The sequence below is a fragment of the Nuphar pumila genome, chromosome 13, assembly GCF_984573655.1.
Source record: "Nuphar pumila chromosome 13, dmNupPumi1.hap1.1, whole genome shotgun sequence".
Taxonomy (NCBI): domain Eukaryota; kingdom Viridiplantae; phylum Streptophyta; class Magnoliopsida; order Nymphaeales; family Nymphaeaceae; genus Nuphar; species Nuphar pumila.
In genome coordinates this window covers 96972218-97044306 of record NC_143261.1, presented here as the reverse complement: position 1 = coordinate 97044306, position 72089 = coordinate 96972218, and the positions used below count along the sequence as shown (strand labels likewise).

The 72089-nt window shown below is 38.5% G+C and overlaps 3 protein-coding genes across 3 annotated transcripts; 2 read left to right on the top strand and 1 right to left on the bottom strand.

Moving 5' to 3' along the window:
* Nucleotides 1-35154: 35154 nt before the first annotated feature.
* Nucleotides 35155-38580, bottom strand: LOC149819338 (uncharacterized). Its single transcript, XM_089986384.1, has 10 exons — nucleotides 38422-38580; nucleotides 38272-38309; nucleotides 38019-38205; nucleotides 37904-37927; nucleotides 36308-36313; nucleotides 36150-36218; nucleotides 36011-36064; nucleotides 35814-35903; nucleotides 35617-35720; nucleotides 35155-35569 (listed from the first exon to the last, which is right to left on the bottom strand). Exons 1-10 carry the CDS (start codon nucleotides 38578-38580, stop codon nucleotides 35155-35157), a joined length of 1146 nt encoding a protein of 381 aa, XP_089842510.1.
* Nucleotides 38581-41410: 2830 nt separating this feature from the next.
* On the top strand, nucleotides 41411-51363 carry LOC149819337 (autophagy-related protein 8C-like). Its single transcript, XM_089984345.1, has 6 exons — nucleotides 41411-41476; nucleotides 41586-41653; nucleotides 44550-44605; nucleotides 44704-44756; nucleotides 50691-50809; nucleotides 50960-51363. The coding sequence occupies exons 2-6, from the start codon at nucleotides 41617-41619 to the stop codon at nucleotides 51052-51054; spliced, it is 360 nt and encodes a 119-aa protein (XP_089840471.1). The 5' UTR covers nucleotides 41411-41476; nucleotides 41586-41616; the 3' UTR covers nucleotides 51055-51363.
* Nucleotides 51364-56621: 5258 nt separating this feature from the next.
* LOC149819336 (putative pectate lyase 18) lies at nucleotides 56622-59872 on the top strand. Its single transcript, XM_089986383.1, has 4 exons — nucleotides 56622-56764; nucleotides 56874-57765; nucleotides 58955-59163; nucleotides 59689-59872. The coding sequence occupies exons 1-4, from the start codon at nucleotides 56622-56624 to the stop codon at nucleotides 59870-59872; spliced, it is 1428 nt and encodes a 475-aa protein (XP_089842509.1).
* Nucleotides 59873-72089: the final 12217 nt, after the last annotated feature.

Below are 72089 nucleotides of genomic sequence, written 5' to 3'. Positions count from 1 at the left end.
AGAAGTTATCAGGAGGAGACATTCAAGGACTCAAGAAGTGCAACTGTAAGTACGACACTGTAAATACCACAAATTTTTCTCATCCATTCTCAAATACCCCCAGTGTAAGTACGACACTTTCACTTTTGCACCAACCAGTGTTGTCAGTATTTGTGAGAATCAACTGAAATCCACAGATTTATATCGTTGGCCAGAAATCAATACAAGATTAGATTGGTGATTGTGATATTTTCGTTATTTTGTGAAAGTGCAAGGGCAGTTATGCTCCTAAATGGTTCACGTGGTTTTGGATAAGGGAGGATGAGATGGACTTGTGGTAACTGGAGAAGTTATCAGAAGGAGACGTTCAAGGACTCAAGAAGTGCAACTGTAAGTCCGACACTGTAAATACCTCAAATTTTTCTCATCCATTCTCAAATACCCCCCTTGTACAGATGCTAACCCTAGTAGATTAGTACAGTAGTCCAACCTCGAGTTTATCTTAGAAAATTATTATTTTACCTACTTTAATTATAAAAAATACCATTTTACCCCTAGGTCATACTAGACCCATGTCAGTTAGAGTCGACCAAGCTCATTCTCAAGCTCAGAACAGTTAGAATGTCAGTCATTTCTAGCTCACCTGATCTCACAGTGAACAGGTCATTTTCATTTCTAGCCATTCCTGCCAAAATGGGTTCATTTCCTCATAAATGAGCTCATTTTTAGTTCAAATTCAAGTCAGTTGTCTCCGAGTAAGTCATTCTCAGTCAATCTTATTCCTCTGAGTCTAGCTTGAGCTCACCAGAAGTTCAAGTGCTCCAGTTTCAGTTCAAATCTATTTTTCACAGTCTAGGAGCCCATTTCAGCTCATTTTAGTTGGAATTGAGCTAAATTCAGTCAGTTGAGCTAGTATTTGAGCTTCAATTTTAGTGCATCTCAGTATTACTGACCTTTATTTTAGCTCAAACTCAGTTTTTGTTCGTAACTCACTTCACTCCAGTGACCATTTCTCTAAAAATGACAACATTTCTTGACAATTCAGTCGAGGAGTTTAGTTGAGTCAGTGTCGTCTTATTAGTCCATTTGAGTTCTGAACCCTTAGAACTCAGTTCATTCTAGTTTATTTCAGTTTAAACCAACTCAAACCTCAATTTTCAGCGTCACTCTAGCCTGGTAGAGACCAAAAAATATTTCTTGAATCATTTTGCCCATTTTCTCCAAATTATCACTTTTTAAACTGGTACAACTGTCAATCGAGGTGTAATATCCAAAATTCTTCATCCAAGATTAGCATTTCGCATGACATTTCATATCATTTTTCATCATTTTATATCATTTCATCACATTTCATTTCATTTTCGAGATCCAAAACTCCAGTTTTGAGAATTTCAATCTAGATTCGAAGTTTTAAGTTTTCAAAGTTCAATTTCAACCCTTGGGTTCCCAAAATTGACATTTTTACTCTCAGAGCTCTAAATTTGGAAATATTTTCCTAAGAAAATAATCTAGATTCTTTTCAAACTTGATTTTTTTCAAATTTCAAAATGGATCTGTTTTGCAAAGGGGTATAAGATTTCAAATTTTAAGCCTTATTTCAAAGTTGCCAAAAATAGCCAAAAAACTTTCTGAAGAATTTTATAAAATCATTTTACCCCTTTTTGTTTTTATCATAAGTGAGACCCACTCTAAGTGGCGCCACACTGAAATATTTTCGGGTTTTATTTATTTTAAAATATCTTTTCTAGAAATCGTGTGGGTCCACTCCAATGTGGTGCCCACTTTGAAAACCCTTTTTGAAAAATTGTGTGGGCCCACTCCAAGGTGACGCCACATGTAAAAAAAAAATCCAGATTTTCCTTCTTTTCCCTCCTCTTTTTTCTTCCTTTCTTCTTTTCCTTTTCTTTCTTCTTTCCTTCTTTCTTTTCCTTCTTCTTCTTTCCTTTCTTCCTTCTCCTTCCTCCCTTTTCCTCCTTGGTCGACCCCCTCTTCCCTTTTCCTCTTCTTTTCTTCCCTTCCTCTTCCCTTTCCTCAATTCTTTCATTTCTTCTTCTTCCCCTTGTTTCCTTCTTCCTTTCCCTCCTTCCTTTCTTTCCCTCCGTGGTCCAGCCCACACCATAAGACTTCATTCTGCTTTCCAAATGCCTAAGGCTCACACGACTGCTACATCTCCCCTCTCTCATTGGCTCTCTCCCATTCCCATTAGCCTCTCTCCCCTCTCTCTTGAATCCATCTCTCTCTCATTTTCATGCCCAACTCTCTACCTCTCCTCCCTCACATTCACCTCTCTCTCTCAGCCCTAACCCTAGAAGTTCTCTCTCTATTCAATCTATCCCACCCTCTCATAACTCTCCTCTCTCATTCTCAAAGACATATACAACAACCCTTCCTCTCCAGCAAACCCCGGCCTTCCATTGCCATCAACTCTAGCAGTCGACCCACCTTCTAAAACTACAACAACTGCATCATCCTCTACCTTGAACCAACCTTCTTCTCCATTACAACAACAACCTCCTCATTACTTCCTCCTTCAGCCACGGTTCCATCCAGCATATCAGCTCTTGCCTTCAACAACGGTCACTACTTGAAGTCGCCACTTCTTCCTCCTTCCTTCAGCCATACCAAGGCAGCACACCAAGGTAACGTCAAGGTTCATCATCACCAACCAAGGTAGCAACCCTTGCTTCAGCAGCATAGCAACTCCTAGATCTCCATCCCTTCCTTGGTGATCAACACTTCCAACACCATCACCTTCAACCACCATTGGCTTCAGCACCATTGCAACAACCAGCGCCACCTCCTCCAACTTTGAAGTAGCTCCAGTCGGCGCCCAGCAACTAAGGCAGCCTCCACGGCTGCCACAACCCCTCTTTCAACCGGATCTAACAAGATCTCCCTTCCCATGGTAAGATCCCTCATTGTATCAAAATATTCATTATATGCTATATGTTTGTTTTTCTTTTTTTATATATTTCATGATTTTGCTACTGAGAGAAAAGGACCTGTCCAATCAATGGACCAGATCCTCTCTTCTCATAGCCACAAAAAAAATGATGATTTGTATGCCCTGTTCATCTTTGTTTTTCTTTTTACCGTTCTCATATAGATGACATGTTCTAGGGATCATACTTAGTTTATTTAGTTGTTTTACATGTATTTCAATAGTTTCATTAATATATGCTTTTTAGTTCATAAAGGTTGATTCGGGTGTCCAGTCCAGTTATAATTTCATGCTCAACTTTTTATTTATAAATCCTAAATTTTTTGTGATAGATGCATCTATGTGTTTGTGATTCCATGTAAAAAATCCAAAATAATTTAATGTCTGAAACCTCTTTTAAAAAATCCAAAACCAAATCAAGTTTTAAACGCTGTGAAAAATCTAAATCACCCTGTAACAGACTTGTTGATTTGAGATCTCCCCCATGGAAGATCTGATTCACCCTCTAAAAAATACAGTAGATCCGTGGAGGAATCTACTATTTTACTGTATTTTATGGGATTTTCTAAAAAGTTTTGTCATCTGCTAAAAAACGATTTTCACAAACCACTGTGAAATGCCTGTTACAGGCTTGTCAGGGTCTAGACCGACATTAATCCACTATGGCTTCTCAATCTGTAGGTTGAATGCTTTAACTGTCAAAATAGGAATTGTTTCTCAGAACATCCTATGTCATTTTCCAGAATTTCAAGATTTTAGGACTTGTACTTTTGTTATTTTTAGATTTTATAAGTTCACCTATCAAATCCCTGTTATTCAATTTTATCAGAATTAGAGGTCTCATAATCCCATGTGTCTTTTGTAACCGTAGCTCAAATGCCTAAAATGTGAAAAGAGAAGTTGTTCCCTTTTATGTCAATGACATCCCTCTAAAATTTCAGACCTTTTAGGCAATTTTTACCAAAACCTATCAGTTTTCCTTCAATCCCAAACTCATCGGATTCTGATCCATCTTGCTAGAGCTGTAATTCTTCGACCATAGGTAGAATCCTAAATCTGTAAAAAGAAAAAATCCTTGCCTAACTGTCCTTTGTCACCCCTTAAAATTTGGTAAATTTTTATGGTAGGTTAGTACCCAAAAATTGGTTGTCATTAGGCTAGGTCTATAATAAAAGGCAAAAATCATGTTTTTCTAGGATTCTTTTTTAATTTCCATATTGAAAAATATAAAAAAAATAGATTTTCGGATTTCATTCCGTTCTTAGGGTTAATTTAGGTGTCCATACCAAATTTAGTGCAATTTCAAGTTCATTTTCCATATGAGTTAGTTAAACTGTTAAAATCAAAAGCGAAACTCAAGCGAAAATCAGGCGAAATTCAAAGTTTTCTGATATTTTTGCATTTTTAGGGTTTTATCATACATATAATCACTTTATATCATATTATGTTTGATTTTCATCTCATTTACATTTATTGGAATCTCAAAAATCTCATTTTTATAAAAATTATTTCTGAAAACCCTGATTTCAAGGCCATAGTCTTGCTATCATGGGCATTTTAGTCATTTTTACCTCAAATTTGAAATTCTAAACTTTCATTTTCATATTTTCATGCATATAATCATGTCATATCATCTTGTGTTTAATTTTATCCCTATTTGATTTCATTTGGATTTCAAAATCTCATTTTTACAAAATATCTTTCTGAAAACCCTAATTTCAAGGTCATAGTCTTGCTCTCAGGGGTATTTTGGTTATTTTTATCACAATTTCGAATTTACAAATCTTATTTTCATATTTTCAATCCATTTTCATCATTTATTTCTTATGTTTATATCAGGGAGGTATGAATCAGGGTTTATATCTGGATAAAATTCAATAATTTCCCAATATTGTCAGATAAATTCACATAAACCTACATTTCTGTGCTAACCCCATTTTCTAGTTTTATAATAATATTCAAGTGAAAGACTTTATTCTTTTTATTTCTTTTTCTTATTTCAATTCAATGTAAATATCAAATATAATATTTGAAATAAAAAATTACATTTTCTGCTTAGAATAAGATGCATTACATATAGTTTGCTTTCATAAAATCTAATATTTGATGTATGATTCATGCACATTTTTTCAAATTCATTATGGTTGACACGAATGACACGTGCACAAGCTCTTAGGGAGTTGACAAACTCGGTGGAATTCGTATTTATGGTCATAGTCAGAATACGAATGAAACCCAGATTTGTGATATTTGTATTAGCCACATTCAACTTACACTCTTAGGCTAACTTCAAAATACACTGCATTTCTCAAAAATACAAAAGGATTTTCTCAAATTCCTCAGAAAATATCTTTCAAATTTATTCATTTCATTAAATTTGCACCATGAAAGTATTTCAAACAATCATATGCTTTTATTTCAATTCAGAGAAATCGATTTTCTCAAAATTTTCTAAGTCTTTTTTTAAGAAAATAATTTTCTCAAAACTCTGTGTTTTCAAATGATGTTTCAAGTATTTTCCCAGTTCAAATCATGATTTTTCAATGTTCTAACATCCTCAAATTTCAAAATCCAAAGTTTTCATAAATTGATTTTCTAAAAAAAAAATTTGAATTACCTCTGAAACTGGTTTTCCCAGAATTCTCACATCCTCTTTAGAAATCAATTTTCATTTCAAAAAGCAATCCAAACCTCAAAAATCGATTTTCTCAAAGTTCCAATCTTCCTGAGAATCAATTTTTCATTCAAAAGTTATTTTCCAATGTAATTCATGATTTTCTCAGAATCATCACTTTTTCAAAGTATTTTTCAAATACATTTCAATATTCCAAGCAAACATCATATTTCTCAAATGTGTATCTTTTTAAAATTTCATAGTGCATGCCTGATTCTTTGTACATTTAGAAAATAGAGCATGATTTAGATATTTGAACTTAGTTAAGCGCACTTTTGATACTTGGTTCAATTACCCCTGGTTAAGGCGCCAGGAACGGTTGAACCTCGTACCGACAGGCGGATATCATTCTATGAAATTTTCTTGCAAATTTAAAAAATGGAGGCAAGTAATTTTCAAAAACCATTTTCAAAACTTTGGTCAAGTTTGACTCGCAGAATTGTTTATCTCTCTCACAGAGGGAGGAAAAAATTTTGTGATGATAACAGACACTAAAACAAGGATTGTGAGCACAATAGGCAGCTAGTAGGCATGGCTGGGAGAATGGGGCATGTTAGGATCAGGGATGAAAAACATAAAATAGAAATGGAGGTTAAAATCAAAACCTGTGTGGGAATGAGATGAGGATGGACTTAAGCTTTCTCCTGCCCCGCTATGCTCCGCTCGGTCTCATCCTCGATCTTCATTAGTAAAATAATTAAAATACCTTTAAGGATGACCGTGAAATGAGAAACAGGGCCCCGACCCGCCCTGCCTCGATTCATTTGTACCGAGGATGGAGGACATATAACAAGGATGGAGGCGGGGGATGGAGGGTAAAATCAAAACCCTTGTAGAAATGAAGGTAGAAATGAAGAGCAGAATTTTGAGACAAAGCAGGACGGGAGACCTTCTCCCCCGCCCCAATCCACTATCATCCCTAGCAGCTAAGTCTATGAGGGTGGTTTCTACGTGTAAATATCGAAAAAAAGTTCAACTGGCATAGCATTTTATGAGTTTTTTTTTTTGAAAGGCAAGCAGGGGTTAGGCGGACCCTTACCAGAACAATATCATTCGATGAGTATTACCCCCCCATGGACTGATAGTTGATTTGAAGAACTGGCATTGGCAACGGTTGTGTCAGTTCTTTTTTTTTTTCTTGTAAGGATGTCGATAAATTAAATTTTATCGGGTATGACTGAATTTGATTTTGTTTAGTTGTATTTGGTAATCTAAAAGCCTAAAAGTATATCTAATTATAACAAGATATGGATATGGTTTTGATTTTTTGTGACCAAATCCAACAAGTATTGGAAGGCGACCACAGTAGGGGTCACCAGCGTGACCAGCAGGGTGGTTATGAGGGTGCTGGGATGAAGGCACCAGATCAAACCCTGCTGGTGGATGGGTGTGCCCATAGCTTTTAGAAGTGAGACACGTAAGGCATGGTGATCATGGGGCCCACCCATGGTTTTTCTTGCTTCGTAGAGGGTTCCTCATCATAAAAAAAAGATAAATATTCGAATGCGTTTACGTGTAAACATGCAAAAAAAGCAGATCTAGTACGAGCTTTTCACCATCTGAATCCGAATCCAAATTGGAATCAGTTTAACCAACATCACATTAGTTGAATACTGTATTAGCCACATAATCCATGCCATTGGCATCCCTGTTCTTGGGCTCTGAATGACGAGGCACTGGCGATTCCCTCATGCGCCTTCCAATTAATTATATCTGTTTCCAAACAGAGCCTAAGATGCATAATTTGTTTGATTTTCGAATTTTTTGACAACTGATGGCTGTGCCACATTTTCAGGTGATTTCTTTTTTAATGGTATCCTTATACGCTTTCTATTCTAATCCGTTTTATGTGGTTTATTCTTGTAATATTTGGCCGGTTACATGACTTATTTATTAAAAAAAAGAACAAGTGGTACTTACTTGTTTCCTTACTATATTGCCTTCGATTTGCTTTCATGTGACTTGCCTCAAAAATAAAATTCCTATGCTTTCCAATATTGAATGCACTTAAGCGTCAAGCCTTAGTTGTGAGCATTTGCCAATTATCACGTATAGGAGAGCAAGATGACAGAAGACTTTGCTTGTCCAGGGGGTGTCAACGGGTCGGGTTTGGTTCGGACCCAGGTAAAATCAGACTTGGACCAGATTTTCGGGTATGGTATTGGGCTCAGACCCGGGTCTAATTAATCAAATCCACTATAAGAAAAACTATACCCTTATCCGATAAGAACTACATGAACCAAACCCGGACTATATTCGGTAAAACCATATTTTTTTTTATCATTTTTACATTGAAAATTTGTGAGTCCTCAATCGAAACATGGGTCTGGCCTGGGTCAGTATAAAATTTTGAAACTCGGGTCTGAACCTAGTTTCTTCTTATTTATCACCATACAAGACCCTATAGGGTTTGGTTAGGGTAAACCAGGCCCATTGACACCCCTATGCATAAGAAACGAACTTACAAACCAAAAAGGACTCCGCTTGTCTGATAGGAGCAGTTAGTGCACGTCACCTTGTGTTGGGACATTGCAAGTTCAAAACCCAATGGTTTGGATGTATAATTGGTGGGAGTCTGCCTAAACCCAGCTTGCTTATCAAAAAAAAAAAAGGAGAATGCTTAGGCCAGAGACTGTTTTATGGCTGGGTTAGAGCTAACGAGATTGGCTTGGTTTAAGCTCATCTGTAACTAATTAAGTCATTGCTTAAGTTAGCGGCAGAAAGCAAAGAATGAATTATTATGTAAAAGTTGGATCATTTTTTGACAGTTTGAAAAAAAAAAAAGGAAAAAACAACAGCCAAAATTCAAACACAACGCTCTTCAAATGAATTCTTCTCCATCCCCAGATATGGATTTATTGCCATAAGAAACTCCTCCAATAAAAGTCATGCTTCCTAACGCCTCAAGCTCTGCAATATATATGTTGCATAAAGATCCCTGAAACACAAAAAGCCATAATCTTTCTGTAAGTTTACTGTAAAAACTTAGAGATGAAATCATGCTGATGTGAAACTAACATTAGAATATGCAGCACCGTTCCCTTTAATAAAATGTCAATTTTTACTGTTGAGATTTCTAGTGACTCCTCCTTGTTCAAGGTCTGTTAGAAGGGATCCTTCTTAATATAGCAACTACATCCAACAATGATAGATCAGTAATGGAGGTCTGTCAAGGGGAATCCTATTTTTGGTTGGGATAATGTGAAATGTTTATAAAACAGGAACATTAGGAAGATCTAGTGTTTGGCTACGTACCTACAAGCCTACTTGAGGCGAACACCCCTTGTTCATGCCTGACTTGGCTACCTGCAAAGAGCGAGCTCCTGCTTGGCCCGCCATCTAGATGAATAGAACATGAACAAGCATGGGATGAGCTCTACCAAGCCGAGCCACTTGCTGCTAGGTTCGTTTCCCTGCCCTAAGCTTTGGCGATGAATGGTATGGGCAGCCCGGTGATGCCCCTCTAATGGACATTCTAACTATTGATTTTCACCATTGTCGTAGCAATATGGCCATAATTAACGTTCCTGTGGAAGATTACCCTTGAAGTCCACAGCTAAAAGTGGCATTATGAAAATGGTAACCATGCTCAAGTGTGATCAGGTACCCATCTAACCTGATCAAACATCGACATCTCAAAGACTGTTTCCTGAAAAAAGTTTTAGTTAAAAAATCTATCAAGCACGTTTGCATGAGCTTCCAAAGGGTTGGGAAGGCTATATTTCAACCTCGAAGTTGGGATTAGGGAGGTGGGTATGAGGGGCAGTTATACTCCATGTCTCATGTTCAAATCCCACTGTCAGCGTCTCTTGTGCACATGCTGAAGCAGCAGGCTCCCAAGAGGTGGAGGCACCTTGGGGTTTTATGTGGTTGGGTGGGTGCCCTTAACTTGATAGAACCACCAGCGAGGCTGGCCTTTCGGCCTGGAGACGGTTTCCATGTGTAATAATAAAAAAGAAGCTTCAAAGTTTGGAATGAGCACTGCCTCCAAGTTTAAAGAAATTATACAACTACTATACAGCATGGCCTTTCATGAATGGAAGTAGCACCATTTCGTAGTATGTTTCTTGGACCATCACAGAGGCCCCTAAGGAATAATAGTTTCACTGGCTGTGAACTTACATTGAGTGTTGAATAGCTTCGAGCGCAGTGGCCGTTGGCAGGAAGTCATTCACTGCAACTTCTTTGTTCTGGTTCTTCTTATGTAAACTCCAGTTAAGAAAGCTTTCTTTTTTTTATTGCTGTCATATCCATTCTACAAATATTCTTCTGATTAGAAAGAAACTAGTTGGAACTTTACTAATAAACCGTCTGCCTAATAACAATAAGGTTTGGTTCGCCATCCAAACTATAGTGGTGGTTTTTTCACAGTTCACACTAATTGAAAAAAGTAAAGTGTCACCAACTACTATGATTTCATTGAAAAAGGATACAGTCTTCGAAGAAGCGCCGGATCTCAGCAAGACGATGAGGTGGTAGATCTTGAATGTCAGTATAGTGTCGATATTCTGGATCATCAGCACAAACTGCAATGATCTTATCATCCTTCTCTCCCTGTTGATAAAAGTAAATAACATGAACGGTTAGTCGTGCAGTATCTCAATAGCAGTTATAGTAGAAGTATTAGCAATGCCAATGAGAAAAAATGGATATGCACAGTACTAACAAGCAAGAACAAGCCAGTGATTACCAACACAATCCATGTAACGAAATGAGATATATATTGAAGAATATTTATTTTTTATAAGACAAATAAGTAATAATAAATGTAAGCAACTGTAAACTTTGTTATTTAATATTTTGTAAAATCAAATACTAGTGAAAACTGAACTGCTTGAATTTCATGTATCAATATAATTGTTAAATATTAGTCTACATTATTATTTAATTTGAAAAAAAATGTTTACATGAAAATTTAACTCATTATGAGTGATTTTTATAAATTATATGATACAACCATGCAAAACAGAGATTATCAGCGCAAGAGTATGGAGGAAATAAAGCTTTTGTTTTTGTTTTTATATTTTACTTTTTAAAATTTTAAAATATTTATGATCATGAAGTTTTTATATAGTCTTGGTGAAAATGCTTAGAAATAATATCCTTTGCCACTAAATAGTACTTAATATGAAATAAAGCTATCTTTTGCTTAATTATTTTTTTATCATTATAAGAATTATGTACTCAAATAGAGCTTAAACCTAGATCATTTACGTTTAATTTAACGTATAAAGTTATTTTTTATTAACTCAAATTTGTGGCCTCTCAAGATTTTTTATTTTTAAATAACTTTATTTAAATTTTAAAAAAAAACTTAGAAGTAACTAAATTGTACAAAGACTTTTTAAATAAACAACTCATTTTTTAAGGCGTAGGCCTTCTTATATACTAATGAGGTTTAGGCTTTGAGACCGACAAACCCATGAAACGTAAAAAGGTGTAAGCTTCTACTAAAGATTCAAATATAGCATCTAAAAACCATGGGTACCATTTGGATTATTATATTTTGGGTAAATCTAGTTTGGGATAAAATTATGTTTTCAACCCAATTTTATAATATAAGCCCCTCTCATTTTCTCAACTTGGTTTATTAGGCTGCATGTCCAATTTTTGGCTGGCCATTGGCCGCTAAAAAATTGCTGAAAATCATTGTTTTTTCTTAACATTTTTCTCTTTTGATGTCCGGCTAGTTGTGCTTTTTTTTTTAACCTATTTCATCATTTTTTCGGTGGTCAGCCATTTTTTGGCTGGTGGCTGGACGAAAAATGACCGATCATGCTTTTTTTTAACAAATTTAATTCATCATTTATTTGGTAGTCGGCCATGGGCATATTTTTCTTTTTTTAACTTTTTTAAATCTTTTGGGTTACCATTTTCTGGTTGGTGGCCGGTCAAAATATGTCAGGCTTTGGCTTTTCTATATATAAAGAGTAGGTGCTTAATGATACATGCTTAATGTATTTTTCTGCTCTTTCAGTGTTTTTTTCACAGTTTCAATTCCATAAATGTGTTGAACATGGTCGATTTATGAGGAATCCACACCTCGATCATGTGTTTTTGATGAAAAAAATGATATTTGGAGCCTCAAAATTTTACAAAGATTTTAAACATATGATTTTTCAAACCTTATAAAAACTCACCCATGTATCGGATTCTAACACTTAATCAACTACATAGATCACATCCGTAAGGTCAGAATTTAAAAAAAAAAACAAAAAAAAAACATTAAGCATGTATCATTAAGCACCTACTCTCTCTCTCTCTCTCTATATATATATATATATATATCTATATATATATATATATATATATATATTGCATAGGTGCTTCCACTACAATAAAACTGTTAATTAGTGACGGAAATTTGCGACGGATTTTTTCCGTCGCAAATTTGCAACAGATTAGTTAGAGAAAACTTTCTTCATGAATCTGTCGCTAATTAGCGATGGATTAACGACAATAATGTTTTCGTCACTAATTCTCAATACAAGAAAACATTTTAGCGATGAAATTTTTTTGTCGCTAATCTGTCGCTAATTAGCGACGGAAAAATTCCGTCGTAAATCCCTCACTAATTTTCGATTTAAACCAAGCGTGAAATTTTCTCTCTCTCCCTTTCGAAATTTAAATCGATCGCGCTCGATTTAAACCGACTTCGATGATGCAGAGTGATCGCTGTGCAAGTCAGTTCATGGTGGAAGGTGATGATGCAGAGTGATCGCTGAAGGACGATGACGCCGGTTCACGGAGGATGACGACGCCGGTTCACGGAGCACGGCAATGCCGGTTCACGGAGGATGACGACGCCGGTTCACGAAGGACAGCGACGCCGGATAGCATGCCGGTTCACGGAGGACAGTTTACGGAGGACGGCGATGCCGGTTCAAGGAGAGGACAACGATGCCGGTTCACGGAGGAAAGCGACGCCGAAGAGCACCAGTTCACGGAGGACGATACAAGTCCGGCGATGAGGCATAGCGATCGTTCCTTGCAATGCCTGTCGGGCGCGGTATAAGTCCGGCTTATTGCTGCCGAAATAACGCCCGACAGGGATCAATTTTTTTTTAAAAAAAATAATTTAGCGACAGATTAGCAACGGATAATGTTCGTCGCTAAGTTGTCGCAAATTAGCGACGAAATTAACGACAAATAAGTTTTTTCATTAATTAGCAAGCAAAAATTCGTGATGGCCTCTATCCATCACTAATCCGTCGCTAAACAGTTTAGCGACGGATAAGCGATGGATAGAGGTTGTCACTAATCCACGATTTTCTTGTAGTGTTCAACATTAGGTACTTGACACATATGCTGGCCGTCCATCGCGCTTAATGGACGACTAGTGTCAAAAACAAGTTTTTTCACTAAACGAGAAATAGCAATGGCAAAAGTCGCTAAAGGTCAATAGCAATGATTTTTGTTGTCGTTATTGGGCAAAAAACACTCATTTTTTAGGTTAATTTATTTTTTGATGCCAGTCGTCCATCAAGCAAGCAACGGAAGCATCTTCAAGCACATGTCAAAAACCTAATGTTCAAGCACCTACCACTTTTCTTATATATATATATATATATATATATATATATATATATATATATATATATATATATATATATATATATAAAAGAACCCTCACAGGGAACCGGGTTGGGCCACCTCCCTGCCAGGTAAAAACCACCCAGCCTTAAACCATGTTAAAAGCAACAGCAGCACAGCCCCCATGTGCGGATGGGATTTGATCTTGGATCTTCAGCTTGACATTTGGCATTTGACATATGCCCCCACTGACCACGTGTTTTTTTTTTTTTTGAAAGGCAAGCTGGGGTTAGGCGGACCCAAACCCATGTGACACAGGGATTCGATATTGGGCCTTCAGCATCTAGCTTACCACAAGGGATACCACCTCGCTGACCACATGTTCTTAAACGAGCTGATCTCTCTTTCCCTCTCATTAAATGTTTTACTTGATAAAATTAAGTAAAACATGCATCCTTGGGTAATTTAGAGTTTGAGTTGAAACCACGGGTATTTGTACACAACCATGTCTTTCGTACTATACGCTACTTGCTTCACGTTACGGCTTCGGTACCAATAGGCTATTCAAAATCATTTCAATTTGTCTGTCTCCTAAGGGGTTTTTACGTATGGGGTATATATTTGCTACACTGGGTTGTACCTATAATCTAGTTGCAATCTCATGATGCAAGTTGTTTTGACTCGAGCCCAACTCGAGGATGATTGATTTAGTGAGAATCACTTGCTGTTTTGAAAAAAAGAAAACTAGTGCTTTTATAGTCATTGATTTTTTAGATCGCCAGAAAAAACTGTAAACTGGTGAGATTTTGGAGATTCAAAAAGAGGATGGGCATCACATCCATAAAACCTGCACGACGATTTTTTTTTTTTTTGAAGTTTGTTAAGTCGTGTGTGTAAGAATGATTTGATCTAAATGAGCTGAACCTGCAGAAGTTATTCAAGCTCAACTCATTAAGGGCATGTTCGGTTGGATCATTCTGATTTACTTTCTCATCTAAATGAGAAAGCTAATCTGATTTGTATAAGCAGCCGAACATAAAAAGTTAAGCTGTCACAAAGTGAATCTCATTTGCTTCACTTTTTAATTTGCTTGAGATTCAAAATCACATGGGGGTCGAGATTTAAAATCACATGAGACCTCCATGTGGTTCTGAATCTCAAGCAAATCGAAAAGTGATCTTGAGTGAAAGGAGCAGCCGAACCTACCCTAAGACTCAAAGCGAACTTGAGCTCATGATGAGCTGAGTCCAAGGTCAAGCTGGCTCATGAATTAAAATACAAATTATTTTTTTTTAAATAATAAAATAACAGGATTTAAACACAGCCTCCTTTTTCAAGCTGCTTATTCGTAAAGTATTGGCTGTCGTAGACTACTATATCTCTAGATGAAACAACTTATTTTTTTCACATTTTCATTTTACTTTTTTTGCCGATCAAGTCTCGCAAGCATGATTTATATGGTTTGTTTAGTCAAATACTTGTTCTGCATCATCCAATTACACTGCATAAGCACATTTTTTGAATGCTTCAAAATTCAGCATTAATTTGACCGTGTCAAAATTTCACAATTGAACTGGCTAAAAATCCATGGATCTAAGTATATCAGATTTGAGAGTCTAAGATCCTCCATTTGAAGAAATCTTGGAAACTGATGTGGCCCTATGCCAGATCTGATCTTTATCGGCGGGTCTGTGGATCTTTGGGTGCATTCAAACACACTCTTATATGTAATTTTTTTTTAAGGCAAGCTGGGGTTAGGCAGACCCCTACCAGTTATACAATGATACCATTGGGATTCGAACTTGCAACATCTAGCTGCACCTGACCCCCCCCCCCCCCCGGAGACTTTAGGTTTTAGGAGGTGCATTTTATATGTTTTAACAGGTGCATTTTACTTCATGACGAGGTCAATAAAGAAATTCAGATAAAAAAACTGGGGTTTTCACTTTGCTAGTCGTTGATCACTTTGTTATTGCGAAGAAGAATCCTCTTTTTCTTTTGGAATTGCATGTTCATGCATTGCATCTAATATGGAACGATCAATTTTCAGAGTGGGACAATATATTATTTTCTAAGAGGGGCTTTGATTACCATTCACATGCACTCCGAAGGCCACCATTAGAAGTTTGTTTGGCATGTTCGGATCTTGACAGCTTGAAAGATTATTTGGCCGGAAAAGAATCAACACATCTTCAAAGGAAAGGTTTGCCGTCTTTAATACATAGTATACAAGTTAAGATGAGAGGTCAAAGACAAAGTGAGACGCAAATGACCGGATTGTTTCACCGATTGGCTAGGGGTGGATCTTGTCTGTCTCTTGAAGCTGCTTTGAGAAAACATTTTGTGTACAATCTGAATTGGTTGAGGTGGGGCTTGGTGTGGGCTATCATGGCTGAGATGCTCGTCCTTAGTATGGTTTTTCCTGCTGGTCGCCTTATTGAAGAGTTTTGTACTACTGAAGGGTAGAGGGTGATGGAGAGAGATGGTACAGAATGAGCCGTCCATCTTCTGATCTGATGGACGGAGACAATAGCACTCATGTTACAGTCATTCTTGGAACCATCATATCCCTCCATGCATTCAAGTCATGCTTACATTTCATTGCATCTCATGTGATTAGAAATCATGACTTTAAATCAGAGAGGATGGACGGTGTCATGTGGAATCAAATGGGAAGCGACTTAAATTGCCTCAAATGCAATTTGAAATCCAACAGCTCCACTTCCCTGTCAAAGAGGATAATTACTGAGAATTGGGTCACTTAACTGCGAGGTAAAACTCTTCAAATCTTACTGCCTCAAATTTTTTTTTTTAGTGTTTGCATGCACGTGAAAAATAGAGCAAATGAGAATCGTTTTAGTGGGAAAGTAAAGGTGCCAAATTGGACTCACATGGTTATCCGGAAAAGCATGAATTAGAGACCTAAGGACACTGGACTCTGCCTGGCGTACTATGGTCGCTGTCCCACCACTGTAAACCCAAGGTGCACCCCGAGCCACCATGCTTTGTCTTACTGGAAAAGAGTGCTCTCACATGGGGGTAGGAAGTCGGGACATCTCCGTATCAGCAAGCCTGACACCAAATGGGAAACCCTTGGGGTCCATTTTTTTTTTATAGGCAAGCTGGTGTTAGGCAGACCCCCACCACTTACACAACATATCATTGGGTTTTAAATATAGATTGCAGCAGACAGGGAAAATCGGGGCTCCGCCCTGTCTCATCCCATTTAAACCAGGGATGATGGAGGACATGAAATGGAGAATGGACCGAGAATGAAAGTTAAAATGAACAAAACTCGTGCAGGGTTGGACTTATTTTGGACTCCGTCGTGCCCTATCCTCGATTTTCGTTAAAAAATTACTGTTATACCTTTATATATATATATATATATATATATATATATATATATATATATATATATATATATATATATAACTCTAACATAAAACCTTTTCTCGGATCTCTCTTCTCTTCTTCATCTCCTTCTTCTAACTAGCCGTGCGATCTTCAATTTCTCTCCGCTCCTTTCTCTCCTTCCTCAAACAGTTGAAGGATCCAAAAATAAGAGGTCCCCTTCAGCCTTGTCCTGTTTGGATCGAGGATGGAGGACATAAAACTAAGAATAGACTGAGGATAAAAGTTAATATCAAAACGCGTGTAAAGATGAAGGGCAAACTTTTGAAACGGAGCGAGAGTGAAGACCTTGTCCCTCACCCCCGCTTCGGTCCACTGCCATACCTAGTTGGTGACATGCACTAACAGCTCCTGCCTATTGGTCTTGGGGTCCAACGTTTTTTTGGAAGGAGAAAGCTAGGGTTAACATCCCAACACAAGGTGAGGTGGCTCCTGCCACACAAGCGAAGTTCCTGTTGGTCTTGGGGTCCAATCCCTGTTACTCAGCACTTTTTGTAGTTCTCTTGCCAAAATTACACACTAAACCGAACAAAAATTACAAAACATGGACGACTACCACCTTGGCGTCTCGCTTATCCCGTCTCGTCTCGGACGAGTTTGTAAACTTTCGCTGACTAGTATCGTCATCATACGAGCCAACAGTCAACGGCACAGTTTCCATCAGTCAAAGTTAGGGTGTTTCAAAACTTTGACCACAACGTTGTGTCCAATTTAGTAATTTTCTGCCCTGGGCTAGGGGCTGCGCCGCCATCTAGTGGTACTTCCCGGCAACGTTCCGGTAGCTGGAGTCGTGAAATTCCGGCGACCGCTTTTTGGGGAAGGCCGACGAGCCCTCGCTCGCCGCCGACATGCCGGAGCTCGCCACCGCAACGGGAGGGATCTGGAAGGAGTCGAGCGGTGGAGGAGGGTGGCGCCACTCCGGCAACGGACCCGCCAGGAGGAGGGTCTGCAGAAGCGGCCCCGCGTTAACGACCGCCTGCAGCAGCTTCCCCTTCTCCGGCAGCCTCGCGTCTGTTTCCGGCCATATCTCGCACTGGGCAGCCATCGCCATCGGCAGTGTCGGCGGCGGTGGTGGTGGTGAAATCCGGTTGTGGTCGTCGGAGAGGTCGAATTCGAAGACGGAGTGGACGGGGGAGGAAGAGACGAGTGAGATGCTGTCGCAATCGGACGTGGCGGATTCCATCCGTTTCAGAACGTTCGTCATCTCTTCCGGCGTCGTTCCGGTGGTGGTCTTGGGGAGCTTCTCGAGGAGTTTCCGGCATCTGTCGTCGGCCTCGTCTCTCTCCCTGCAGGCCTGTTTAAGCAGTTGCAGCAGCTCTTTAGCGTGCTGCTCGTGCCTCTCCATCTCCTCCTTCACTGCGCTCCGTGTGTACTCGAGCTCTAGCGTGGTGCACAGGAGAGAGTGCCTCAGTTCCTCCATACTCTGCAAAGAACAGAACCAACTAAGTTAGTGTAAAGGAAGAAGAAGACACCAAATTGGTGCAATTTGTTTTATGCGATTTGGGGAGAGTGAGAGGAAAAGGAGGGGCTTGGTTACCTTGCCTAGGAGGTAAGGCCAATAATCGGTTGCTGATGGGATAATGCTGTGATCCATTTCCGGCAAGAGAATCCGGTGGGAGTGATAAGAAGAGGTTGGAGAGAGAGAGAGAGAGAGAGAGAGAGGACTGATGATATGATAGCTATGCTTTTTTCTTGGCGGGGTCCGGGTGGCCAACATTATCACTTAAATAAGGCCGTGGAGTTACTGACAGTTGAAAACCAATCTGAAAATCGAGTAAAATAACAGTGGCGATCTTCCATTACTTTACTCTCTTAAAGGTGGATAAAAGAGAGTAAAGGCTAGAGAGAGAGAGAGAGTAATTTTACGTAGGATATATCTCACATGGATACCTATGTCTTAGGGGGAAAATCTTTTGTTCGTCCCAATTTTTCTACAATTTTTTGGATTTATCTTATCAGCTATGAACGGGCAAAATCGTTACAGAAAAACAGTTTTTTCTTCCTGCTGCTAGAAGGGACGTTCCTACTTCCTAGTGTCCGTCTTCCACTGTGTTTGTATTCTTGTGCATTTATATTTAACGTGTAGATGCTAGATCAGAAGCGGCTAGAAGAGAAACGCACAATTTATTATAGATATCAATGCATCATTGAGAGAGAGAGATTACCTTCTTGCGGAGCCGGAGTTTAGAAGCTACCCACCCTCACATTCCATCAATGTGAGTAGTGGAGAGGTCAATTCCAAAGGACGAAGGGAATAAGTATTCTTCAAGTCAAAGTTACTACATTTCTTCTTCACTTTCTTCACTACAAATTTTACCAATAACGATCTTTCCATCCCATATGAATCCTAAGAGGAGTATTCAATGTAAGTCCATGTTTGAGCCCCAAAGGGTTTGGCGAAGTGGGATGGGGGCCTAGGCCTCTAGGCAGGGAGTCTAGGTTCAAATCCCATGGTCATCAACCTTGCGCAAGCTAAAAACTTCCTGGGAGCAAGGGCTAAGCCCAAGGAGTTTTACGCTAGCAGGACAGCGATCGTAAGTACAGCAGGCAGAGCCAAAACGACTAGCTCTCTGATCGGTTTAGTGTAAATATAAAAAAAAGTCCATGTTTAAAGTAATCTGGCCTGCCCTTTTCTCAACACTTTAAGTGTGAAATTCGCTGAAACATGAATTTTGGATCGAAGTGAAAAAAGAAAAAAAAAATCAACTACAGTCCATCCCTAATAGGAGATTTATACCATAGAAAAATGTGGTAAATGTAGGTGATCAAATTGGTTATACATTCTTGAGCTCTGTAGGAGTTTTGACTGTACCTGTTATTGACCCTATCCACCTCTTGGCTAGTGGGCTTGGTTAGGCGAGTTTTACCTGCCAATTAATCTAGGTGTAGGTTTGGTACTATCACTTCCCTGTAGAGGATACAGAAAAGGGTATAGCTTTGTTCTTCTTGGTCTGGTTACATATGGGCTCTGTTACTAACTTGGCATCCCCTGAGGATACTTGGTTCCAAGCTCTTGAAGGAAGTGATGCTGAAAGCTACGCTACTGCTCCTACCTACGCTGTCTTAATTTCTATTTGCCATCTTCAGAATACATGTGCATATTGTCCAGGGAGTCAAATGTGATGGAACTCCTCTCATTTTTATGCAATTAATGCTTATCCTTGTGAAAGTGGGAAAAAAGAAAAAAAGAGAGAACAAGAGAGAGAAAAGAGGGTCACTCCCAACCAGTGTACTTGAGAACTCAACTCTACAACCATCTCTATCAAAGACACAACTCTTAATGAAAGGGCAAGCAATTGGAAGTGAAATGTGTGCTCCTGCCTGCCTGCCTGCCTGTGAATATGTTGTCAATGCACAACTCCTTTTGCTTGCTGACAATGTGGTTATAAAGATAAACTCATCTGGATTATACCTAAAATAGCTGATTCGTGGAAAACCTGTTTCCTGAGAAAATTTTATTAGGAAAGGAGGTTGCTAACAAAAATTTCTGGCCGGGTTCATGTTTGGATGATATTTTGGTTAAGCCTGCGTTTGTTTTCACCTATATATGATCTCAATGTGAGCCCCCATGCCAGATTTAATACACATATTTGAGAACCGAGATATTCAAATTTCAAACACTTTTATTGTATGGAATTACCCGGAGGGAAATTGTTATTCCAACATGGAGGGGAAAGGAAAAGGGGCTTGTGTCAGAGAACGAGTTCAACATCCCAAACACAGCCTAGGGGAAGGAAAACTGCCTGATAATTAATGAAATAGATGTCACAATGACACGTGGACATGAGGGCGTGAAGCAGGTTCGACTCACAAGTTGAAATTGTTTAGAAAAACAAGGCACGAGGACACGAAAATTTTTAAATTTTTAATAAATAACAAACCAGTGTTTTTGATATTTTAATGTTAGAAAATACATTTTTATTGCAAAAAAGCCTTAAAATAATAATAAAAAATATTATTAAAATATTGTCAGTATCCGTGTCCACTCGTGTCCCCGTGACATAGGATAATAGCCATAGATGGAAATATTATATTGTATCCAAAATCGAAGATCAGTGGTGGAAGACTCTGCATCCGGTTTGTTCCATTCCCATGCATGGTAGGAAACACCTTTTTTTCTGGAAGATGAGGCGCCTTTCTAAAACGTCCTGCTAGCATGGCTATGAAAGTTTTTCATATGGAAGGAGATGCGGACTTTTTTTATGTGCAACGAAGATGGTTCGAAAACTGAGGGCTGCTTCTGCCAGTGTGACATTTTTTTTTATCATAATGTTTGGATGTTTGTTTACCTCACCTGTAGTGGGAAAAAGATATCAGACCAGTTCAGTATTTTCCCAAGAAAACTAAGTAACACAAAAAAAAATTACAGGTCGGGGAACAATCATATTTTAATATTTTATGCAGGTGTGGAGGCCACTTTAAGAAAGTTGAATTCTACCTAGAAAATATATGGCAAGTATAAGCCTGCGACTAGAAGTAGGCGCCGCTCTCTGACTTGGTGTGCAGAGAGGAGAAGAGAGACTTTCAACTTTAATGGGTAGAGAGGGTAGTAGTGTTGTTTTGTGGAGTTGAGCCGCATGCATGCTAAACTCTGAGTCCCATCAATCACAACAAAAGACAACCAACCTTCCCCTCTTTATTTCCCTCACCTCCCTACACCCAACCCTAGCCCTCCCCCTTTGTACCGAGGCCTATCACGGTATCACCACAACCCTAAACCCCACCAGCTAAGCCTAAACTCCGGCCCTCTTAATTTCCACCCTTCTTTGTACTTTGTGTTTTATATTTCAATTACGAAAAAGAAGCCTTCATTTGATATGGAAAGGAGGCCTTCATTTTTGTTTTTATGTTCCAATTGCATCTCTAGTTTAATACCATGCAATAATTTACAAGTGATCTGGGTTGCTATCGTGTTTGTTATTGATGTGCTTCTGAATTGCAACCCAGATCCCAACAATTGGAAAGATGTGGAAATCATAAAATATGGTGAAAGGTTGACGAACACATTGATTTTGCTTGGATATGCAAATGTCTCATACGGAATAATAATATGCAAAATAAGAAATAGAGGGTCTCTGCTTTACTGAATTGAAACCTTTGTCATGCAATGGACAATAGGAAGCAAGAAAAAACATTGCAGGATTTTCTTTTTTTTAGATGTATATGTAGCTATCTGATGGATGAATGAAGCTTTAATTACCTGAACACATGCACTGGTATGTAAGGTCATATACGGATGATTTCTAAACTGAGTGGTAGAATTCTTTTTTTTTTTTTTTAATAATGAGAAGAAATGACTGCAACCCTGTTTTGGTGTCTGCAGTGTAAACCTCGCGGGTGCTCTTCCCATATATTTCGACCTTGTGGCAATTCAGGGACATATTAACTTGAATAACCTTAAGCCAACCCCATGTAACCAGGTGTGGGAAAGTTTTATGGGTAGACACAACTTTTTTCTCACTAACAAGGTGATTTTTTTTTTTTCTTATGATGAAGGAAAACCCTTGTTGAGAACCGGGTAGCTTAATGGGCTGGCCTCTCTGTGAGGTAAAACTGCAGGTTGAAGACACAACCACCCTGTCTTGCGTGCCCCAACCATGATAAAGCAAGGTTATACTTGTTTTTTTCGTTTCCTTTCACAAGAGAAACAGTCAATATTGGCATATACTTATTGCACTGCATTTGATGGCAAAGTTAATTGGGCTTGGTGGAGAATGTTTGAAATTAATTAGCAGGTTCACCAATATCAACAAATTAATACAATATGGTGCCAGTCAATACATGGCATCGCCCATCTCTTTCCATGGCTGTTAGTATATACCTTGACCCTGTAGAGTTTGGTACGGGTTGGGTCTGGGTCAAACTCGACCCATTGACACCCCTACCCTGAATTGATCCCAACGCTATAGAAAGGGGGATGAGATGATGAACACAATGATGAGAGTTGGTTTGGAGTTGCCCTAGGCATAAATATGGAGGGACATGTATAGTGCCAAAGGTCGGTCCTCAAGGGACCTGTCCTAGACCCACCGACCCACTGGCGTGTGGTGAAGAATCCGTTTTCTACTTCGGAGCTAACACCATAAAACCCAACTGCTTTACCCATCAAGCTCCATATCCTGATGCATGCTCTGCGCGTGGGCCCCCACCAACATCAGACCCCCCATCGTTAAACAGGATCTGGAACACTGAACATGGGCCCTACGGTTCCGGGCTTGAAAGTCACTCTAAAACCATTATGTGTGACTAGGGGTGTCAACGGGTCGGGTTTGGTTCAGACTCAGATGGTACCAGACTTGGACTTTGTTTTTGGGTATGGTATCGGGTCCGGACCTGAGTCTAATTACGTCCACTGTAAGAAAAATCATACCCAGACCCGATAAGAACTCCATGAACCAGACCCAGGCAAAACCCAGTAAAATCATGTTTTTATCAATTTTACATTGAAAATTTGTGGGTCTTAATTGGAACTGGGGTTGGGTCTGGGTCTGATATAAAATTTCACAAACTATATCCGGGTCCATGTATTAATTGGAACTTCGGGTCTGGACTCGGGTCTTATTATTTGTCACCATACCCTGACCCCATTTAGGGGTGTCAACAGGTTGAATTTGGTTTGGACTCAGGTGAAACCAGACTCATACCTAATTTGAAATGCTGGTACCGGGTCTGGATTCAGATCCAATCAAACCCACCATAAGAGACATCATAGCCAGATCCTATAAGGATTATATGAACCAGACCCAAACCATACCCGGTAAATTTATGTTTTTTTTTTCCTTTTTACATTGAAAATCTGTCGATCTTAGTCGGAACTCAGGTCGGGCGCTGGTCTCCTATGAAAGTTCACAAACCATACCCAGCTCCATAACCTTCTTATTTATCACCAAACCCTAACCCTATATGGTTTAGCACGATTCGGGTCAAACTCGACCCATTGACACCCCTGAACCCATTCACGTCCGTGGTTTAGGACATGTCTAACTTTAATGGAAAAGAAAAGATGCTGCCTTTCTTCATTCAACGCGGCTTCTTCTTTTGGGTGTGGGGGTCGGGTATGGAAGATCATTCATTATTGACCCTCACTGGTGTGAAGGGAAGACTTTGCATGCTACACTGATGATTGGATTGGCTCCAATAGACCTGGGCGGGGGTGGGGGGCAAGGTCTTCACCCCTACCTAGGGGTGCCAAAATCTGACACGACCCGCCAACCCACTTCTTAGCCGGGTTCGGGTTTGGCTTAAACAGGTTTGTGTCGTAAACGGGTCGACCCGCCTAACCTGTTTATTAAACGGGGTGGGTTCGTGTTAGGGGTATGCCAACCCTCCAACCCGGCTGAACCGTTTAATAAATGGGTGGGTCAACCCCTTTACCCAAACCCGACTCGCCAACCCGCCCACCAACCCGTTTACTCGACCTGCCCACCAACCCGTTTACTCGAACCCAGCCCGCCAACCTGCCCGCTAACCCGACCCGACCCGTTTATTAAGCGGGTTAACCATGTCGGGTCGGGTTCATGTTGAGGTATGCTGACCCGCCAGCCCATTTACCCGACCCGATTGCCACCCCTACCCCTACCTGTCTCAAAATCCTGCCCTCTATCTCCACATTCATCCCCATAAGGGTTTTGATTTTAACCTTCATCCCCATCTCCATCCCTGTTTCATGTTCTTCATCTCTGGTACAAACAGGGCGGGGCGGGGCCCCATTTCCCCTCGATTCACTGCCATCCCTAAAAAAGGATTGGGGTGGGGCAAGGTGAGGATCAGGACGGAAACGGAGTCGGGCGGGAGAAAGAGTAAGTCCATCCCCACCTCCAGGTTGTGATTTTAACCTTCATTCCCATTTCATGTCCATCATCTCCGGTCCAAACGGAACGAGGCAGGGCGGGCGCATTTTCCTTAGGTACACTGCCATCTCTATCCATGTTTCACAAAAATATTGAAACGCCCATGTCATAGATAGAAGTGGACCCTAGTTATATGATTCAAAGTAAGGTAGAAAAGTTGTCAATACTATAGATTGATTTCATGTAAGAAATGAGGAAATGGATACAAAAAAAACGGTGAGTAAAGCAGAAGTGGGGAAGCTAGTCTCAAAAAGCAAGGCACAATTATAAAGCAAATGTGAAAACGGGTAAGAAGTGCAGAAAAGAAAAAATGTTGCTGCTAAAAGCAGGCACAAATGTTGCTGCTAAAGCCCTTTATGAACATGTAAAGCATGCATTTCGCTTAATGAATGTGTGTTTTGTGTCGCTTCCCCTATGAAAGCTCCATGCTGCACCCTTTGAAAGTGTGCTTAGGTGCTCTGCTTGTCTGGCAGGAGCAGTTAGTGCACGTCACCTTGTGTTCGGACATTACAAGTTCGAATCCCAATGGTATATGGTTGTATACCTGGGAGGGCTATGCCTAACCCAGCCTTAAAAAAAAAAGGTGTGCTTAGGTGCTTTCTATAACTATGATCTTTTTCCTTGCATGTGGCATAACTGGAAAGGTAGATTACAACTTTCTCACTGAGATATTTGTCAAAAAGATACAAGCAACTTTTGTTTTGTCAAGTGAAATTTCGCTTCCCAGTGAGTGTTAAAGATGTCAAGAATGTGCCCTCCTTAGTTGAAAAATGTACTTGGTTTCCACATGCACTCCCATGTCCTATACATAGGACCACTGACCATGTTCAAGTGTCTTTAGAGTCACAAATTAAGCTTGACAACTTGGCAACCACTGCCAACCAATAGAAGTGATAAGGATTTGCATTATGAGATCTAGACTCATTGAAAGAGGGTCAACAATTGCTGGAATAGTTTATGTCAATGCCTAACTAAAACAAAAAGATAGAGGAAAGGCCATTTTAGCAGTGAAAATCGTCAATAGGGATAATATTCTCATATGCCTAACAACTAATATGTGGCTGATCAACAGCTATTTCTTCTCGGGAGCCTAACAGGAAAACTTGGTTGTTCTCTTTTCACATTCAACAACTCCACTACTTTTTCTTCCCATGATGCTAGACTTCTAGTACGTTTGGTCTTATTAATAGACATCTAATTATAAACTGTTTTGACTTAGGTCAATAGGCAAAGTTTACATTTGTTTCTTTTAATTGTCAAATTGCACTTTTATTAAAAGATTAAGATGCTGGCAGGTTTTGGCTTGTACTGCCTTGCACTTGAAAATGCAGATTGTATATTCATTCAGTGGAATTCTCATTATCTAATATTACATTGACAATTCTATATTGCAGGTTGTTTTAAATAACATTTAATTTAATTTTGGTCTATTTGTAAAGTTGACACTTGTAATTGGGATAATGTTTGATGATGACAATGATTTAGCATTCAACAATTCTGGTATCAAAGCAACAGTTGGGTGTCTTTGAGGTCCATGTACCACTCACAAATCTAGGGTGCAGCATAAAATATGTTCTATCAGATCGAATTTGGCAAGTTTGGACACATTCCCCCCTGAAGATGCTAATACTCTCCTATAGGGTTGGTAATCAAGCCGAAGAAACTAACTAGAGGGTGTTCTGCTTGATGATTCTTGCAGCGCCAAGATGAGCTCGAGCTCAGGCTAAATGAGCCAGGCTCGAGCTGACTCCATGACGGGCTGGGCCGGGCTGCCTGACTCATTGTCTACCTCTACTTACAACTACTCACCTACAACCAAACATAGTGAGGAATCAAGAGGAGTTGAAAACCTGAATCCATGAAATAATTACTTATGCATCCAAACAATAGAGGGAATTCACAACTCGTTTAAAATCCATTTCCCTTGAAGTCCAATTGTTGTATTTCCTTGGACTCCTTGCAAATCCCTCCAACACTGGTTCCCAAACAGAGCCTTATACATGTTGTATGTGGTGAACTTTATTCAGCCGAGCTTGGGAGGTTTCCATGGACTTGTCTCTCTCCACTTGAAGGGTCACTGGATGTGTTCTCTAACTGCTTTAAAACAAAGTTTTTTGATGTTGTTAGCATCCCTCATCCCATCTCCACAAATTTGCTCATTTTGCAGGTTTCATGGTTTTTTAAATTATGATCTGGAATAAGATGATGATGCAATGAACATTCGCTCCTGAACCCCACACAAATCGATACTCTAGTGCAGCTATTAAACTAAAAAACTAAGAAAACAGGAAAAATAATACAAAAATTGAAAGAAAATATATGAAAAGTCAATAGAAAAATAACACAAAATTGGAGAAGGCATGCCATCAAGGCTGGATCCCGCTTCTGCTTTTCCAGTTCTGCTCTACTGTTCTGATCTTGCATGTACAATATACAATAAAACTCATATTGATCTGATTTAGGCAAAATGAGCAGGCTTGGGTTTGGCATGATGGATATAAGATCATTTTGGGTTTTGATTATTACTGTTTGGATCTAAAATAGATTTGAGTATAGGTAGGTTATAGGAAAGTCCATTTTAGATTGGAACAAGTGGATATGGGCTTAAGTCTAAACCAAGATTTTCTTGGTGTGGGTTATGGGATTCGGATATAAGATTGTTTTGGATTTGGATGCTAGGTATGGCTTTAGATGATTCATTTTGAACTAGATCCAATTGGTTCTTAGCATTAAGGAAGTGAGAATGAATATGTAAAAGTTCATGTTGGATTGGGTTTGATAGGCTTTGGTTTATGTTCAAATTGAGTTTATCTATGAATGGATCAATGGATTCTATAATAGGTTTTGGGAGATCCATAAAATAGATTTGGATTTTATTATGATACTTTAGATCCAAATCTGCTTTTGCTAGATCTGGGTCTTTAGGAAAGTCACTGGTAGGTTCTAACAAAAGAACGAGCATGGTTTGCATCAAATGTTGTATCTTCATTCATGTTTGAATCTATCGCATACCTTGGTTCTCTCGATTTTTCTACAACACATCCTACCACACTTGGGTTTAACTTTCAAGCCATGTAGTTGTTGCCAACGGAGATGCTCTAAAACATAATGGTACTCGATGTAGAAGCACACAATATAAGCTCAGTCATAGAACTTCTCTGCATCAATTTGGTCGTGAAACCCTAGAAGCTTATGTGGACCTGGGTTTATCGTAGGTCCAATAGTAGGGCTTGAGTTCATATAGGTGATCCTAGGTGGGTCATGGGAATGGGCTGGGCTTGGTATGTGTTTGGTACATGTATAAATCATTATTTGGGTTAGGGTTCAGGTGCTCTGAGTAACAAGTTTGGTGAAGATCCGGTTGGATCATGATCAAATTAGGTAGATTATGTCGTTGAACCCGAAATAAGGTATGATAGATACTGAATCAGGTTAGAAGGATAAAGAGTCTGGTCTAGACCCAATCCAGATCCATAAAGTGGTTGAGTCTAGTTTTATCCCCATCTAAAACCAAGTTGGCTTCCTGGCTCCCCATTAATGAGAATGGCAAATTTTGGAGTGCTCACACATATATAACATTATCATATCCACCCAAGCTTCCTCAAACCCAAAAATTTGAAGTGTGCCCCAAAGGAAACTCCAGTCGACTCTATCATATGCTTTTGCGAGGTCTGTTTTGACAATCACATTCCACTTCTTACTTAAGACATGGACTCAACCATCTCATATGCAATCAATATGCTTTCATATATTATCATACCCTTTAAGAAGACACGTTGGTTGTGTGATATGATGCATAGAAGCATTCCAAACATACGAGTGACCATAATCTTTGTGATCACTTTATATATGAAATTGCACAAGCTTATCGGATGATATTGTGGGAGTGACACCAACTCAATCACTTTTGGAATAAGAACTATGTGAGTGCATGAGGCTAACTTGTCCAAGAATCTTCTTGCTCATGAAAAAATTTCCAACAGCTGCACATACATCGGGGCCTACTATCTCCCAAAATGAACAATAAAAACTACCGAAAAATCCATCCGAACTAGGTGCACTTTGGCCGTCTAGTTCAAAGACGGTCTCCTTAATTCCTCCTTCATAACTGCAAACATGAGCATTTTGTTCTCTTCTACTGGTACTGCTGGTTCCTTTATTCATTCAAATTGTCCACTGCGGGTTTGGATCCTTTCAAACATTTTTTTAAAATACCACTTAGCTTTGTGGAAAATATCAGCTTTATTAGAAACATGGGTGCCTTCTTTTTGAAAAAATTAGATATTCTTATACATGATAGTCCTTCCTTTTTCGTGCCATGTTATGGTTCACACTAGGGGTGTCAATGGATCGGGTTTGGTTCAGACCAAGGTAAAACCAAACTTAGACCAAGTTTTTGGATATGATATCAAATCCAGACTCGGGTCTACTATAAGAAAAACCATACTCAGACCTGATAAGAACTACATGAACGAAACTCGGACTACACCCGGTAAAATAATATTTTTTATCATTTTACATTGAAAAAATGCAGGTCTTAATCGAAACTCGGGTCGGGCCCGAGTCTTGTATAAAAATTCACAAACTATACTCAGATCCATGTAATAATCAAATCTTTAGATCCAGACCCGAGTGTTAATTGAGTCTTCTTATTTGTCACCATACCCAAATCCTATAGGGTTTGGTTCGAATCAGGTCCAGGTAAACCTGACCCGTTGACACCCTTAGTTCACACCCATCCTGGTTGCAGTCGATGAGAGTATCAACAGTTCAACTAGTCAAATCTTGAAAATTTATGAGATCAAGAATATTTATTACATGATTTTCTAAATTCGTATGTAATGTCAAGCAAATCATAAATATGTTCATAAAGAAGTTTAGATTCAGTCTAGAGGCTCTTCTAACCATAAGCCAATTGTACTATCTGAAGCAAAAAAAAGATGAAGGTGCTCATGAATTCAACAATTGGTGTTGATCTATGGCCAGTAAAATGAAGGAGTCGATCTTAAACTCTGATGCACTAGTCATCCTGATTAACAACTTCTCTCAACCTCTACGGAGCTTGATCATCATGGCTCAGGTTGAAACGTATGTCAAACTCATCAAGAAGGCTACAACCTTCGATGTAGGCATCAAAAGAGGAGTATATGATGGGTTCCTGAAGAACAACAAAAAACACATATACAAAAAGACAAACCCATCTAAGGGTCAGGTCAACACTATAAGAACCTTAGTACAGAACTTCAGAAAGAACAACGATAAGGGACGAAAGGCAGACAATCAGAATGGCTCCTCAAAGAGAAAAAATGATAATAGATATGAGGGGCAATCCTAAATAGATCAGAGATCGAATGTTTGCTAAGTTTGAGCAGCCTCTGTCATAAGTCATGAATTTGCTATTAGATGACAACTTACTCAGGTTACCCGAAGTGTCTAACCCACCGCAGATGAAGGAAAATGATTTGGCTAAGTATTATCAATATCACAGAGTTGTGGGTCATGACACCAAAGAATGCTTTATCCTAAGACATATTATCCAAGACCACATAGATAGTGGAGAACTGCTTTTAAACGAAAAACAATCAAAGTCAAGCAACAACTATCACACCACAAAAAATGTGGTTCGGGCTTATGAAGCGACTCAAAATTGGTTCTCAAAGAACAATATGAAATAAGGGTCCTTAGTCAATACAATGGTTTATATTCTATGAGCCCTCATCTATAGTAATTGTCCATGTTTGATGCAAATTTGTTATCAAGGAATGCAAAGGTATAAGGAAGAGGAATTTCATAGGAGAATCAAGAAGCCAATCACATAAACATGATGTATCTGGACTCACCTCACAACAATCACATCGGGGCTTCTTCCCTAACGTGCATCACAGAAAAGGACGACCACCCAATACATTCTCCATTGTCTAAACTTGAGGGGCAAACTAATATGGCAATCATTTGGTCAAAAGAAGAAATGACCCTGTTAGCAAGCTTAGTTGTAAGTGGAGCATTATCTAATTTGGGCCTAAGTGTCAGTTAAAAACCTTTTTGAAAAGTCCAATGTCATAAAGAAATCCCTTCCAATTGCACCAAGAAGGAGAACCTAGGGTCTCAGAGACAGGGTTCAAACAAAAAATGGGCAAAAGAGAAAAGCTCACATACATTTTAAATGAGCAATCCAGAAAGGGGTCAACCAACCATAGCTTGGTAAGAAGGCTCATCACAAGAGATGACCCAGTTGTGGCATTTTCATTGACGGGCTTACAAGATCATAATAACAATGTGCAAAATCACAAATCTAACATAGGACAAAACAATAGCCAACAAGAGAAAACAACACAAGCACTAAGTGCATATAACACATTAAGGAACTAAATAGAAAAATATAAAATATAAAAATATTTATTTTTATTGAGTATAAATGTTTAAAATAAACATTGGTTACAAGAGAGGGGTTCAACCCCTATTTATACACAAAGAGAGAGCATGGAGCTCTACTGGCGAGCTCCCAATGGAGTCGTTGAGAGCTCCCAAATGTGACTGTTGGGGAACCCCCAACGACTCTATGGTTTTTTGACCATAGAGCCCATGCTCTTTACAAAAAAGACTTCAAATAAATAAGAGAAAACCTATTTTTGATCAACAGCACTGTTACATGAGTAAAATAATGAAAATACCCCTAGAGGATATATATATATATACATACAACTTAACAGTGCAGCATATTTTCCATGTCAGTTATAAACCTCCTGATTTAGTTATGATGTACTTTTTTTCACCCACAATCAAACTAATATGCTACCTTTTCTACATAATTTGGTCTACCGTTTGTATAAAATTGGTGTCATGTTTGTTGATTTAATTTTCCATAATTGTTTTACCTGGATAGCTGAGCGCCCTCATTGATCTAGTTTCCTTAGTTGTGAGAAATATTCTTTATGTTTCATCTTTGACAAAATAACAGAATTGGTTGAATTCCACAATTTAATCTATTTCTTTTTTGGAGTACCTTTTAGTATGCCTTTTGGCTTTAATATGGTCCAAATGTTTTTTTCTCCTCTGAATAGTCTTCATTCAATTTGTTTGCATATGTAAAATCAGATTGGAGGGCACGAGCTGATGTGGTGAAGTTGCTGAGGAATCTGAAAAAGGAGCTAACTTTACTTGTTAGCCATGATTTGAAGTATGTCTTACCATTTCTCGCAATTTCCTGTTCTTGTTTTTAAAATGATAATGCCTGCTAGTTGGAGGTTCAGTATAAGTAGTGGTCTACCCATGAGCCAAAAGGTTCGGCTAAATCACATCGATTTCTGCACACATTTGATTTTATTGGCACTTGACATATGACTGGCTTAAATTCCAAACTATTCTTCCAGTTTGTAAAATTTCTGCTTTACATGTTAGAAATTTCTTGAAGTAGCATAGAATGGGGAATAGTTTTTCTTTCTCATGCTTATGTATCATTTTCTTTCTATCAACCTACGTTCTGTCATTTTTATACAGCACTACAATTTTCACTGTTTCTTGGTGACACGTTTTTTTTCTTATTTGAATTCTAGAGAATTAGCATCTGTGGTGGACAAATCATGGAAGATGAAAATGGGAGGAGTCTTGAAGGAAGTGCCGCAGCCAAGTTGATGCAGTCATTCTGATTTATAGTTTTGGAGTTATTTCTAGTCAGAATCCAAAGCTTCATGTATAATAGTGCTTACAAATTTTCAAATGAGAAGATGAAAAATAGAAAGGCAGGATCTTGTTAAACATGTCAACTTGTCTCGGATTTTCCAATAAGATTCAATCTGCAACACTTTTGGAACACCAGCAGCAGGTATTCTCATCCGACGAAACGAGCGATCATTTCACAATGAATGTGCTGGCAGGGCCGGGAATGAGTAATATCCCCTATGGGAACCGCACCCATGTCTTCAACATGAAAAAATGAGGGTTGGAAAAGCGATCTATACCTGTTTACTTAGTTATTTAGACTTGGCTGGTTTTGAGTGTGATTATCCTACAAATCGGCTTCAGGGTGAACTCTATGCATGATGCATTGATGCTTAGACCCCACAAGCTGTCTATGTAGTAGAGGGTGGTCTGGATATGTTTCAACTTTCAACTACTTTTGGTTGTTCTTAACTCCAAGACTTTGTACATGTTCCATTTTTTTTTCTTTAAGCCTGAGTTCTGGCTGCTAATCTGTTGGGATAAGGCTTCATCATGATGATGATTTTTGCTACTAATCTTTGCACACACACTTTGCCAAAGGGACAACTGGATCCAAATCTTTTTAGCTTATACTTGAGTAAGACACCATCTCATGTTCCGAAAAGCCTACCTTTTAGCCCTCGTTCAGAAGGTAGAAACGAGTTAGGAAAGACGTCAGCCTACTCCAAATTATATAAAATATAATATGTACTAGCAATAAAAGACGATGTGTATGGGGACATGAAATTCACATTCCTTCTTCAAATGACAATATATAAATATGTAAAAAAAACAAACAGAAAAGATGCTGATACCCATCACGCAAACATGTTAAATCATACAGTAACTGACACACAAATGTTGGGTCAAGTGAGTCAAGCTGGTTTGAGCTCGGGTTACAGCCGTGTGGCCGATGAGGCCTATGGGGGAGACCTGGTACCCCACTGGACCAGCCATCATCATCATCAAGATCATCATTATTATTGTTGTTGTTATTATTGCACCCTGGCCTGCGGCTGAGTCTTAGTTGTCTGTCTGTCTGGGTTATCTCGAGACAGGATCAGGTCAGAGGCACCCCTGATGGTAATGTCATAGGTGCCTTAGATTACAACTCAAACACCATGGTTGGATAGTTTACCTCTCAGTTGGATCCTACAAAAATCTTCAGTCATTCATATTGTATATGAATGGCAACTAAAGCACAAAAAATGAACGTCTGAAAAACAAGGAAAAATGCTGCTGTTTGGGTTGCGATACATCTCATGGATGAATGGCATCTAAGAAGCCTCTGACAGTAATATGGTCAGTGGTGCCTCTGATCTGATACGGTCTTGGTTATCTCGGTCCTTATTAGGTTTCAGGCTGTACTTGCAGGCCTAACTAAACTGATGTCCGCCCGTGTGACTGCTACAAATTGCTTGGAGTCAAAGTTTACACCTTTCTCAAAATTGGACAGAGGGCAAACATATCCCTTGTTTGAAGGATTATTTAGTAAGTATATATATATATATATATATATATATATATATATATATATATATATATATAGGCAAGCTTGGGTTAGGCAGACCCCCCACCAGTTACACAACATACCATTGGGTTTTGAACTTGCAACGCCCTAACACATGGTGACGTGCACTAACAGCTCCTACCAAACAAGCCAGCCCTCGTTGGTTAAGTAGATACTAATTGATACTTCAGAATTGCCAAACATTTCTACCCTAGAGCCATAGGCTACTCAAATTAGACTTACAAAGAAATGAGTGTTAACTTTTATTTCAGCACCTATGCAACAAGTCATGTTAGGTGATTAGTTTATAACTAGGTCCCTCCGTGGGATATGGCAGGTTAAATAATTAGTTTATAGAAGGATAAAAAATCTGAACTTTTATTTTATGCTAAAAGTGTTTCCTATGTTTGAAACCATGCATCTTCTTGATGCTAAAATTCATTTGCATTTATGCTAAAAGTCTTTCCTATGATTATATTCAAGATTTGATACTTTTTTTTTCTAAGGATTTATTCTAGTGAGTTATGAAAGCACGCTAAATGGCGGTTTTTGGGTTTTCTGATGTTTTTTTTCACAACTCTAGTCCCACAAATATACCCGAATCATGTTTTTTCAATGAAAAAAAATGATAATATGATCCTGAAAATTTACAAAGATTTTGGGCCGTCAATTTTTCAAACCTCATAAAAACTTATCCATGTGTCAGAATTAAATGCTCCAAGAGCTGATCCCTATAAAATCAAGTGCATGAATCATATTTGTATGGTAAAAAATTAAAAATAAAGAAAAAAGCTTGAAAACCCCATTTAGCATGTTTCATTTAGAGTACTTTCATTATACTCTAATCTAGGGAAAGATAACTTAAGCAAATATTGTTGCAGAAGAATGTTAAGCTTATGCATTGCATCTCATTTAGCACTTTATCATTGACTTGTCTCTTCACAATAGTACCTGTACCTTGCTTTAACCTTGCATGGGATCAGTCTCATGCGTTTATCTTATTTCTGATGAGGTGAACTTTTGAGGCTAAGTTTCGTTCGTGTATGCAATGCCACTCTGAAACTGGCTTGGAAGCTGCAACCAGTCATCAGTACATAGAGCAATGTGAAAGGCATCTCAAGGACTGGAATGAGTTTGCAAGAAGCACATGCCCACAGCACAAATTGGGGTGTTCATTACGTATTGCTGTAAATTGGTTCACTGCAATTGATGGATGAGATTTTACATGGAGCTTGCTTTGGTGCTTTAGAAAATGAGTTCATTAGTTGATTTGGTCCTACAATTATAACATGAGATAGGTACTTGCACTATGCATGTAGTCAGAAACACAATCCAAAATGTTTGTCAGAATGCCACCCACCACCAGCAGGTGATGAAAGTGCAAAGTGCTATAAAACCTGTAATTTTCTCCAACACACTACTTTTACATACACATAATCTCTAGATGTACACACACTAACAGGAACCAAAAGATGCACCACTTGCATAACTTCAACTAATGCACATCAACCAGACATGAAAGCTTGGTGAGATCATTCATTCAGCATTGAATTAATTACTCCCTTCTCATTTTGAGGTTGACTGGCATCTCTTTGTAAGAGGTGACCTTCTGTGATGCTCTACGAGTTGGTCTTCCAATTGATGATCTCCTTGGAAGCAGCCTCCCCTCGACTGGTTTGTTTGATTCCATGGCACTCCATTCCTCCTGTTCTTCCTTCTCAACTGGTTTGTTTGATTCCATGGTACTCCTTTCCTCCTGTTCTTCCTTCTGAATTTTTGTTTCTTCAAGAATGGTCTTCTGACAGTTATCTTCAATTGACAAGGAGTGTAATGAACTAGAACCATCTTCTTCTTGCATAGGATCATCAGCTCGTGAATCTGGTCTAGGAATCTCTGCAGTCTTAGATAGGTCTTCTGTTACTTCAGCTTCTTCATGCTTAATGATGCTGGATCGTCTCCGCACACAAATTCTAATTTTACAGATTCATATTACTGTTAGAACTCTTTGCAAATGTACCCAAAACTGAAGGTTCCAAAAGCATAACAAACTGAAGGGTGCCCACCTTTTGTTATCAATGCTGTTTTTTCTCGCAGTTTGGCCTGAATTGGAAGCCGCAAGTGCTGCACAAACCCAACAGAAGGATTATCAAAACTTCAAAGAGACCATAGCAACAGGTAGACGTATCTCAGTTACACACTCAGAATATCTCTTACATGGGATCCTTGAGAGACGCCGTTGGTTATGATCATGGGGCTTAGATCTTTCAGGCTCAGGTTCCTAACCAGACAAGATATTTGAGCATACTAAAGATTTCTATAGGCATAAAATGAAGCTAAAAGGAAAACAAAATACAAATAAGAGTAGAAGTTGATAGAAATATGCTTAAAAAAGGTATTCTAACGAATCTAACCTTTATGCGAGAACAGCGGATATGGGCATGATCAGACACATTTTTCATTTTTCCCTGCACACAAAGGATGGGTTTACATGCAAAAGCATTTAGTAGTACCCAGTAAAATACCAAGTTAGTAGCATTGTGGGATACTGACCTCAAGTTCCAAAATCTTTGCTTTAAGCATTCCTGCCATGATACCAAATTCATGTTGCTGCAACTTGAGCTGAAAATTGAAACCAATTATAGATCTATGATTACTCACTATACTTTTCAAGCTAAAATCTCACTTCTATCAAAACTAAGTTAACTAACCAATGACTGCAAAAGAATAACAAAAATTGGCAAGACTTTCAAATTTTTCTTATGATGAGGGATCTCTCTCTCTCTCTCTCTCTCTCTCTCTCTCTCTCTCTCTCTCTCTCTCTCTCTCTCTCTCTCTCTCTCTCTCTCTCACACACACACACACACACATCTGCTTCCTTGCACACAAATTGAAAGCTTCCATTGTGACTACCACACCCTGTGGCTCGATCTCACAGTTCAATAGTAGATTTTTCCCTATATAGAGTTAGTCCAAGTAAGAAATCTTTGTACTCCAACAGAAAAGGCATTGGGAGAGAGTTCCTCCAACAAAACCACTATGAATAGAGAGAGTCATCAATTGTGTAATATTTTGCTATCAAAAGAAGCATAGACTCTGGATGTCTGCTTGCAAAGCCCAATTCATAATAAGCATAACATGCATGATGTGTTAGGCCTGCAAGAATTCAGGGCTGCTTTTGATATGCCTTTGCAAACTTTTCAAAATGACATCCCAATTGTAAGATATATGTAATATGAACTAGATATTATTCTAACCCCCCCTCAGTTTTATTACAGATTTACAGTCGTTTATCTTTAAGCATGTACATCTTGTCCTTCAGAAAATTTATTTCTATCTTCCATTTTCTTTAAATGTCAGCCACTAAATTTGGCCATCAATAAACTTAGATTGACAGATGGAAAGAAAAGTACATCAACTATTCTGTTTCAAAAATTTATTTGGTTGTGATGGTCATCAATGAGTCCAAAAATGTACAGACAAGGTAATATATGGTCGACTTCAAATGCAAACGAATACCTCAAAAAGCTTGCAGGAAGATCTAACAACACAGTGATATAAAGATCAAGGACTGCATTTTAGGAAGATTTTTGCATTGTATTTGCACACATAGGTAAGAAAATTTTAGTAGGACCTGAAGGTGGTGCAAAGAAGAAAACATGGATTTTGTAGATGTAGTAAACCTATATTCTTCTCGTATTAATGTAGTTCACAAGGACATAAATGAAGAAATATATTTATTATTATTTTTATTGTTGTTGTTGTTGTTGTTGTTATTGTTGTTGTTGTTGTTGTTGTTATTCTTACTATTATTAATATTACTATTACTACTATTATCATTATTATAATAGTAGTAATGATGCGACTAAAAAAACCATTCCCTTTTAAAAGGCCCCTAGCAAGCAAGGGTGAAGTATGTTTTTTGGAAAGTAAGAAATGAGGAAAAATTTTGTCCATTCAATCAAACGCACTACTCAAAGAGGTGACAATAATAAAAGACAAAGCCATAAGCAACTTTGAGGATAACAAGTGTAAATACACCAACAACCAATAACTAAAAAATATCAGCACAATATACACAATAACTGAAGAAATTCTACCCAAGAAAGAAACTACCAAGAAGTTCTACCTTTCATGATGTTCTATTTGTTTTAGTTCCCTAACAAACAAGAACCCAATAAGATAAAATGGGAAAAAAAGTCCAATGTAAGATATAGCTCAAAGAGAATTGTTACTCAGGTATAAGGAGAGAAAATGGCAGAATGGCAATGAACTTACAATCAGAAAAAAGAAAAAAAAACATGTACCTTATCTTTACCGATATTAACCTCCTGTTGAAAACAGCAAACCGAGTGTAAATAATTAGCAATGTTAATTAGTGAAGCCACATTAATAAAAAAAATATTTAGTTTCATCACGCACCGCCAAGAATTGACTATTTGCTTGAGCAAGCTGCCAATTCTGCTGAGTGAGCTTCACCAAATTCTCTTTAAGTTTCCTAATCTCATGGCAGCGTAGCTCGATGATATTACTGTTCAATGCTAAGGAAATACTGACTGTTTGATTAATTGATTCCACAAATGAATAATTCGACCGAGTAATAGAAAAACTGAGTTAACCAAGAAACCAGTAGGTTAAAAATAAAACAAAGCAATGAACAATTGATTAAGGATACTCTCTGTCTGCTATAGCCCTTAGCATTGTGGCATTTTCCTGAAAGTACACAAATTTCCCGAAGAATCCAAATACCATCACAATTTTTGCCCCAATCAAGATATCAAAACAAACCCATTTCTCAAATTAATCAAACGGGAACAGGGGTTACCTGGCGTAGTTTTTGGATGAAATCCTTCTCGACCGCTGAGACCGTGATCAGGTTTTCCTCCTTGAACGCCAATTTTACATTGTGGGTGGCGTTTGTTATGTCGCGGAACCGTCTCACAGAGGGAGAGAGATTGCAACTCGGGTTTTTCACCGCACCCATCGTCCCCGCTGCGCCATTCACAAAGTTGGGATGTCAAGAAACCCTAAACCCCAAATCGAGAAATGATGGATGCAAAAGCGAAAGAAGGACGAGATGGGTAATGAAGTTGGGATTAGGGGCGTAACAGATACGCCTATTTCGCAAAGAACACGAATCTTTGCACCCATTAATGAAAAGACCAAGATCATAGCAGAGAGAGAGAGAGAGAGTATTACCTAAAGCATTTTCAGGATCAAGAATGGTTGCCATCACAAAGATGTAGTCTCGCGGAGATTCGGCCAAAGAGAGAGAGAGAGAGAGAGAGAGCAGCGAAAGGGTAGGGCTTTCGTAAAGAAGTGAAAAAAATAAATAAATCAGGTTCAGAGTCCCACGGCTTTCCGAACCTGGCGCCGAACCTAATTCAAATTACTTGTCCCCGTGAACGGTTCGCGTTCGGGTCGGATGTAAATAACACTAGATCCGACTAATCGGATTTGGATACGCAGATTAGGATTTGGGTAGTGAAAAGCTTATACCAAATCCGATGTTTTACATGTAATTTGATCATGTACTCATCGAATTCAGTAACAAAAAACAAAACTGACTCTGTTCAGTGCACGTCTCCTTGTGGTGGGACGTTGCAGGTTCAAAACCCAGTGGTACCTTCAATAATAACTGGTGGGGAGTCTACCTAACCATAGCTTGCCTTTCAAAAAAGAAAGATACCGTGCATATTTATTTTTGAAAGAGGGTCAGGTCCGAGCCACATCTGACGGTAACAGCCTAGGAGGCACCATGGATGTCGTTCATCTTAAAATGAAAAACACTAATGAGGCTCATTGTGAGTTGTTCATTTTAAACCATCCATCCAGATGCTGTTCATCTCAAACACGAATGACATTAGGAAAAAAAAAAAAAAGTGGAACCCATCCAAGTGATGAGCATTTTATTCGCACAGGTTTGGATGTCGTTCATCTTGAGATCAACGGCATCCAAAGGTGCTCTGACGATATTATTGTGAGTGCACACACTGACCTGATTCCATCTCTTGGATATGCATGAAGGATTCATAGTTTGAATGGAGTTTTAAAAGTGTAAAAGAAGAAAAGAACAACCTAATAATTCAAGTTAGAGAAATAAACATTGAAGTAAAACTCAAGGTCATTATGATGGCATTAACAAACAAGTTATTATTTAATAATCTTTTCAAAGAAAAATAAACAAACAGGGTGACGTGCACTAATTGTTGGGGTTCGAACTTGCAGCGTTCGTTCCAACACAAGGTGACTTGCACTAACTACTCCTGCCAGACAAGCGGAGCCCCGTTGGGGGAACTAATTGTTTCAATCAAACAAGCGGTCCCCTGTTGGTAAAATATTGAAACAAACTAAGTTGCTATTTCTGCAAAGCATGTGTGCCTTAAAAATTGGGTAATAATTGACTTTTTAATAGTTCTACATATAACTGTACTTAGTTTTATTTTGATGATTTTTATTTTTTTTGGATCTATAAATCAGCAGCAGGAGTACATATACGTTGGAACTAGGAGTGGCAAAATCTGGCACGACCCGCCAACCCGCTTCTTAGGTGGGTTCGGGTTCGGGTTTGGCTTAAACGGGTTCATGTCATAAACGGGTCGACCCCCTTAACCCGTGTTTAAGCCAACGGGTCGGGTTCGTGTTAGGGGTATGCCAACCCGGCTGACCCGTTTAATAAATGGGTTAGATGGGTGGGTCAACCCGTTTACCTGAACCCGGCCCGCCAACCCGTTTACCTGACCCGCCCGCCAACCCGTTTACCCAACCCAACCTGTTTATTAAATGGGTTAACTGTGTCGTGTTGGGTTAGCCGTTTAATAAATGGGTCAGGATCGTGTTGAGGTATGCTGACTCGCTGACCCGCCAACCCAACCCGATTGCCACCCCTAGTTGGAACAGGGTTAAATAAGCCTTAGTCGGTTTAAATCCCTGAATGGGTAAGAGACAATTTATCTGTCAAGTAAGTTTAGGTCAGTTGGGTACATGCTGTAAAGAACCACAGGTCAGTCATATTCTATGGGTTAATTTAACATTAATCTAGTTATATTTGCTTAAAGAATTAATTTAACATTAAGTTGATTATGTTTAACATTAGATGGATTCAACTTTATTAAAATAATTAAATTATTTTAAAAAAAATGATAATTTTTAAAGTGTATGGTTATTTTTTTAGCATTATAGTTTTTTTTTTAACTTGAATATAATTGAAAAGTCAAACATCTTTTTTTAAGAAAATGTATTCATGAAGCTATCAAAGTTACTTTTTTGACCTAAAAAATTAACCTTATATTTAAAAACATGTTGAATCTGTCGTTTTTTTTATGAAGACAAGAACCAGGACTCTAGCGGGCCAGCCTCCCTGTGAAGTAAACCTCTGGGTTTGGGACACGACCAATCAGGGTTACATGCCCCAACCGTGTAAAAGCAACAACAGCTCCATATGACAGTGGGTTCGATCTTGGGCCTTCAGCTTAATTCAAGACCCCAATTACCACTTGGGATATCACGTCGTTGGTAATGTTGATTCTATTTAATGTTAAACACAATTAGTTTGGTTTAATGTTATATTAGTTCTTTCTTTATTAGTAAAAGTTTTGGGGGGTCTTTTAAAAAAAAAACTCATGGGGGTAGTTATTTCAAATTTGATGAAGTTCCTAGCCATCTTTGAAACTCTTTGTTTCACTGATGGCTTGATACCGTCCATCTCGCGATAAGAAAAATCTGTCGGATGAACGGTAGAAGAAAGGTCCGTGCAACGTCCTCTGAGTCTCTGACTATAAAACCCTTTCATCGTTCCCGCTCGCGCGTGATCAATTGAGAGAAAGAGAGAAGAAAAAGAAGAGGAGGACTAAGAGAGGTTTCTGCTCTCTTTTGAACGGGTAAGCCTTCGATCCCCCTGAACTCTCCTTCGTTTTTTCCTCTTCTCTCTGTAATCTAGGGTTTGCGACTTCTCTTTCTCTCTCTGATTTGATGTGCCTTACGGATCAGGTATCGGTTGGAAATCTTGAGGGGTATAGAGATGACAAATAGTTCGTTCAAGGCAGAGCATCCCTTGGGTACGTTCTTTTTGTGGTCACGTCTTTCTTGGATTGTAGAAGTTCAGGGTTCCGAATATGCATAACCACCCGCTGAATTCTTTTTTATTCCCTCTTCTTTCTGGTTTGGCTTGGATTCTCGGCTTGATCATGCTGTAATTTTGATAGGATTGCGTTAGGGTTGGGTTGTTATCACAACGACAATGTGGTTTTCTTTTGATTTTTGAACACGAGAACAGTTTTTTTTTCTTGCAATTGGAGTGATTCGTGCGTCTTTAGTTGGCTCGAAGTAGGATTATGTGAATTATGCATCCCTTGATTGACCTGACGCATGGTGGTGAGTGATTTCAGTCTGTCAGGATATGAGAAATTCCTATGTTTCTTCTTTTTCCAGAAAACTGTCACGTGATTTGGAATGCTAATACCAGACGAGGTTGAGTGCTCTTCAATTCTGGTGCTTGTGAGACAGCTGTTCTTTCTTCTTTCTTTTTTTGGTATTGGAGAGGTGGGGGGATGGGATTTGGTTGTTGGATGGTGAGTTGGCTGGTTTTCAGGCGAGGTATTGGCTCATTTTCTATGCTTGGTATTTGGCAATCAATCGCCATTTTCAGGAAAGATGTTGGTTCGTTTCATCACCATTAAAGAGAACACAACGAATGATGATTAACATGATTGTGAAATGGGACGTATTTGAGGGTTTACTTTCCAGGTTTACCCAAAACTAGGAACAAACATATTCAGATCCTGAGGGGCTTTCTGTTTTTGAGTGAAAAGAAGGTATTGCTGCAAAGAACTGTTGAAATGGGAAAGTTGTCTAGGTGTTGTGAAAGCAAATGACAACCGTTGTTTCTGGTCTGACAATTTAGGTTTCATTCAGCTTTTAGTTTCATAGGTTCCAATTTTTGTAACATCTCTTTATTTAAATAATTTTTGTATTTGGTTAGTGAATTTTTTTCTTCTTATGCCATGTTTTTGTTGTAAGTTGTGATTTGAGGCATTAATTTTATGTATCATTTTCAGTTGCTTGTGTTATTTCTAGATTAAACCCGAGGAATATGAAGGAGTATAGATTACAGAACACACTCAATTTGATTGCTCATGATTTACTTAACCAGTTAGTCACGATTTGCTGGGAAATTGGGTAGCCAAGGTTGACTTGTTTTTTTCTAATTAATCATGATTACCCGATAACATGGTTGCCAAAGAAAGTGTCAAGGAGAATCTAGGTTACCATGGTTGTATATGTCTATGTATCACATAGCATAATTCTGGGTGATGTCCTTTAATAACTTTTTATTTGTGTATTTGGTTACAAGATCTTTTTTTTTCTGGATGTAGAACTTTCCCAAAAACAATATCTACAATCTTTTGATCATGAGGAAGATGGTTTCTTGTTGGTCATTGACTATGGTCCTACATTTTATGTGATAAATCGTTCCAGCATCTCTTAACATGTAAAATTTGGCTCATAATTTGTACTCTTCCCGCTAAATCTATAATCTGAATTCCATATCAGACTTCCGAAACATCACATTAGAGAATTGGAGTTAAGGTGCGTGCATGCAAGTATTTTGGTGTATTTTACTTAAGGTTTCTATCTGTGGTAAATTAGGAAAATAAAAAGATGATAAAAAAAAGTATGAGAAGAAGAAATAAATAATCTTTGGTTTTCCTTAGAATTACGAAAGATAGTTGCATATTGCCCCTCTCTCTCTCATGTTTGTTGTATTCTAGAAAAGGAGGCAAATGCCCAAGCCTCATGTTTGTAAAGGGGGAAAAAGAACTAAATGACAACCTCATGTTTGAAATTTCCGTAATGCAAATGACAATTTCACCATGCTACCCCAGCCTCATCTTTAATCAACACACACACACACACACACACACACACACACACACACACACACACACACACACACACACACACACACACACACACATCATGCTGCATATGTATGCATTTTGAGCCTACAAAATGGATAAAGAATGGTATACATGTTATCTGCTTCTGTTTTGGGGTTTAGTTGTTTCATGATCGGGCTTAATTTTATATTCATCAAGCTCCGGTTAATTAAACTGTACACATGTGCTTAGTTGTCAAAAGTTGTGCCTAGGCTGGCTAGGCGTAGGGCCACCGCTTAGGCTTATGAGTATAAGCTATAGGGCCCTATTTTTTTACTTAAGTTGGCCATGCCTAAGCCGCAGAGACATAGTTGTCATGTTTTTTTAAGTTTTTTTGTATCTTTTTTTTCTTCCTCTTGCCCCAAAAGCCTTCTTTTTTTATTCTCTCATTTTCTTTTTTTGTATTTTTTTTACCTTATTTTTTTCTTCTTTCTCCTCCTTTCACCCGTCCGCTTAGTTGTCAAAGACGGAGCCTAGGTGGCCTAGCCGATGTAGTTTCTCGGTCTTGCACACACATTTATGTTTTCTGTGTAAATGTATATAATTATATATATTAACATATATTATAAATTTACAATATTCTGTGTTTATATTATATATATACATATCTGTGTACTTAATTCATATATAATCTATAAGCGTATGAGTTATCTATTTGACTGTTTTTATGTAATATAATTGCTTTACAGTGTTCGACAACATGTTTTTATTTGTCTATTGCTTATTGTTGATTGATTTTATGTTGTATACATGTTTGTTATTAATTTTAGTAGTTTGTTTACATATTTTGTATTTTTTTTTAAATTTTGTTATTTGGGATACCGCCTAGGCCCCACTTAGTCTTTTTAGGGGCTCATCGCTTAGGCTCTGCCTAGCGCCTTTGACAACTAAGCATATGTGTGGAGTCTATTCTTGCAAGTCATGTCTGTAAATAGTTGGATTTATTTGCTTTAAGACCTAAGGTGTTTTTTTTGGATCTACATTAAACTTATTGTGATTGCTTTGTTTAATTTAGAAAGAAGACGAGCAGAAGCAGCACAAATAATGGAGAAATACCCAGATAGGATACCAGTAATCACTGCTCTCCTTTTTTATATTAACTAATGAACTAGTTTATAAGATTTTTCCAGTTGTGATCAACTTTGATTCCACTTGTTGTCTCATTTTAGGTCATTGTCGAGAGGGCTGATAGAACTGACATTCCAGACATTGATAAGAATAAGTTAGTTGCTTCCATAAATCACTTATTCATTCACTTCAGTCATTGTTGATGTAATTTTCATTTTTTTCTTTATTATTGTGATAATATTCTTGCCTTGATATCCTCTGTTCAATGTTGGGAATATTTGAGATCCATCTAATTAGTTATCATAAGAGAATTTTAGCATTTAGTAGGTTTTTATGTGTGTTGGTAAGATCCAAAATATTTGAATATTTTGTTTAATGCAATTAAAAGTTCCTACATGATTATTGATTAAAGTTTCTAAAAAATATTAAATTTTGGTGTGTGATCCTTCTTGCTATAGACATAAGTGATGCCATTTTGGGGAATGAAAAGATGGTTTAAGCAGTAAGATGAGAGCAGTTGAGGTATTTCAAGTTTGTAATTCTGTTGGTCTAACCTGGGCTGAACCTAACAATGGAGTAGGTTAGCTGAAAATAGCTGTGAGGTGATATTGAAATCTATTAAAATAGAAAACCTTCTTTGTATAGCCAATGAAGCCTTCACTTACTGTTGTAGTAGCAAGTCACATGTAAATGTTATTATGCCTACATATTGCACGTTTATAATTGATGATTCCTGTTCGAGGGAATTGTGAGGGAAGCACATAAAAGGCGCAGGGTAAGCACAGTAGAAAGCATGGGGGAAAACATAAGGGAAACACGATTCTCTCATTGTTCTTTGGAGACAAGAAGTTTTGTGCTTCTACAGAGTGCTTCCCCACCCTTGTATAACACTTTGAGTAACCTTGCTATGGACTGTGTTCCTGCAGCTTAATATTTGAAGAAGAGGCTTCTATGTATCAAGTTGATGTGTTCTTTCTTCTTTGTCTTGAGGAAACATATACATCTTTACACCTATTCTCTAGCTTATTGGAACCTGAACACTTTGAGGGTTGACTGCTTTAGACCTGTCATTTTGGCATGATGGATCAGAAGAAAGGGGAAAAACTGCTTATGTTTGGAAAGTGACTGTTTGCATGGTGTGATGCGGGGAAAAACTGCTTATGTTTGGAAAGTGACTGTTTGCATGGTGTGATGCACTTGGAAAGTGGTGTAATCATGAGCGATGACCTATGTCACATGGGTGCAGGCGCGGGTGCGGGTGCGGGTGCGGGGATGCGGCACTTCCAAAAAACCCGGGTGCGGGGGTGCGGCAGGGGAAAAAATGTAAAATATATATATATATATATATATATATATATATATATATATATATATATATATATATATAATTTTGAAGTTTTAACAGTTTAACATTTAACAGTAAACATTGTCATAAACTCATAATATGATTCATCATGCATGCAGTATATCAACCTAAATATCAAATTATCAATCAAATAAGTAAAGCAATTACGTAAATCGACCTAAATATCAATCAAATAAGTATTGCATAAAAGAACTAAATTACATACCAAAGTATATCCTGATGAAGTAATGGATGCTAATAATTTTCTTCTTCATCATCAAATGTATCATTAGAAGGAATACTGGGCTCAGCTAAATCCATGTTTGTTACGTTGAATTCATGTTCTCCCTCGAAGTCACACTCTTTTGGGTTTACATCCCAAAATTTGGATGTTCCTTGTCTGCATTATAAACCTAATTTGAAAATGATAAATACAATACAAGTATATTTAAATGAAAACTAAGAAATAATCAAATAACTAAGAGAGAAAATTAGTACCTGTATTCATCATTGCTTCGCGAAAGTAATTGAAGATTTGAATGAACATATACGAAATCCTCGACACGCTTGCTGGTGAGTTTGTTTCTCTTCATGTTGTGGATTTGAGAATATGTGCTCCAATTTCTTTCACAACAAGATGAACTAGCAGGCTGCGATAACAATCTTAATGCAAGACGTTGTAGAAGAGGTGTTTCTGATCCAAATGTTGACCACCATGTGATAGGATCTATATTATCTTCTTCTCTCACGAATAATGCCGATGCATATAATCTCGAAGATGAAAATTTTCCAAACTCTTGTGTGACTTGATGTAGAAGATATGCTTCTGGAAAAAGTCTTGTCATACACATATTTCTATGTCTTGATAGCTCTGGGTCTAAATTTGGAGGGACACGACCAATACCACCAGCCCGCCACTTATTTGCATAATATTTTGGATTAAAAGAATGTGCCATGCAATGCAAAGAAGTGTTGCTCTTATCCCATCTTCTGACTAAAATTGAATGAATATGATTAAAAAAATCTGAATCATCAAATGCAGGATTTTTTTCTTCATGCATGAAAACTATAGCTTGTATTTTTTCAATCATATTATCTCACATTTCATAAACTCTGTGAAACATGGACTCATCTTTATCAACTTCTCTTAACATTTCCCAAATAGGTTGCGTAAATTGAAGGAAGTATGCCACTTTGTCCCAAAACTCATCATCAAGAATGAATTTCTTAATTTCTTGAGCCTTCATATCATCATCAGCACGATAGAATGTCTAATTTTCATCAGTCACCATGTTAATCAAAGCATTCTTCACTCTTTTAATCATCTTCATCATCACAATGATGGACGCAAAACGTGTTTCAGCGACCTTCAACAATTTCAAATCAGAATGCCTATTAAATATAGCATTAACACGATGGTGGTTAACAACAAAATTCCTAATGCTTTTGACATTTCTTTTTAAATCTTCAATCCATGAACATAAAGCATATGCTTATGAATTTTCTTCTTCTTTGGGGTTGCATATGTTCTTTAGGGCTAGATTTAAACTGTGTGCTACATGGGGAGTCCAAAAAATATGAGGGTACTCACTCTCCAAACTCAACGCTGCACTTTTACAAACTGGAGCATTGTCTGTAATGATTTGTACCACTTTCTGATCACCCACTTCTTTTATCACTTCTATAAACAATCCCTTCAAATACTCTGCATTTTTATATTCCCCAGATGCATCAACTGCTTTCAAGAATATTGGGCCACTAAGCGAACAAACAATGAAATTGATTAATGGACGCCTTTGAATAACTGTCTATCCATCAGACACAATGGAAACTCCATTTTGCTCCCATGAATATTTTTTAATTTCTAGCAACCTCTCCACATTTGCCCTCTCTTTTGTAAGAAGTGTGGTTCGTATTTTTTCTGAACTTGGAGGCACATAACCACTCAAATTACAATTTGCCAAGGATGTTACTAAATCCTTCCAATAAGGATTTCTAGCCGCATTAAATGGGAGTGAACCAAAATAAAAATACCTCTCAACTTTTCTATCTAATTCTTCTTTTCCATATGTATTGAATGTTGCTTGTATCGTTCCTCTACCTCCTACATTGACTTTTCTTTTTTTTTTTCAGCATCTTCTTGGTGGCTTGCAAATGGCACACTAACTGCAGAAGAATCGGCCATTGCCTTTCTCTTCTCATATTCTTCTTGTATTGTCTTCGCATTGCCTCATCAACTTTTCTGCAAGCTGAAATGCCATGTCCTGGTATCTTCAACAAATGAGTCTTCACTCTTGTGTAAGACCCAACAAAATCTCTTTCGCAGAGCTTGCATCGAAATCTCTTGTTTCCACCACCTCCTTCTCCAGTTTTTGCAAGTTTATCTACATGTACCCATAGTGGCCCCACATCGTCAATCTCACTGCAACTATCAGCAAAACTAGCAGCAGAACTCACATGATGGGATGAGGATGACGCAAGTCCTTTCCCTTTATCCGTCATTTTTATCCTGAAAAAAAAAATACATTACAATTTTCAAATCAATTCGAAAACACAGGAAGAAGGGGGGGCTCAGCCCCTCCCCTGCCAACCCAACAAGAGAGCGAGAGCGAGGGGGGCTCGGCCCCTCCCCTGTCGACCCAAAAAAAAAAAAAAACAGATGGGGGAGGGGCTCGGCCCCTCCCCTGTCGACCCAAAAAATAAAACAGATGGGGGAGGGGCTCGGCCCCTCCCCTGTCGACCCAAAAAAAACCCCTCCTGTGCCGAAAAACGAGGGAGCAGGGGGGGCTCAGCCCCTCCCCTGCCGACCCAACAAGAGACCAAGAGAGGGGGGGGGGGGTGCTCGGCCCCTCCCCTGCCGACCCAAGAAGAGAGTGAGAGAGTGTACATACCTGCGAAAGGAGAGGAGGAGCCGAGAGGAGGAGCCTAGGAGGCGGAGCTGGGGCGGCGATGGGAGAGAGCTCGAGCTCAGGGGGAGAGAGAGGAGAGATTAGGGCAAAAAAAATTTTTGCCCTAATCCTCCTTTTCATCGGGAGAATTTTTTTTTACGCCCAAATCGTGGACAAAAATGACTCTGGATGCGTTGATCGCACCGAGGGTCGTGTTGACCGCACCCGGTGCTGCACGCGCACCCGCGTCGCGTCGCGTCGACGAGGGTGTGGCATCTGTTTTGCCGAGTCCCTGTGACATAGGCGATGACTTATTGTGCATTGGAGCATCCAAAAGTCTGTTCATTTTGTGCTAAGGAAAAATAGCCAAGGTTTGATCTGCATTGGATTGGCAAACCTAGAATAAGAAATTAGTAACTGAGGAGGGTATCAGTATGGACGACTTCTTGTCATCTTGTTAATTTTCTTTGTTTTCTCGAATGTTTTTGATAAAGATTTTTTCATTCTAATGATGGTCCTTTTATAGATGCTAGCCGGTACTGCTGCTCTTAAAAGAGGGTGCAAATTCAAGATGAAGGTGATTAGGCTTTCCCAATGAGGAAATAGACTTTTTATTATTTTAGCTTGTGGTGTATTTTAGGTAAATCAAATTTTAATCCTTTTGATTTACTTAAAAGAAGTTCTAATCATGGTTAGGAAAGGGAAGAAAAATACAAAGAATTCGGTGAATGAATGTCAAAATCTTCTCATAAACAAAAAGTAAAAAATAAATGGGTGATGTGTGGCAGTGCGAAAAATAGATTCACTTGTTCTTTAAATTCTTATAAAGCAAATCAAATTTCATCAGGCTAACCTTAATAAGATCCTTGCCATAAGCAAAATTAGTATAAAAATTAGTTACCACTCGAAGTAGTTATTGCCACTGATTTTGATCCTCAAATCCATCTCATGATTCATGAGCAGGTTATGCATGGGTTGTCTAGACCATGTCTCAACTATATGCATTTATTGGTTGAAGGACAGATGTCCACAAAAAGTTGTAAGATTAAGTTCATGAACGAGGTTGCCGATTTTTAGCAGAATTTGGCCATCAAAGAGGGAGAAGTGGAACCGTCAGTCACCAAATTTGAAGTTGCTTCCATCTGCCAGGCAATTATAAGGACTAAGACTAACATCATCCCTGTGTATGTGACTTAGTGGATTGCTAAATTCCTCCTGTTTAAGCAGTGTATATCCATTGTGGCCACCACCTTGCTAAATTCCTCCATCTGTTTAAGCAGTGTTATTCATTGTGGCCACCACCTTGCTAAATTCCTCCAGCTGTTTAAGCAGTGTATATTCATTATTTTAATCATTTGCAGTGAAGCTGGGCCTCCTAATAAGCGTTTTTGGTTCCCATACTCAATTGTCTTGTAAGCTTTGCATTTAGTGTGGATGTCTGAAATCTGAATGTCCCCTGTTGCCATAATTGTTTGGGTCTCATAAAGTTTTTTAGCATGCTTTCTGTTTGCAAGTTTAGTGTTCTTACCATGATCTTTTGGTTTTATATTTTTTGGAGAGTGGAAGAAAGAACTTCCATACCCACTGGTTTCTGCAGGCATTGTTCCTTCTGTTGCTTTTTCTGTGTCCCATTTACCATAGTAATTTTGTCTCCTCCATGGCATAATTAGTGGAGTTTCCCTTTATTCATGCATCTTTCATGTAATTTCATTGCTATTCAGCAGCAAGGGAAATAAAACATACTTGCTCATTTGAAAATTTTTTATTCTTCTTTTTCTAATATCAGTGTTTATAGTTCTATCACAACTCACTGGGAAACCTCTCCTCGTAATTATTACATTTACCATGTGTGCAGATATCTAGTTCCTGCAGATCTAACTGTGGGCCAGCTAGTTTATGTTATCCGGAAGAGGATCAAGCTTAGTGCTGAGAAAGCCATCTTCATCTTTGTCAAGAATGTGCTACCACCTACTGGTAAGAGGCTGAGAGATAATTACAATTTAGTATGGTTTGTCATGTCAAGAATGTCCTACCACCTACTGTTAAAGGGCAGAAGAGAGTTAATTACAAATTATTATAGTTTGTCATGCTGAATGAGGTTAACAATTTTTCTGGGCTTTACAGGTGCCTTGATGTCCACCATCTATGAGGAGCACAAAGATGAAGATGGTTTTCTTTACATGACATACAGCGGGGAGAACACATTTGGATTGCCATAAACCAGGCAATTTGGCATGACCGGAAGTTTACAGACATGTTTGTATATTCTGCACTTCTCTCCTTCGTCAGTCCATAACTAAATGACATCTGACAGTTTAATCTTCCTTTTGATTTATATAAAGCTTTGCTTCATTTCTGACGGTCTAAATGATGATGGCTCCTGTTAGCCATTCAATTTATGTAGATTCTCATGCTTTGTAACATAGCATTCTCTCTATATCTGCATCTGTTGGACATAATTTGGATTACTTTTCTTTGGGGCTGTTTTAAGAATGAATACCAGTCTCTGGAAAAAAGTTTTCATGAAATTCATCATATTAGAAGCCTTGGTCAACATTGTCCATGATCGTATTCCGTAATCTCTGATTCAGCTGTCACATTTTATCCTTGCCTGGCCTTGTTATTTCATGTGCTTACGTGCATCAACAGTAAAGCATGTTCAAGCTGTGGCCTTTGTTATTCAGCATGCCAGCATTGATTAATGATCCTTTGTTTGGCAAGGGCCTGTTTTTCCAGGCGATTCCATCTTGGAAGTTAAAATGGATTCCTAGTCTCGGTACCAATCAGTTTCATAAGATTTTTTTCGCTGTTGATCACTCGAAAGTTTCAAATGATTTTTCGTCTATGCCCCATTCAGCCGACTGTAGCAACACTTGGGTCAAGTCCATGGTAGAAGGATCTCTGTTTGATGAATGCCTACTCCTGTACTCCTGTTGGTGGGATTGTTCAAAGCTTAAATATGAATGAGATAAGAGCCCATACAAGGATTAATGAACGTCTGTTCAAATTATTTCTACTATGTTTCTAACATTGTTGCAACTGGGAATACTTTAAAGGAGAAGCTTAGATTAAAAGATCTTTGTTCTTTGTATTGTGTTTTTCACTTTCCAAAAATGGCAATTCAGGCTCTGTTTGGGGCTGTTTTGAATAAAGAATTGGGTTAGAGTTCGGTCAAACCACTCCTTCTATAGGAGGTATTTGCCAACTCCACTTTGCAGAGGATTTAAAACTTCAACTCTCCAAATGCCTCTTCATCACTTTTCTTCCAAATAGCCCATCCCGATTAGAGTTTGACCCAACTTTGCCTCAAGCCACCCTCAAAGTCTCATCTCAAATACCATATCGGAGAAATTGAATATTTAAGATCTCATTTGCATCCTGTCAGCTAAGGCCCCTAAATTATGGCTCAGTGATAAATGAAGTAAAGTAGGGATGAATAGACAGTCAGAAGGTTTGCTTAGCAGCAGCCACACAAAAACAGAGCCCAAATCTCATTTTGCATCACATCAAAGAAAATCAGGTCCATCTTAAAGGTAAATGGCAGTTGATAAAGACAGCATACTTTGTCATCTTTCCTTCTCATCCCTTCTTTTCAACCGAATCCTTTGAACGGTCCAACCACAGGAAAAGTTGGTCACGTGATGATATTACGAATATGCCTGCTAATCACGTGGTTATAGATGTGGTTAGGCCACCACCAACCACGGCCGCCATGTCCTTGTCCTAGATTAATCCTGAACCTTCATACGTATATTCTTATTTTTCTATCGGACACTGAATGCCAAGACCTCAAAGGTTTTTACCTACTGGAGGCCAGCCAATCTGCGGTCGGTGATAGGAGGTTTTCCCCCATGAACTATCTGCTTGCGCGGGCTCTGCTGCTGTACCATGGAAGGAAACCAGTGCATGATTTGATACATGTTGATTTCCACATCCCATTGCCTTCTTTCATGTTAACATCAATGTCCATGGGGATTATTAGTTCACTCTTGGTACTCATCTTCTTGTGTTAAGACGAAATAAGAAGGCGATGCAGTGCCCCAAGGGGTTTGTTGTGCTGGAAGGGGGCCTTGGCTAGTAGACAGGTGGTTACGGTTTCATTCCCATGGCCGTCAGTCCCTTTGCATATAAGAAAGAGAAAGGGTATTATGCCCCTTGCTCGTGCCGAACCAAGGCGACTCTTTGGGGGTAAGAGGTGCGCCATGGATTTACACCATCAGGAAAGCGATCCTAAGTATGTCAAGCATAACCAGAGGTCTCTGATCCCGGGATTGCTTTCCTTGTTCTTCATGGAAAAAAGAATGTGATCAAGTGATTGAAATATGAATATGAAACTCCAATGTAGTTCATTGATATGAAGTTCTCAACCTAGACAATTGCCAACACTGAGGCTTATAGGTGTGGCCACCTTGGGCATCATATACCTGATGCCCGTAAGGATAAAAGGGAACTTTTATCTCTGTTTTTATGTGCTCGATTGTGTATGTTGGATTAGAAAAAAGATGAGCTCCCCAAAGATCTTGCCCAACAAAAACAAGGCCTTGTGTTTGTTCAGATACAAAGCACCTCAGCAGCATCACCACAAATCGAATTTTGAGGCAGAGTGTGTCATGGTGGAAAGTTGCATGCTTTACAGAGAAAAGTGTATGAACCCCACAATCTCAAAGTGCAAACCTTGAGGCAGCTTACAGACTAAAACACCACTGCCTCCCCAATCTGCTCATTCCGGATGTGGGCTTCCCAGAAACCTTTTTTTTATTTACTCGGAGAAACCGCCCCAGGCGCAGAGACCTAGCTGCATTGTCTCAGCCAGCCGTACTACCGTCTCTGTCTATGACAGTGTGAAACTCTGAGGGCTTAACCCTAGACCCCAAGGGGTCGCCAAGCTTCGGCTTATGCAGGAGAGTGATGCCCATGGGATTTGAACCTAGACTGCCCGTCAAACGGTCTAGGCCCCCATCCCACTAGGCCAACGCCAAACCCGGTGGGTCTAGCTTACCAAAAACCTTAGTCTTTCACTGAAAGTATTAATTTGTCCTTGCATTACTGACAAACTCATTCAGTTTAGATTTAAACTATTCGGCTACCGACTGCCTAAAATTGTTAAAAAAAACATTATGCAAGATTTAAAGAACCCCAGTTAATGATTCACTGTAAAAAAAAGAATTAACTAGAGTTTGATCTTTTTGTCATTAAGCACCAACTCCATTTCTTAAGCATTTGAGCCAAAATTATATATAGTCTAGTAGTTGAAACATCCTGTCATAAGTTGCTCTCAGACAGCCAATGAGGATTTATCTGCTGATCTTATATGGGAAGCTACCAAAAGTTGCAGAACATGGGTGTTACCTTAGGGGCTCGGTTTTTTTAGTGGATGATTGGAATCCTTAGTGTTGGTCCACAGAGCCAATTATTTCAAGCAGTTATAACTGTGCACACACACTCATTGATGCATACAGATTTTAAGAAACACACATATACATGTATACATGCTCTCCTTTGTGCATGTCAGGAAAGTCTCAATCTAGTGGTCCAACATGCTTGAGCTGGGGCCTGACAATTTAAAGAGCTTGACCAAGCAACTGCCTTGATTCACCTTGTCTTTGCCTCTCCCTCATAGTATTGCAATCAATAATATATTTACATTATATATTAGAAAAAAGAAAAAGGAAATATATATATATATATATATATTGGGAAACTTGAATATGTAAACTGGTATGCACCGATATTTTCATAGTTTTTTTTTTTATTTTTTCTAAAATTTCACTGTACAATTGCGATCTAGATGCTTGGTTGTATAGAAACAGACTATTAGATCATTCAATTACAATGTATAAGAAAGATCTTTTAAGGCTTGAAAATCAATGTATCAGAATTTTCCTAAATATTTAAGTATACAAAATCATATTTCTTGATTTGATTACAATGATCCAATAGTCGATTTCAAGCAAATGAACCATGCCAAATGCATCTGTAACTTAAGATTTGCAAAAAAGCTCTATAAAAATCTTGGTTTATACTAGTTTAAATATTATATATATGTATGAGTCACTCAAATATGAGAACTAGAAATCAGGGCATTTTCAACACTGTTTTTTTTTGTAAATCCAACCATGTGGATGTGCTTGGTATGGTGAATTTGCTAGAAATCAACAATTGGATAGTGTATTTTTTATTAAAAATTGTGATTTTTGAATGCTTGAATATTTATGAAGATTGAGCCATTGATTTTAAAGCCTTAAAAAATCTGGATTATGCATCAAAATCTGATAATTCAAGAGCACGTTCTTACAAAACCAAGCATGTAGAACACATCCGTAAAGTTGGATTCAACAGAAAAGAACTAAAAAATCATGAAAATTATGGTTGACATATTAATTATTATACTTTCAGTTCTCAATCGTGTATATATATATATATATATGACATACTGTTTTGTTTTGGTTTTTTATAGTCTAGCTGGGGTTAGGCAGACCCCTACCCATTATACCATTGGGATTCGAACTTGCAACGTCTTGAAAGAATGTGACGTGCACTCACAGTTCCAAACAGACAAGCGGAGCCCCAGTTGGTGTGTGTGTGTGTATATATATATAACGTATTATACTACCCCTTGAAACGACAACTTCCATTGTATCATATACAAATAAACAATCCCCTTCACAACACATCGTTATTCACCGCCGAAGGAGGAAGCACTTGAGTAAGGCCCCCACACTACCCATGTCACCTCCCCCAAGTCCACCCTCCACTTTTTGGTCGCATATAGCAACTTAACAACCTTATGGTAAGCCATCTCCCCTTTACTTACCATCTGCACACTACCCTTTGTGCTTAACTGCCTTCACAAACATCCACCACCACCCCCATCTTCTTCCAACCAGTGATCATTAAAAGGGTGTGCCCTTGTTCTTCAAGGAAAAAGCTATTAGCACGCACCAATGGTGACAAAAGTTAAAAAGGCCAAAATATCGCCAGTCAAAAACTCGGGAGATTTTGAAATTTTTCATAAATCTCGCATTTTATTTGGCAAAATCTCAGTAATAAAAAATAAATTAAAATATAAAAATATATTCTATAATAAAATATAAATAAAATACATTTAAATATAAAAATCTCGGGGGGTTTCATGATAAATATTTGTTAAAAATGTAAATATCATGATATTTGTCAGGCCTTTTAAATCTCGCAAAAAATTGCTGTTTTAAACTTTCAAGCATTTTCTCACGATATTATAGCCAGATTTTTTTATAAACCTCGCTATATTTGTTACATAGGCAGGCACCCATCTACTTTTAGAGAGAGAGAGAGAGAGCATATGATGTCTAGACTCATCCCTAGTATAGGCACATGAAAAGATGGATAAAAATATATCTACATTTTCCTTACAAATGGCAATCTTGCCAAAGAAGAATAAAGAGTTGAAAAAAAAAGAGAGGCCGCTATTTGGATAACTCCATGCCCCCCTTTTCATCTTGGTATCTTATTTTCTCCTCCTATGTGCATTGAATTGATTTATCATGAATAAATAAAGGAACAAAAACAAAGTTTGGCTATTTAAACTTTATTTACAAGCGATACTCTTTGAGCCCTTTTCACACTAAACCAAGTGTTTACCCACATAACACCGATTGTACTGATGTCTTCAATATCATTAAACATAAATAACATACGTTGTACCATGTGCCAGCTTTATCCCCCCTTAACTTTACTCCTCTCCTCCCCTCCCCTCCCCTCCCCTCCCCTCATTCAATAAACACAAGCAAAGGTGGGGAAAGCAAGGATGGTGATGATGTTCCTCAAACCCTTCTGCATCTTTCTATTTTATGCAGCCCCTGTTTTCTCACTAACCACATCACCATTCAACCACAATCATTACAATGTGAGCGTTTATGACCCAGAAGCCATTGTACTTTCTGTGCAAATGTAAGTTGGCCGCCCTCTTTAATTGTTGCCATCTCGTTGTTTAAGACATTATTCTTTTTTAGGGTTTTGGGTTTTGTTTTTTTTTTCTTCTTCTTCTTTTAATTGACAGGAAAGTGGAAGAATCGGTACAGAGGCGGCGAATGCTGGGCTCGACCGGGGCGTGTATGACGGGGAACCCGATAGACGACTGCTGGCGGTGTGACACGAACTGGGCGAGCAACCGGCAGCGGCTGGCGGACTGCGGGATCGGGTTCGGGAAGGACGCGCTGGGAGGGAAGAACGGGCGGATCTACGTGGTGACCGACCCGTCGGACGACGACCCGGTGAACCCGGCGCCGGGGACGCTCCGGTACGGGGTCATCCAGACGGAGCCGCTATGGATCGTGTTCCAGCGGGACATGGTGATCAAGCTGAGCGAGGAGCTCATCATGAACAGTTTCAAGACGATCGACGGCCGCGGGGCGGCCGTCCACATCGCCGGAGGCCCCTGCATCACGATCCAGTACGTCTCCAACATCATCATCCACGGCGTCCACATCCACCACTGCGTACCGGGTGGGAACGCCAACGTCCGGTCGTCGCCAAACCACTACGGGTGGCGAACGAGATCGGACGGCGATGGGGTGTCGATCTTCGGGGGAAAGCACATCTGGGTCGACCACTGCTCGCTGTCGAACTGCGCCGACGGGCTGATCGACGCCATCATGGGGTCGACGGCCATCACCATCTCCAACAACTACTTTTCCCACCACGACGAGGTGATGCTGCTGGGCCACAGCGACGACTACGCCCCGGACTCGTCGATGCAGGTGACCATAGCCTTTAACAGGTTCGGGGAGGCGCTGGTGCAGAGGATGCCCAGATGCAGGCTCGGCTACTTCCACATCGTCAACAACGATTTCACCGAGTGGCAGATGTACGCCATCGGCGGCAGCGCCAACCCCACCATCAACAGCCAGGCCAACCGCTACATTGCCCCCTCTGACCCTAATGCTAGAGAGGTAATGTATTTACAGCTACAAGCAGCTTGCTACTACCACAGTTTTATTGACTCAATATCTGATATGTTCATTTTTCTAATCCATGTGTGTGTGTGTGTGTGTGTGTGGAGGTTGTTCCTTCTTTATCACAAAAGATCTTGTTCCTTCTTTATCACACAAGATCTTGATCCAATTGGGCGAGCGGGAAGATTGGGTGATTGATTCAAGTGGGTCAAGTTGGGGGATTCAGCTTTTTCTTTGAAAAACGCTTATAATAAACATTGACCGAATTCAGTTGAGTGATTAAAGCGAGTCAAGTTGCTTGGTGTATGAAAAAACTTGGGTTTTGACTATTTGAGAAAATGGTTGTCCACCATTGTGTTATTTTGTGATACGAGGGTATGTTTGAATCACTGTACTCCATCTGTGATGAAATGGATGCAGGGGACAGTCATTTCAACGAATGTTGGATGAGGTGAATGCGTCCACCGCATCTTGAAACACCCCCTTCTTACAAAAAGAACAGAACGCTGGAATTAAGCTAAAAAAAGGAAAAAAAAATTAAGGAGTAGGGGTCCCCGACTTTCTCTCTCTCCTTGGCAGCCAGGGGTCACCGGTGCTGGTGTCACTGACGCAGGGATGAGGCTGTCATCTAGGCGATGCGAGGCCGGCGAGACCCTTGGGGATATCATAAGGCCGGCGAGGTTTCCCATTTTATTTCTTCCTCTTTTCTTCTTTTTTTTCTTTCTTTCTTCTTCTTTTATTTCAGTAAGGTATTTTTAGGTTTTCATATATGAAGGTTTTCTTAGATTAAGGGTTTTTGTTTGATTAGCAAAAGACATTTGTTGGACTTGGAACAAAAAGAACGAAATAAGTTGGTTGGTTTTGTTCCGTTCGTCCAACCCTGAACAAGCGATTAAACATACCCCCTGATATATACCAGAGCTTTAGTTGAAGTTTGAGGAGGGAGGTAGGTTATTTGTGGCAGAACATGGGGGGTTTGTTTGTTTAGTTTTAGCTCAGTAGTTTTTGGGTGTAAGGCTAAAGAAGGTATTAGAGAAACATCGACCATTTTGTCATTGTGAATAGTCGAACCCTTGTACGTGCTCAGGAAATGCATGTGCGTTTTTGTGTAGGCCGGCTGTACTCATTAGAAGAAGAGTATTGTGAGCCACTTGATGGAATCAGCTTGTGGCTCGTTTGGGCGCAGGTGACGAAGCGGGTGGACACGGACGAGGGCCAGTGGGTTCGGTGGAACTGGAGGACAGAGGGGGATCAGATGGTCAACGGTGCGTTCTTCGTGCCCTCGGGTGACGGCCTCGGTGCCACCTACGAGAAGGCCTCCAGCGTCGACCCCAAGTCGGCTGCCCTCATCGACCAGCTCACCCTGAACGCCGGCGTCATCGGCTCCACCCCCAGGTTCGGATCTCCAAATCCAGACCCTTAGACCCGTTTTCTTCTCTCTTTTTTTTTTTTTTGACAAACACTTCGATCTTACCGTTTGACCGTTGACCAAGACACAGGTCTTCGATCCGTGATCGCCTGGCTCTGCACCCTTTTTTCTCGCGTGGTTCCTTCCCACTTTCTCACTTGCTTTAAAAAAGTGTTTCTTTTGTTTTTAACAATAAAAAGTTTGAGAAATAATGATGACGGTCACGAGCCTTTCCCTGAGTCTGATCGTACGGCTGATGTCAGAGCAACATTTTTGGTGCTTGCCAGCACACGTGGGGCCCAGTGGCTCTGGGCACCCAACGGGCCACTCTTTGCTCCTAAAGACTTACCCAATACCCCAGCGTTTGAAAATCTCAAACAGATGATTTCCTTGGTTTCAGACCCAAGTCATGGAATCCAAACACGTTTGGTGGAAGAGGAATTCCAAGTCGTAGCGTAACAAATTCGACCTTGATCGATGAAGGGGTTCCTATCCTTCCTTTAATGTTGCAGGGACAACGGTGTCAGCATGCTCTACCCAGGAGGGAATGCTGGTGTTGGTGGGTACAGTTCAGGAGGAGGTGGAGGGTACATGGGGATGACTTTTAGGGGCAGTGCCGTTCATTTGCAGCCGTTGGATTGTTGGTGGGTGTTGATGGTTCTTATCTGCACGAATTTATTGATCACCATTCCATGATTGTTAAGATGATGAGATGAGAAAGCGCATTCAATGACTTTTTATTGGATACTTAGGGGTCTCTCTCTCTCATTGTGTCCCTTTTAAGGGGGGAGGGGGTGAGGCTGGATGGTTTTGTTGTATACTAAGTTCTTCACACACAAAAATATGTTGTGCTGAGATGCAAAAATTCAAGCTATATTGTTAAGGTGGCAGATTTTAGTTTGTCAGATCACATGCTGTACTTTGGTATATTATATTTATTAATATTAAGATGACTTGCGGGTGTTTGTTTAGTACCTATGAAAGAGGCTCTCTTTCATAGGAAATAGGACTTCTTTCGGTGAAACAAACTTGTCTACAGTATTAAGGACCCACATAATAAATGGTAAAGAGTAGTCAAACATGAAAGATTTGAATATTTGTCAAACATGTATATTCGGCATATTCTTTTAGACCAATAAATATATATATATATATATATATATATATGCAAATGATGTACCTATAATCTACTTTGAATCTCACAGTGTGAGTTGTTTTCATACAATCTAACCTTATGCATGTGTTCAAGATTTAGTACGAATCTACTTTAGGATAGTGTTTTTTTTTACAAATAAAATGTTTTTATAAGTTGAAAAAAATTGATGGTGGCTTCAGGGGATTGAGATAAATGTGCATTCTTCCAATTATTATTATTATTATTTCATTCGTGAATAAAGTGCATCTTGTAAATCGCTTTCAATTATTTTTTGTTTAACTTCTCAAGTAATACCTTTTTATTTAGCTTTATGAGCAAGTAAACGTTCTTACTAAATAACATTAATTCTACATCGTCGTCAAACACATTTATCCATATATGTTGGCTATCTACGTTCGAAGAACAACTATATTGAATTATCAATGATTTTTCAACTTATCTCGTTTTATAAAGCATCAAAGCTATAATTTTTTTATAAATACTATTTTTTAAAACCACTGTATGATGATCAATGTTACCGTAATTTATTTTAACTTTTTAAGAGGTCATCATTAACTGCCTACATCAACACACAACATATCATTTATTTAATAAAAATGACATGTAAGAAAATGACATCTATATACACTTTATATATTCAATTAACATAACTACTTATAACAACCATTTTGAAAACCAACTACTTACAATAACTCCTAACCCATATTCAATGTTTATGCACAGTAAACCCTAACCTCATTATACCAATATAAAAATGTCAAATATTAACCAAAGGATAAACAAATAACATAAATAATTTACAATACAAACAAATATATATGCAAAAAACCCTAAGCGATTAATTTAGTGGCAAATATTAAATAAAATACAGTGAAACATATAAAAACCATCTACACTAGCAACCAAATACAAATAGGCTTGCAACTATTAAATGCACATATCTACAAAAAAAAAGTTTAAAATAAAATAAAACATTCTGCACATTTAGTTTTACTTTTATAAAACTCACCTTTCTACCTAACCGAAAAAATCTATTAGAAGGATATTGCAACTGCATCATAATGCAACAAAAAAATTTCATGAGAATTGCCACAAGAGGTAAGAAAAAATTATGAGAGTTTTAGAGGAAAAAGGGTTAGGATTCTTTTAAAAACAAAACAAAAAAAATAAAATATACAAAAATGACTATATATGATTCAACAAGCAAACAAATAACCAAAAAATTGCATGTCAAATATTTGCGCAAATCGCCTCATATTTGTGTATCTCTTTGAGGATCAGTTATTTGAAGGATATGTACGATGTTATGCAAACTTAGTATTATATATATGAATTTAATGAAATATTTATGAAATTACGACAGGTTTCAATTACAAAAAAGTTAACAAATTTGGTTACATGAACTTAGTCTATATATGCTAATTTAATAAAATATTTGTGATGTTATGGTATGTTTCAAAGTTAACAAATTTAGTTATGCAAACTTCATACTATACATGTGAATTTAGTAAAATATTTGTGATGTTACAATAGGTTTCAGTTAAAGAAAGTTCGCAATATGGTCATGCAAACTCAATACTATTGTTATGCTAATTTAGTAAAATATTTATGATATTATTAAAGTTTTAATTAAAAAAAAATTACGAGAACATTGTGAGGTATAAAAAAACTATACGAATCTACCTTTTAGTGAGAATTTGTAATACCCAAAAAGCATACAAATATATCATGAAAACTTTGGAAGGGTTGATCGTATGAAAGGTAAAAATGTCCTAAAGAAGTCAGACATTAGCGATTTTGGACATGAGGTGTATTTCAAAATTTGTAAGGCAATTAAAAAAACATGTCATTTTTTGCTATACAATAAGTTAATTTTAATCTTTGAAGGTCATGCAAGTAAAATATAGTTCAAGAGATTTCATTCAATTTTCATCTTTTGATCCTAATTTTCATATATTTGAGAAAAAGCTACGTTTGAAGAGTAAAAGGTAACAGGAGGTTGATATGAATGAATGAGAGGCAGGCTTGTCATTTTTCTGGTGTTGGAATTGTGATTCCCACCTCTTTTAACCCTTTTAGTTGGCCTTTCTTGCGGGACGCTGTTTGCATATCTGAAGTTTGTCAACAATACGTGTGTTTTTGCAGGTCACCGAATCTTTTCTGCCATGAGTTGTCCTCAATTGTTAAATGTATACACAGTTGATTGCATTATTTCTTGCTATTGAATATTATTGCATCATATTTTTTGAGGAGAAAGTAAACTCAAAATTTATTAAGACAGAAATTAAGAGTAATCAACCCCCCCCCCCCCCTCCCACAGCTTTACAAGAAGAGCATGGCAACCCTAGAAAAGGGGGCGAATCCACTGTAGATCGGTCGCCAGCAACCTAACAACAATCATATGAAATGCATCAGATAGGACATGGATGAGCAGCGAAGAAGCAGGCCGACTCCGACCCTCATATGTTCTAGCATTTCTCTCCCACCAGACTGCCCACCAAGTGGATGTATTTGTTATCCTCAATGAAATTTTCCTTATACCAGATGACCAAACTTAATTTCACCGCCCGCCGGAGTTGCCGGCATGGCCAGCAGGGTGGTTGTGAAGGTGTTGAGTTAAAAACTCTAGATCAAACCATGTTGGTGCACTGGTGTATTTGTAGCTTTCAGAGGTGTGCCACATGGTGGTCGTGGAGCCCCCGTCATTAAAAAAAAAAAAAGACCAATAGAGGTCAAATGAAATAGCTAGTTAGGTCACACTATCATAATCAAGGGGTTTGAAACAGGGATGCAAATGGGTTGGATCCAAGATGGATGTTGTGCGAATTTTGGCCGTTTCAAATCCGACCGAATCGGACTCCCCCATGTATTTAGCTGTTCTGGATCCAAACGGTTGGAATCCCTAGTTTGAAGCTTACCTCTTCACTCCTTCACTCCCTTCAAAGGGCTTTCTTGCTGGTGGCAGTTAGCCTGTACAAGGGCTATCCTCCAGCGCAACTATTAAAATGAAAAAAAAAAATTGAAATGGGACCAATAAAAAGTATGACCATAATTACCCAAAGTTTCACAATATCTAGAAAGCTCGCTCTTCAAACTTTATGATAAGCTCCCTTGCAAGAAATGAAAAGCTGGTTTCTTTTGGCATGAAAATAAAAATTTTATATTATTTTTACTGAAAATTAACATAAAAATGATATTCTTATAAAAAAATATCAAATTTATGTTAAAAAGAGTTGTACTTTCTTTTTCTTGATCATTGTAAACTCTACATGCATAATGAATATTTTTATAGAAAAATCTTAAAATATGTTAAAGAAGAGTTATAAGTTCAGCAACTTGATTGTGATTGGTCAAGATGTTAAAGTCCATGAGGGCTTTGGAGTAAGTACATGTCGAGTAATGGGTCCCTGCTAAACCAATTTGGTGCTAAATGGGTTTTTCGGGCTTTTTTCATTTTATTTTTAAATTCTGACCTTTCATCTTCTTGATTTTAGAGGGATCAGCTCTTGAAGCACTTGATTCCAAAACATTGGTGGGTTTTTATAAAGTTGGAAAAATCAACGGTTCAAAATCTTTTGTAAATTTTCGAGGCTCCAAACATAATTTTTTCAACCAAAACACATGATCCAGGCGTGGATTCTTAGTAAATAGACCATGCCCAACACATTTATGAGGCCGAGACCGCATAAAAAGCACCCGAGAAGTCCGAAAAATCCATTTAACATGCGGTTTAGCAACAAATTGGTTTAGCAAGGACCCATTACTCATCACCAGATCCTGTCACAACACTAACAATTAATTCATTTATGTGAACACATTTTATACAAATACACAAATTCTGTGATAATTATGCAATTAGTAGTGCAATCTTCCCCACAAGAATCCTATTAACTGATATATTAATTGGACTTTTAGAGATTTTTTTTTTCTTTTTGTTTCCAAATCTAACCATACAGATGGTGTTTTACATGTTTGATTTTTTAGGAGACTAGTCTTGAATCTTTAAGATTGCAACATATGAGCAGGTCTTTTTAGGATTTGCAAATATAAATATTTAAACATTATAATATTTTTTTCATCGATTGCTAGCAAATGAAATATGCCAAAAAAAATATTCACAGTTCATATCCAGTTTGCATATTTGGTAGTTTAAATATTCTCACGACCCATTATGCAATTACTGAATTTGTGTGGTTAAATATTTTATCTGATGATTTCACCACGGTTGACATCAGTAAACTGGCCTGATTAATTATGAACCCTTTTATATGGGGGTAACATTTTGGTAATGGTGTCACGAGATACAAAAGTTTTTTTTTTTTTTTTGCTGTTTTTTCTTGAAACTAACCTTATAGATGTGATCTGCATGATGGTATACACAACTAAGGGTGGGTTGGCTACATCAATCTCGTCTGTCATACAGCTAGTAACGGGGCCCACAAGACTGCATCCAATTTTGGATGATGATGATGCGGAGCCTTGACTCTTGACAAATCCACCACACATTCTTTTTTATACACGAGATAAGCGATCTTCCGACTTCGCTAGTCTCGACCGGTTCAAGTGGAGTCTTTAGTCAAGCATGTTGGGCATAAGGCAAAGGTTTCTGTCTGGGTTTTTATTGTGAAAAGATTTCAAAACCTAATGCGAGGTGGGTTTATCGGGCATGACGTACTTGTGCCTCTCGCTTTTTATTAAAGTTTAAAGTAGAGAGTCTAGGTGTCTCAGGCTGATCTTTCAGAATGGGGCAAGTGCAGTGTGTGGAGCTCTACTAAGTAAAAAATGCATTGACTGTAAAAAAGCACGGTATGTGTTGGCTTGATCGATGACGTGCGATGATAGCATGGCATGTGATAGACAACGGTATCATCGTTAGTGCATTGTTGTATAGTGGCACATACGTGAAGCATTGTTTGGTTAAACAGTATCAGTGGATCGGAGGATGTTGCCTTTGAAGATTTCGTTAAGGATCTCTTGACTTATAAGAATTTTTCACGTAGCGGTTGGATGCACGATAGTGCATGTGGGTTAGGGTTAATTCTCTCAAAGATCACATTAGGTGATTCCAACCGAATATGGTGACTCTGGGCTAGGCGAATGAATGCCTAAGCACCGACGAATGAGTCTGGGTGATCATACTCTTCGTTATAATGTTCAATCATCAACTGGTTTTCGGACTGAAGACCGAAAGGTTTTGTTTTTTCGATGAAGATGTTTTGTTGTGGTGTGCATGGAGTCACAATACGTTTCATGGTACACAAGGCTAAGGCAAAGTTTGTTTCCCTTTCGAAAGTGATAGCTGGTATGGGATGACTATGCACTAAGCGGCATGGATTACATAGAATACATATTTGAAGCTTGATCAACTTCCATTTGGCAGTTATGCACGAGGTAGTGTGCAGGGCTAATGAAAGTGATTCAGCATATAAAAAAGTATTGGTATGTGGCCTTAAGTTGTTAGGCTGGCAAGTTTGGACTACTTGCAAGTTTACGAAGCATTCTATGATCTTGACAAAACGAATAGAAAGGTTTGCGGTGGTAAGGAAGGACTGTCGCTCTGCACTGACTTATTGAAAAAATAAGCCCACAACACTAGGCGTCGCAGGCTGAAATTCAAAACCCAAATTTTCACAAGACATAGTGTGCAACACTATGTGAGGCAATCACACTTTTCCCATTCCTAGTATCCGCATGTTATAATGCATTCAAGTGCTCACTCATCCCAACTCTAGTCCTATATCACAAGGACACATGATGAGGTTCGACTTGTGAGTTTGAAAGTTTTTTGAAATATGAAATTTTTTAATAAATAAAAAACTATTTTGTGATATTTTAATATTAACAATACATTTTTATTGAAATAAATTTTAAAATTATTAAAATATTTACTGTACGTATTGGTGTCTGTGTCCACGTGTTTGAACGTGTCACCAGGGACACATTTGACATATCTTTATCCCCTTGCACTGACCACAGTGAAATAAAAAACAATTCCCTTACATTCTAAAGCGGTTGTGCCATCTCTAACGAACGACCAATGTTATCAGTACCGGTGTGTATCGGCCGTATCTGCAGAATTTCGATAAGCTGCAGGCTTGAATTCGGTTATTTTTTAATAAATGTAAACAAGTATCAAAAATAATTTTAAATATTATTTTAATAGTTTTAACATGTGTTACATTATAATTTTTTATTACAACGATTTAGGATCGATATGGATAGTGACAACATTGCTAAGGACTCATTCATGAGATGTGACTAGATTTGTTGGTTGGCCACTGACACCATGTTTCTCTTCTTTTAAGTAGGCTTATGAGTTAGGACTAAGTTCAAAATCCTCCTAATGTGGAGTTTATCTCATGATGTACTAACCACAGTTTGTCTTATTTTCCAAGGAATATCTTTTTGACTGTTTTCTACATTGCCTCATTTTCCATGGAATATCTTTTGACTGTTTTCTACATCCTTTCCTCTGTTTTCTTTTTCTCTCTTTTGTTTGTTGTATTTTCTATGGTTTTGTTTATCTAGTTTCATAAAAGGGTAAGTTACATATAAGCTCCTATTGTATATGGCAAATTTACATTTAACTGCTTAAGGTTTCAGATAGAGGCTTAACCTTTAAAAAGAATACTACAATGATGGATGAGTGGCTTTTTTTATTCACCTAAACCTAAGGCAACTCTTGAAAATGACAATTTTAACTTTTCTTCTTTAAATTATTGAATGTCACTTTTGTAGCTATACTTAGCGTTAAATAAGTAATTTGTTTTTTTATGACGAGGATCGAGGAAAAGCCCCAGGTGGGCCCCACGACCACCCTATCTTACGTAGCCCACCTCTAAAAGATATGGATACACTGGTGCACCAGCAGGGTTTGATCTGGTGCCTTTGTCTCAGCACCCTCGTAACCACCCTGCTGGCCACGGGCGTTAAATATGAAATGGAAATGCATTATGTCACTTGTGAGGTTAGGCTAGGCATCTATTTGAAACCTGAGGTGGCTAAACTTAAACTTGCCATATATATATATATATATATATATATTAGGCACCCATACAAAATTACCCTTTATAAAATCATCCATATCTCCCTTTTATTTTTATTTTTTTTTAAATGACATATCTCCCCCGTTTATTGTCAACGTGTATTTTCATACTTTCAAGAAGTCAAAAAGCAATACCACCGTTGACTGACCGTGGTGGTAAAGGTTTGAACCCAGCCTATGCCCGGTTGTCAAATTGACAGGCGGCAGGGCATGATTAATGGGTGGAGCCCATTGCCCACCTCTAGTTGAGATTCATTGCAGTTGTGAACTGTTGATCTGTTTGCTTCTATGAAGAAGAAATTTTTAAAAGGTTCAATGGCTGCTTTGAGAGAGAGAGAGAGAGAGAGTGCTTAGTTGAAGATATGACAAATAATTCATTTTTTTTATTAGTGAAGATAATTGCATAAAACTCTGTTTGGGAGCTTTGCATTGGATGGAAACACCATTTCCATGTGTTGCCAAAAATATGGGCTTTGACAAAATGTGGTGTTGGGGCTGCCAACATGAAGTGTTTTGGCAACACCACTGCTCCCAAGCAGCAGAAGAGCATTGACGAAACTGCAAAAAAACAAATGCATACCTTGCACACAGGAATTCACAAATGCACATACCTCAAAAAATGCTTGTACGGCTTTATTCTTCAATCCAGAAATTAGTCTCGTTCCAGTGGAAGTGTGATCTGAATTTCCAAGAGACAAATCGGTGTCGTTGCACTTTGAAATCATCCAATTGAGTGAAGAACCGCAGGTAGATGATTGATCTTTCAGCGCCTGTGCGATCAATCCACCCAATTCTTCAAGTAGATGGAAGATACACATCTAGAGATTCGCCTTCGTGATTGACTGATCAATCCGTTGCTGGACTTCTCTGGATGTTTGAGAGGTTGAAAAACTCCCTAATCAAAAGCCAAAGAAGGTCCGAAGCTCGCCTTGATTCAGCTTGTAGGTGATCAACCCACCGGGTTGAGTAGGATGATAGCTCAACAAGTGAGCTAACCTTCCAAATGAGATCAGATTGATCTCACTTGGCCGAATCTACGCTCAGAGCCTTCTACTACCAAAAACTAAACTAAGAGAATTCATAACTACTCTAAAGGGTTTACTCTATTCAATATTGTTCTCAAAAGATTCAAGAGAGATACAAAATGAGAGGCTTGAGGTCCTATTTATAGGCCCACCCAATGCTCACCACATTCATGGAAAGTCGGTTTTTATTATTTTTGGTTGATGATTTTTAAATGATTTTATTGAAAATAATGTTTTAAAAGTAGCACTGCTAAAAGATCAACCACACATAATCTGATGCTCATGTATCAATAATCCAAGAAATATATAACAAAGAAAAAAATGAATGAGGGTATAATGTATTACCTGCAAGAATAGCAGAAGCCAGTTTAGAGTCTGAATTAAGCCACTTAGTTATTTGTTTAAGTTGATCCTCACTTAGTTGTGCTAATGTAGACATCTCACAGATTGAGTTGGTGGAATTTGTGGTTGCACTGGTTGCTCTGTTGGCATCTACTTTATCATTGACAATATTTATCTGACTATTTATAGGAGTTTGACTTTTGGGGTGGTTGGTCGAATAGCCTACAAGGCTATAACATCGAGCCTTAACATGACCAAGCATTCCACAATGATCACATCGATGGCGTTTGTGACCTCTCCCAACTTTTCGATTATCATTTTGGCGACTACTGCATTGGCCAATGCCTTTGGCTATTAATGAGGTCGAGTTGGAGACATCATTTGTGGATGGTGTCAAGAGTCGCTGAGTCTCCTCTTGGCTTACCAATGAGTAAGCACGGCTCACATTGAGCAATGAATTCATGGCTAAAATATTACTATGAATCCTAGAGAGAGATTCGTTAAGGCCCATGAGAAAGTCAAATACCTTTTTCCTCTGTTGACATTCATTATACTCCTTAAATATGTCACATATGCAGGTTGGGAATGTAGAATATGAGTTTAATTCCTCCCAGTAGATTTTTAAGGTATTAAAATATGTGGCCAAGGAAGATTTTTCTTTGCATAGATCACATATTAATTTTTTAAGTTGATAAATACGAGTAGAGTTACCTTGAGAAAATCATTCTGCAAGATCTTTTTGTGCTTCACTTGCAAGATCCGCATAGCTAATACTATTTGTGATATCTTTGGAAATGGCGTAGAGAATCCATGATAGTACCATGTCATTGCATCGATTCCATAGAGGATACTTGATCGAGGTAGGTTTCTGTTGCGATAACGAGCCGTCTATGAAAGCAAGTTTATTTTTCGCGTTCAGCGCTATTCTCATTGCTTATTTTCCAGTAGAATAGTTATCACCCATGAGAGGGGTGGATACAATAGTCATGTCTGGATTATCTGAATGGTGAAGTTTATATGGGGGTACAGAAGGTGTGGATTCCTTGCTGGATATCTCTGTTGTCATGATACCAAGTATGATCAGAAAACTCAGACCTCTGGGCAGTGTTCTGTGGTAGAAGCAACAATGATTTTCACGCTATGAACCAACACTGAAGTTATGTTGAAATAAGAATTAGCACAACAAAAGACTCAAAAAAATTTTGTTGAGCGATGAGGACCGACAAAGTAGGGATGGTACCCTGCAATAATAAAGTAGGGCAAAAAAATTAATGAACAGGGAAGTGCTGAAGAGGGGATTGATGCAGCAGAAGACTCAGCGAAAGGTACATTCTATTATGGTATTGTGCGACAGCGGAACTGACGATGACTTGCGGCAGATGCCGATGATCTGAAATGCAGCAAAGACAATGGTGTTGCAGAACGAATGATGAGGTTCTTCAGCCGACGATCACAGAGGCGCATTTGAACAAACGATAGGGTTCTGCTCTGATACCATATGGAAGCAGATTCACATTAGAATTGATATCGACTTTATTGAATATGAGGTAATATTTATATACAATCGATAAGGAAAATCCCTTGATAATAGGGGATAAATATGACAGTTACAACAACTTAAATATAGAAATTTGAATATGTGTGATCTGGAAGATCCTTATCTCTTTGACAGATCTGATGTATTTACAATGGTTGGAGCTAATGCAAATGTTGTCAACAATCAACTTATCTTAGCGGGAAGATGTATTGGACATTTATGGGTGACGGGGTCTAGACTACAACCACTCTTTATAAGGCCTTATGTAACCCTCCATGGATTGGCTTCATAGGCAGGTGTTGTGAGGAGGTGGGCTGCCACTCAGAGAATCCTTGATGGGGTGGCTGATAGTGCAGGGACAGGTGCACGAATTCATGCCTCAAGAGCAGGGTCTTTCACCTTGCTAGCAGGTGTTCACTATGCTTGGGCAATGAAGAATCGTTGGAACATCTTTTCTAGGACTACCCATTTAAGCAAAAAATGGCGGACTGTGTGGGCAGACCTTGGACTTATTTGGGGAAATGATGATTTCCCAAGAGGTCTGTTAATGGAGAAACCATTTGATGACAAGGAATGATGTTGGAAATTCGTATGGAAAGTGTGGTGGATTTCAACCCAGTACCTCATTTGGCAAACAGAGGAACCAAAGAATTTTTAAAGAATCCAACTGTAATTTGGAGACTCTTTTGGAATGCATTAGATGGGTGATCTCGAACATGGTAAAACATAAATAGCCAGAATTAGGACTGGTCTGAACTAGGAAATAGAAGCTTATAGTGTAAAAAATATTTTGTTTGTTTTGTTTCAAGCCCTTGTTTAGCTGGTTTCGGTTTTTCCTAGTTCAGGCAGAGGGTGTGATATCTCATCACCCATTTGCTCTCTCTTTTGATGTTATTTTTGTTTTGGTTGTTCTTGTTTTACAGTAATTTGGTTTTTCTGTAAACTGATATGATCTATTAATGTATTAATAAGATTATACTTCTTTAAAAAAAATGTAAGCATTGACTAACTCAAGGTTTGAACCCACTAAGGAGAGGGATAAGAAGAGCATTAGAGAGAGAAGAAACACAGAGAACTTGTAGGAGAGAGAGAGGAGGAGGAGGAGAGCTTGTGAGTGATAAGAAGAATAAGAGAGGACTAGAGTATATATAAGCTCAAACCCACTAGCCTCGTAAAGGGGGCCAAAAAGCTAGTAATAAATGACCCTTAATGGCCAAACAACTAGCAATAAAGGCTCCAACGGTTAAGGGAAGAGAGGTTATAGCAGAGGCTAAGTCAAAGGTAAAAAATAATAGTTTAAGTGTTAGAGATGACTCTGTTATGGTGAAAGCCATCCAAAATTTTTTTTTTGCTTTTCTGCTTTTCACTTTCTTTGATTTTTGTGCATGGAATTAGGGTAACATAGATTTTTTATGTCGTCGGATTTGAGGGTGCATCAAGATTGTGTTTAAAACTTAGGTTACACTTGATCCAATTTATTTATTTAAAAATCATTTTTCAAATTCAAACTACTTGCAAGATGCAAAAGAAGCACTTACAAGCAAATCAATATCACTCTTGATTATAAAATCATCAAGACTCATACTCCCACGTTATGGATAATATCATTAAGTAAAAAAACCATCATGACTTAGGTCTATAAATCTAGGGTTTCATGAGACTACTAGATTTTCATTTAGAAATTTATCTTAATGTCTCATAAATCAATATATTTGCATGCAAAAGGTATACCGTAAAATGAAATTTTTATCAATAACCATCAATGATGCATGATTTTAAATGTCAAAATATACCAAGTGATAGCTTCT

Excerpts from the sequence above, each read along its gene's own strand:
- LOC149819336 (XM_089986383.1), top strand. The coding sequence starts at position 56,622 with ATGGTGATGATGTTCCTCAAACCCTTCTGCATCTTTCTATTTTATGCA. Across the intron at positions 56,765-56,873 it reads ATTGTACTTTCTGTGCAAAT|GAAAGTGGAAGAATCGGTAC; the intron begins GTAAGTTGGCCG and ends TTTAATTGACAG. Across the intron at positions 57,766-58,954 it reads CTGACCCTAATGCTAGAGAG|GTGACGAAGCGGGTGGACAC; the intron begins GTAATGTATTTA and ends GTTTGGGCGCAG.
- LOC149819337 (XM_089984345.1), top strand. The coding sequence starts at position 41,617 with ATGACAAATAGTTCGTTCAAGGCAGAGCATCCCTTGG. Across the intron at positions 41,654-44,549 it reads CAAGGCAGAGCATCCCTTGG|AAAGAAGACGAGCAGAAGCA; the intron begins GTACGTTCTTTT and ends TGTTTAATTTAG. Across the intron at positions 44,757-50,690 it reads CCAGACATTGATAAGAATAA|ATATCTAGTTCCTGCAGATC; the intron begins GTTAGTTGCTTC and ends CCATGTGTGCAG.
- LOC149819338 (XM_089986384.1), bottom strand. The coding sequence starts at position 38,580 with ATGGGTGCGGTGAAAAACCCGAGTTGCAATCTCTCTCCCTCTGTGAGA. Across the intron at positions 38,310-38,421 it reads TCATCCAAAAACTACGCCAG|GAAAATGCCACAATGCTAAG; the intron begins GTAACCCCTGTT and ends GTGTACTTTCAG. Across the intron at positions 37,928-38,018 it reads CAAATAGTCAATTCTTGGCG|GAGGTTAATATCGGTAAAGA; the intron begins GTGCGTGATGAA and ends TGTTTTCAACAG.